The sequence below is a fragment of the Polyergus mexicanus genome, unplaced genomic scaffold (genome assembly GCF_030449975.1).
Source record: "Polyergus mexicanus isolate NDT 795.1 unplaced genomic scaffold, iyPolMexi1.0 SCAF_9, whole genome shotgun sequence".
Lineage (NCBI taxonomy): Eukaryota > Metazoa > Arthropoda > Insecta > Hymenoptera > Formicidae > Polyergus > Polyergus mexicanus.
In genome coordinates this window covers 449,507-521,595 of record NW_027223329.1, presented here as the reverse complement: position 1 = coordinate 521,595, position 72,089 = coordinate 449,507, and the positions used below count along the sequence as shown (strand labels likewise).

The window sequence follows — 72,089 nt, the reverse complement described above, 5'->3', positions numbered from 1 at the left end:
ACACGAAGATTACCCCCCTAGTAGAGAAAGTTGCGTAAAACGAGCTTCGGTAATGGTCTACATCGTCGCTAAAGCTCGAGTACGCGAGGCGCTTTTGATGTGGTCGCCTCAATGGGACTCCAACACGTCGTTCGTAGCCCCCATGTAGCGTACGATGAGGGAAAGGGGTGGAAGGGGGAATGAGAGAGATGCGCGTCCTATACGACGGCGAGAGAGGAGCTTACCCCGTCCGAGTACTTTGATGTTATCCGGAAGGGTTTGTTAGGACGAGGCCACTCGTTTGATGTTACTAACCATATTTGCCATGAGATTGAGCACGCGAGGTGAGAAGAACGCGCGACGTTACCGTTCTCTCACTCTCTCGTAACATCTTAAGATTTTCTCCGCGCGTCAGGCGAATGGCGAGAAAGAGAGAGAGAGAGAGAGAGAGAAGTAGAAATTGCGTGGTGTGTAAACGTAACGCTTGCAACCGGAATTATTCGCCGGATAATGGCGGTAACCGTAAAAGAGACCGCACCAATTTTCCAGCCTAATGGCAATATTATACGATCGAAAACGTAAATAGAAAATATAGGGAATACACACGGTGTAAGAATTTTCACATTTTTATACAGATTATCATTGTGAGTATTAAAGAAACACGCAAATTAATGAATGAAATTGTTTATATTCCTTATCATTAATAATTAAAAATATACAATATCTTAAATATGATTTCTCGCAAACGTTTTTCTATCGCCATTTGATAAAACTTTTGACGTAACAATCGGACACAGTTTCAAAATATATATACGGTACATCAATACATATCTATAAATATTCATTAAAGATCTGTTAATTATAAATACGTATATAATTATAATTATTAATTTAATATAATTATTATAATTAATTATAAATTAATCCTAAATATCTGCAGTAATGAAATATATCCACTATTGGGTGAAGTTAATCAAGATTAATATTAATGAAAGTAGAGTTGCAATTGTAGCGTGCGTGTGTATTTCTTGAATTAAATTTTCTCTAATAAATTTTAAATTTTAAAAAATTTCTTTTCACACAGTGATTATTTTAAAGTTTAAATATTGAAAATACAATACAAAGAAAGATTTATGCATGTACCCCATACAACCGCCGACGATGAATGCTACGTACGAATAATAGGCGAAAGAATAAATCGCGGAAAAATAAATCGCGTGAAATGTACAAACGAAAGGTATGTAGTTGCATTTTTGATATTTTCATTGTCGCGACATTCGCGCGGGATGACGTAATTATAGAACGGAATACATAGTAAGGTATCCTCGTTTTATTCTCACGCGTTCTCTCCCTCTCTTTTCTCTCTCTCTCTCTCTCTCTTCACTTGAACGGGGTAAATTTTTGCGATAAAAGCGTGGAAAATACCGGAATCGGACTGCCGAGATGTCGAAGTAGCTTCTGTCGCGTGCGCACACGCGCCAGATGGTACAATCATAGGGAGAAGGAATGGTAATCGTAGAATGAATTTAAAAAGTACTTGCGGGAAAACGAGCGCGCGCATGGTTCAGAGAGTCCCAAAATTTTATTCAAATATCTATGTCAGCATATAATTTATCTCCCTCCGGCGTCATATACTCCCTCGCCGCGATTTTTCCACCCTGCCCTGACCTTTTCATCCGCGGACCCGAGCACGCACGTCAAATATTTTTCTTTTACATAATCGTGTCATCTTGTGTTTTTTTTTTTTCTTTCCCTTAATTTCTCGCGTATATACGAATAATTTTCTTAATACGGTTTAATTCAAACTAAAATAATGTTTGTTAGTAAAATTGATTTAATTAATTTAACGTCTTTAGAAAATATTATTATCAATTTAAGCAAATAGATATTGTAAGCAAATATCTCGTATGTAAATCTACACACGCAATGCTAGTTTTCGTATCACATTTGCGTACGAAGAAGTTATTTGATATTTTTGTAAATCATTTATAGACAATGAACAAATTCAAGATAATGCAATAATTATATTAAATTATATTCAAAACAAATCATAACACACATAAATGCTAACGACGTACGATTTTCAAACAATATGCTACTGAAAACTATTTAAACAGACCTTAATGGATAATCGGCGTGATACTACATTGTTCTCGAACACCGGAGAGAGAGATACAGTCATCAATAGCAGAATGCGGTTGCATTCGCTGCGTGCACGAGAAGGGCGCGAAGACGGCCTATGTGAATGAGGAGTGGAAATATCGGAGAAAAATATACGGGACGGAAATAAGGGAGAACGCGGAACGGAAAGAATAAGAACGTTGCGCAGCACGCATCCGTCGCGTGTAACTGGTTCTGGATTATTAACCATTGCGCGTGAGATAGAAGGGACGTACGTATATAATAAAAAGCCATAAAGCATGGCGGTGACATCGGCAGGGGGGAACAAAGCGGAAGCCAACCTGTCGAGAACGGGGGGTCCCGTAAACGCGCACAATGGGTCATAATCGCGACCCGTCAGATTTTCACCCCCGTCAGCAAAACGGGCATGGTGGTACAGGTATAATAATCCGAATCGGTTGGTTAACATCCTCCTCCTTCATCTCCTTTTACCTCTTCCTCCCCCGGGGATCGTACGCCGGTCGGTTAAGTGGCCACAGATGGTTAAACGTTACATTCGATACATCGCCGCGTTTACAGGCCGAATGATTCACGCTTTCGAAGGATAGGCGAACTTAATTAGGCGGAACCAGTTACGCACGGTGCCGTTGGGACTGACACGTGACCACCGTGACAGTTCGCGTCCGTTATGTGTGCGACGATTAAAACGTAAGCCGATTATTCGTCCCTGGTTCTTTTTCCGAGAAAGATACTCGTACACATTAGAGATGTCTAAAGCTAAACAATAAAAATGACACGTAATGGATATAATCAATTATAAAGTAATTTTAAAAAATATGTTGTTAATATACATAAAAATAATAATCTTAGATGATGAAGATAATTTAAAAATATGTCGCTAACATAAAAATAATAATTTCAAACTGAAACAATATAATATTTATTTGAAATGTCAACTATATAACTCTCTCTTGAAATAAAATAAAAATATTATTATATGAATAAATAAAGCTATATCTAAACACAATTTTCACATAAAGACTAGTTTTTCTGCATAAGAGAAAATTGTCATGCAATTTTCTCGTAAAAGCACTCTTGATATTTTCCACAATAGCGCACTCAATTTTATCCATTTTCATCGTCAACAATTTCTCTATTATAGTTATCAGCACTTTTGAGATTTCAGATTTCGCATTGTTGCTAGATTTTAAAAAATATCTAGCATCTTTAAATGATCTTACGCATAAAATTGATATCGATCGAATAATATTCTTCTTGTCACACATTTTACATCATTAGCGTGTCTTGGTTTATTACATGTTCCATTTTAATTATAATTCTCTTAAAATCCGTATTATAAAACAGCTTTTATTTCGTTTTTGGGTGAGTCAAACTAATGTATATCTTTCGTGTTTATATATAATTACACGTACGTAAATTATTTTATGACGTCTGAGCAAATGAGTATCGATCAATTAAAGCACTGGCTAATGTTTGAATATTTAAATCGTAATCGCTCGCATACTGCGGCAAGGTCCATTTCTCGTAATGTGGAATTAATAACGAGAAATACACGCGCGCATTATATCGCGATTCGATGATAAACCATTAATTCGATCGCAGAGTAGACTTGAACGTGAATAATAAATGCGAATAACAAATCCGCTTATTACGTATAATATGTTTACATTATGTTAATATATTATTATATAATTATATTTATCTATCGATTCAAGCTTTTTGATAAATCCAATTTTTTTTTTCGAGAATTCTTCTCGCGTTTTTTCGCGGAAAGTACATTCGCATGAAAAATACATTCAAATGTATATGTGCGTGCAAGAAATACTTTGAATAGATTTACAACACAGTGAACTTAATTATATGATATCAATTTGGCAAGTCAAAAACTTTGTCGCGCGCGCATTCAAAAATAAAAGCGATTTAATATTGGCAACCATTATCATAATCATAAAGATGCACAATCTTTGGATGCGTAATCTTTTATTTCTACTTATCTACGTTATGCGTTTTCTCATATTCCGTTATTTTTCTTTGACTCTATTGTTATCGTTACTGTCCCCTCTTGGTACACTTTAACTCGCACAATTGATACGGTGATCTCGTTTTCACCGCGTTTATATCCGATTGTACAGTTCTTTTGCCGATATTATGTGTATCTCGGAATAAAATTGAATATATCCCGTAATGTGTAAACCTGACAACTCCCTTTTAAAAAGTATTATCGGAATGAGAGAACAGATTATTAAAATATTATTTTTATCTTATAATGTACAACATGGTAGAAACATGGCCGATTTAATTATCTGAAAAAATATTCATCAATGTGCAATCTCGATATTTCCTTGATAATTAACACATTAAGAGAAGAAGATGTCAACAGTTTTCGATTTATAAATGATTAAGAATTTAAGAGTAATTTAAATTTTAATCTTTAGACGTACATAAATAATCAAACTTACTCGGGTAAATTCGAATAAACTTCGAGTAAACAGAATCTTAATTCGAGAGACCAGAATATTTAAATATTGCAGATATCAATATACGCTAAAAGTTGTTTTCATTGAAATTATTAAAGCTAGCAAAATGATCGAAAACTCGCGGTGAGTCATTTTCCAGAAATTAACATTCAATTGTCGACTCTTCAACTCTCATCCTGTGCGTTTCTCCCATTTTTGCGGGCCTCGCTCGGAAGCTGTCTCGTTAATAATTCAGAAACCCATTAAAGCAACGTCAAATATATGTGTGGGACATAATTCCTGCAAATGTACGAAACGAAAGGGACATTTCGTTCCCCAACGTTTTTCCGTGCGTACGCTTAATTAGTCTTCATTAACCACCTTTTTCGTTGAGAAGCGTAATAAATTCGCTGCTACTCTAACGAATTATCATGATATGTATGTTCGTGTATTCGTGAATGTGTTTTTTATCTATCCACACGATTTTACGAATTATTATTAGAATCGAGAAATATTGACGAGAACGATAGAGGAAGAAAGACAGAAGAAAAGAGAGGAGAGGAAAGAGAGAAAGAGCATTTAATTGCGCTCCCGTAACGAATTATGCCACGAATATTACTGGGAAATCATTCTCACTACTGATTTCATTTCGCGAGTCCACGAATCCGCCCGTATTTACTCTAGTCGCTGAGTAAATCTAGTCAGGTCATAATATTATGCCAAGTGCAGCGCCCTTAGCCGAGCATAAGCATAATACCATAAATCCTTTGTTAACAGCCCGCCGTGATGTGGATTGCGCGCAACCTCAAGCGTTGTATGAGCATCCGCGATATCAAACGCAAACTAACTAATGAATACCGTCCGCTAATAGCGCAATGAGCTTGTACACCGTATCGTTACGTCATGTGCGCGCCATTACATATGAGTGATGGTTGCGAAATCGGCGTTTGTCGTATCAATATTTTTGACACCGTCGTATGAAAAAGTTTTGTACCCCGATTTTAAATACGCGCTGACTATACGCTGACACGCGTGACGATTCTCTGACATATCTCTCCCGTATATATATATTTTATCATATATTACCGCGATATCGGATGACCGAAACGAATAAATCAGAAAGACAGTCGTGTGTCCCGTTAACGCAAAGGAGGATGCATCCCTCGTTCAACTTTGGCTAACTTTCATCGATACCCCTACAAGTGCCCTTCCCTATTCTAGTGTCACTGATTCGCATCGCTAAACTACGGTGATTCGCTACGCACATGTGTCCAAATCTAATGGCCGTTCTACCGTGAAAGCTACTTAATATCGTGATCGATATAGTCTCCTAATCCGTTAAAAGCAATGCATCATGGTGCAGGTTTAATGCGTACAAAAATTAATGGTGCAAAAATACATCGAGTCGATCAGATTGAGAAATCTACAACTGCGCTTATCTGCATCAACGATTCTGTATAAAATAAGGATATTTTTATTTTATCATGATATCGCGTATTGTTTAAGTTATAAATAATTTATGGAAATTCTATTGATATTAACATCACAATTAAAAAATGCAAAAAGTAATATAAAACTGTATAAATTAAATGTACAAAAAATTTACAAAAAATAATTAGATTAATTTTAAAGAATAATTTTTTTCCATATTCTATTACATATTCCATATTCTTGTTTCAGACTTCGTAGATTTAATAAATAAGTAATTTAATGAAAATATTACATGTCGGTAAGATTTACCATTTTACTTTTTTTTTTTTTAATTACGCTCAATTTCTTTTTCTACTCTTCTTCCATTTTTTTCTATCTTTTTTTTTTTTTTTTTTTGCTTTTGTTTAACACGTGTATTAAATACAAAAATACATACAAAATTTTTGCATTATAAATTATTGCTACAAGAGAATATAACTTATCAAAAGTTCAAATTGTTTAATCCGATTACTTGACATCAATATACATCTAATAAAAAGTGTACGATGCACGATAGAATATACTTACTTTGAAGTAAGCAGCGTAAAAATAATTCATTCCCGCGGGTCGTCTTTGCTAAAATTACCGCGCTAACCAAAGTGTAAAAGTTTAAGATGTCGCACGAAGCTAATAAAAGTTTTATGCTATACATTATTATTATAGAATATAAGAGAGATAACCGATGATTGTTGAAAGAAAATTGATTATTTTGTGTACATTGTTATATGATTGAATTATTATATTAATGCAATAGCCAAAATCTTTATGATATCGAAACATTATGATTTTTACAATGCTAACATTTATCCGTTAAAATGTATTAGCTTAAATCATATTAAATATTCAATATTCAATATGTCTGATTAATTTTCACTTAGAAAAATTCTTTTTTACCGAACGATCGTAAAATTCGTAGATTAATTGTGATGTGACGCGAATATGGGATTTATCGTATAATAAAGCAATTTGACACCGAAGAAAAAGATAATATTCCTCGACGTTTCATATCACTCTCTATCAATATTTCCAATAAATTATATCATTAAAATCTGTCATATTTCTATAACGTGAAACATTTTTCTAGAATTTATTACAATAATTCGAAGCCTTAAATATATCTTTTATTTATGTTTCCTCTCTTTTCGTAATAATTTTAATTTGTGCTCTTTCGTTTGTGTAACGTTTCCCCGAGTCACTCAGCCGGGGAGATGTGGAAATTTAGAAACAGCGTCCCATATCGGCGAAATCAGAAGAGCTTTCGCGTTCGTTAACAATGGATGACGGATTTCCGTGTGAGCGAAAAGAAGGAAATATATTCGCGCGGTTCAACGATCGCGCCCCTTTAAAGGTGCCGCGGAAAATGCATCATCCACGCGTGGCGTGCACCGGCATCCGGCGAGCCGGAAACATTTTTCAGACGCGCATTCCATAGGCACCGTTATCACATTGTGTCCGCCTATCCGTCGCGTATACACGACGAATGAGACACCGGCTGCCGCGACCGCGTGCACTTTAATCAATTCCCCGCATGCAACGACGACATATTCACGAACTTAAATCTCGCCGCGCGAACAAAAAATCATTTCGCTCACGCGCGGAGTCTCGATATCTGGGACGATATTTTCCGACCGTTCATCGTAAAAATGCGACATGGTTTTTATCGCGACGAAACGCGCCGTCACCTCAGATATTTCAGTCCTAACCAGATTAATTGAATTTATTGCACGTTGGTATCATTAGCGAGTCGAACAGGCATATTCATCCGCGATTCATTTAACTCGTGACATTTTCGCGCGAGATATCGAATTCTTGGCGCCATGTATGAACCTGATGTAAGTTTCACGAACAAGATATCTATTACAGAAGTACTATATATGAAATGATTAAGCTATTTAAGCTTGGTTTAAAATATCGCGTCGATATGTGAATGTAGAAGTCTACATAAATTCTCTTTTTCTCTTTACATTATCCTCCTTTCCTCTTTCGATTCTTTTAAGTTCAGTTTGAAGAATTCGATAAAGCGCTAAAATTAATTTACACTTTATAAAAATTTATAATGTTTCTCTTGTGGCTTATATAATTTTTACAATTAATAATAATTTATCAATTATACGCAGCTTTAAATTGATATTAATCATTTGTAAACATTCTTGTAAGATTTATGATAAGAATTTAATAATTTTCAAGCGGAGATCGATACAATTTCAAGTAACATTGACACTTACACAATTAGTTGGCTCGAAAATTGTAACCAGGTCTCTGCTCGACTCGCCACCGTTAAAGGCGGTTCGAGATCCGCGTTTCTTGCGCGGAGATTTATTACGCCAACTGTGCGACGATAAATGCAGCAAATAGTCGAAGAAAGTCGGTTAAGATGCCAAAATATTATTCCGCTATATCTCCGGCACTGGTTCTCTCTCGTGGTTTACGATGTTTGAGTGGGTTCGCTTATCTAAAGTCCGCGAACACACCAGACTACAGCGAGGCGGCGTTTGACGGCGCGCACTGTAACGGTGTGTTTTTACTCCTCGCGTTTGTTTTTATAATCGTGTTCGTAATGTAAACTTTTATATCCAGACCGCGTGTAAACCTTGTTTCATGAGCGTAATGCAGAAGATTTTCGCTTCATTTTTCTTAATCGATCAGCCCGCTTCATTGTAACGCGCTAAATCACTTTTCCACCATATAACTGATGATGAAATATCGTGACGGAGAATTACGCATTTCGGTTGAATACCGAAATACTCCGGTAATCTCATCTCAGATCCTTACAAAACTATAAGATTAATTGTAACGTTTGACACATTGAAGAATTGCGTGAGTCGGACATTGAAGCGTCAGCTCTGAGCACGCAAAAGGAGCTATCCATCAAGCGAGCGTAGTCCAACTTTGACGGCGCCAGAATTAAGACGGCGATCCTTAGATAAGCTTTAGAAATGTCGACTAATTCAACCTTTGCTAAGTTCCTCGCCGTATCTTATTCGTGCCCTTCCATAAATAAAACCGTCAATCAGCACCATCTATTTATATTGAATCCTCAAATTTATTTATAACAGCTTCTCGCAATTATTCGCGCTTGTGATAAAGTTTGATCGCAGTTTATCGACTTTAATTTTGAGGTCAATCGAATTAGAGTTTCTTGGATCATGATATCATGACAACATCGTCGTAGCGTTCTACTTTCTCTTTTATGTAACACCTGAAGATTAAAAGCAATACACGCGAGCTAATTTCGTACGGGAATTGAGAATTTGAAGTATTCTCTCCTTTTCTCTTTATATCTCTCTTAACGGGGATTTTCATAGCGCGCACACGTAAGACCAGTGGACGAGTTAAAGTACAAGATCAAAGCGAGCCTTGTGCCCAGCTCTCTCTCTCTCTCTCTTCGTGATCGCGTTGCCGGAAACACGGTGGACGTAACCGAGGCGACGGACAGTTTCAGGCATCGCGCGCGAAGGTTAATCAATTCTAGTCGCGACGCTGTTTCCGCAGACTTAATTCGTGCCCCGGATGCCTATCCCCCCCCCCCTCTCTCTCTCTTTCTCTCTCCTCAGACTGACTTTGCCATTATTATCCGGCATACGGGAGGGTAGACGCGCGCGTACCACAGGGGAGTCTGGCGCCGCGAGGAATCTTCCAAGGATGAGACACGGTAGCCTCCGTCTCCTTTCTCCTTCCCCTGCCGTCGTCTCTATACCGCGGACCTCGCGTCTCTTCCACCCTTCCGCTTCCATGGCCTTCACGTTGTGGCAACTTTGTTCTCCCGAGAAATTCCCCGAAGCGCTATCTACATATTTGATGTCGCCTCGTCCACTCCGCTAATGCTTCTCGTTAGAAACTTACCGCTTACCTGCGTCCCGCGCTGCTCATTCTCCCTCCCACCCTTCCAACTATTCTCTCTTCCAACCGCCCTTATATCTTACTCCCCCGCGTCATCTGACGGCTCCTTTGCAGTTTCTCTCGCAACGTGACTGCGCAACCACGGACCACGTACGCAGAAACGGGACAACTGTCGAAATATCGCGACATCGAGATTGTTAGTTACGATACAGACGATGAGAATATCGCGGGGAAAAAGCATCGCTTATGAAAGAGCATAAATATATAGATCTTCATTTTTAGAAAATCGCTTTTTCCGTAATATATGATTTCGTTGATGAGTAATCGTATTTCTGTCGTTTAGCAACGCGATGTGATAAGATAAAATAGATTAAACGCGTTACTATACTTTATAGAAGAAAAAGAAATTCTTTACAAAAGACTAAAATATTATCTCACGTTAAATCGAAGAATCGATCTTTTATTATGATTTGATATAATTTTTCTATTTATACGATAGGTATCGATTTTATTTTTAAATTTGTCTATGTTTTGAGAAATGTCGAAATGACTTTTTCCACATTTTACGAAAAACAATCCGATAATGCCCATTAGTCTTTGACATTTCTCAATCGTATTACGTTACGTCGTGTTATGAAATCCAACTCTCGCGTCATTATCGAGCTTGCTAATTGGCCGCATTCGTTAACCGAGGAGGCAAATAAACGCGAAGAATGGAGAAAGAGGTATGGATATTTCTGTTTTAGCTGCAAAATGGCTCCTCTTCGTCAGTTAACCTAACCTAACAGACTTTACCGATACGTTCCGACACCCTTTACAATCAGTCTCGAACCACGCATTGCATTATGCGGTATTACTAACTGGGGAATGGTCTAATTCAAACTTCCTATAGCGGCGGAATGGTAGAATTAGTTAATATGTAAAGCAGCCGCGTGCAGAGAGAGAGAGAGAGAGAGAGAGAGGGGAATCACATAAATCCCAGCAATTCTCTGTCGTTTCGAGATCCACGCGCGTTTACATCTTATATACTTCGAACTTTCTCGAGATCTCCCACCGCGCATTCTGATATATATAAATATACTTCCGTGACAAAAGTTAGGAAACGGAGATCGCACGTTAATCCTTTTGCACGTTCTCGTCTTCATTACGATGAACATCTTCTTTTTTCTATGCGATCGTCCGGATGCAAAAAATTTCCCCTTGACTCAAATTTGATAAAAATTCTCGCGTCTAGTTAAATAATATAACATTTTGTGAGGCTTTTTAAATGAATTAATAAATAGAAAAATATCAATGATCTTTATACAATACATTGCAATGGGCTGTTTTTGATAATTGATGCTTTTTCATCAGTTTATTCTAAACATTTTATTATAGATTACAAATATATTGTATACAGGGAGATGGGGATTCACAAATATTTTATTTAATAACTAAACATTATAAACGCAAAGAGATCAAATAACTTAATATATGAGAAACAATAAATTGATAAATATTTCTGCATGTAGAAAGAAAGATTTTAAAAACTGTATATAAAAAATTTAAATGATATTCTATTATAAGTGATAATTCAGAATTTAAAAAGTTTTAAGCACATTAATAAAATATCTTTAATTCTCCGTAATATTTTAATCTAGACCTTTTTTTTACACAAATGCCATTAAATATATTGTTTAAGATTGTCTCTTATAATAAGTACAAAAATCAATTGATATTTCCTGGAAATTTCCTGGAAAATGTGTCGCGCGAAGACGTACTTTTGACATCCCGCTGAAATCAGTCGATGGATGAAAGTAGGCCACGCACACGCACACAACGCGCAGATCGAAATTAGCGCAAATTCGCACAAGCGAACGTGAAAAGTACTCGTCGGGGGGGGATTGATGGATGTAGGGGATGACGTTCCGCTGGCTGGCTGGTACCGCGTGCTGAATCAAACTAAGCGTAACACGTTGGGGCGAGCACGAAGGGGGCGAAGTGTAACGAGAGTAAAGACACGGGATGGCAGAGGGGACGGGTGAGGTGAAAGGGGCGAAAAGGGATAGAATGGCGGATAGCGGAATAGTGGCAGGGCGGATGGTTAGGAATCGGTGAAGTATGGGAGCCAGAAAAGGGATGCTCCTCTCGGCAGCTTCTCCCGTAAGACGGGGCGATGCCCGGGGGAGGAGAGGGATGGAAAGGGATCGCTCAAGGAAGGAAGAGAGAGAGAGAGAGAGAGAGAGAGAGAGAGAGAGAGAGAGAGAGCAAAAGACGGGAGAAACGTCGTAGCCGAATCGTCGTGGTGCGGGCGACGAAGAACTTTGGTGTACCTTCAGCACGTCGTCGGTTTCTCCCTGCCGAATGGAGCGTCGGTCTCGCGAACCCCGAGCGAACGAAACCCGACACGTCAGCCGCGCCTCCACTTAACGAAATGGAATTTGTCAACGCTCTTCTAGCCGTCAAATAAAATTCAAATAAGACGAGGGTCAGCTGGACCGGTTTTACTCTTACCCGATCAATTTAAGCCAACTCGCGTTTCAAGTTTGCAAAGAGAGAAAGAGAGCGATATAGTTCTCTCATATAATCGATTAAATTAATTGTTGATTTTAAACATGTGATAAAGCATATTTAAAACTATTGCATAATATTCGTCGATTTGGATATATTTTCCGCCAACTTTCACGATCTTATAAATACATGTTGATTATGATGATAAGCCGTCTAGCGTAAAATCTTTCTTCCTCGTAGGGTAATTACTTTGGGCCTCATCCTCTCTTTCTCTCTCTCTCTCTCTCTCTCTTTCTCCTTTCATTGTTATTGGACGGCTCCTAGCGAGAAGAGCAGTAATTTTAATTAGCGGGTAGACGTCTTTACATCTCGAAGCAGGCGAGCAGACTATTAATTTCCCTCTTGTCTCCTCTATGCTGTTTAACCTTGGTTGCTCAACAAACAACTGACGTTTTCTTACCGATTTCCACATCGTTTTATTCTTCCGCATCCAACTTACCAGGGTCCTTCGATGACCCTTGAATAAAAATGATCGTTTGATTATAAATCAGATGCGCTTGTATAGATGTCAGAATTGAAACAACATCAATTTATTCGCAGAGTAGTTTACTCGCAAAACAATCAATCGTAAGTAAAATGCAAATGGTATTATTATTATGGCTGTTATTATTAAAATGCAAATAATATTAGTTGTGCAAAAGATCATAAAAAAGGGAGGCATTAATAAATAATATAGTATAATTATTGTTCTCGATTTAAATTAAAAAAAAAAAGAAATTTTTCTTTATTTTCGAATTTTTTACATAATTATGTCGAGAAAATTGCATTGCTTTATTGTATCTCGCTTGAAAAGCTTTATTCTTAAACGAAAGAGGAACGAGAGATTGACCCGAGTGCGTTTACGTTTAATATTCGGCGATTTTGTCCACTTTAGAGAAAATTTCATCCCTCCTTACGGGCAAGATTAAAAAGGAGATAAAAGGAACTATGGGCGGGGCTCTTTATATCGTAAAAAATTTCATGCTGTTACGTACCGTACCGTACCGTAATCATTAAGTTAAATATTCTCGGCATATTGTTAATAAAGGAACCAATATGGCCGGCGAGATTCATTAAAAATCCATCGGAAGGAATTAAGGAACTTGGCCGTAGGGGGTGTGACGGCGCGAGTAATATTTCTCAAGACGGTTTCACGTTCTTTGTCCTGTCTTTGTGGCTTTGGAGCATTATCCGTGGAGATGATACCAGATCCGCTAATATTCCGGTACAATCGTCCTGCGCGCGAGCAGTAAACGGATCTCCTTTTTGCGAGGCCAAAAGAAAAAATTCGGCAGACGGGCACTTTGAGCAAGTTTATTTTCTTAATGCCACCAGGACGTCAGTCTTGCGGCACGCGAGAGTCACGAATCCATATTCGGAGTATTCATTAGAGCGATTCGCATTGTCGGATACCAATTTATTTCTATACGACGACCCTCTTCTCCATGAGTGTCGCTTTCAAGATCTAAAAATAAAGTACGCGTCTTTGAAAATTCTCAAGCGCGGCGTGCGCATGCAATGATTATTTTCATAAATAATTTTTTATCATTTCCCCTAATTGTAAGTTCTTTATTTCTACTATAATAGAAGTCATAAAAAAAAGGTAGAGAATGCATACTTAAAATCAATAATGTACAGAATAGCAAAGATTCATAGCAATTGAGGTCCTTTTTTCATAGTATTTCATCGTGATATCAAGTTAAAATCCCGTAAAATAATGAATGTTAAATTACGAAAAACGAATCCTTATTGAAGAGATTGAAATAACATTGGCTAACGATCTTCCGCGTAATCGCTGCTGGAAATGAAGTGCTCGAAAAGAAATAAGGCGAAAGAAATGAAGTAAGAAATGAGAGAGAGAAGAAAGTGACAAGAGAGAAAGCACGACCATATACAGTGTCTTTAAGGATGTTTTGTACCTATTTTTGAAATATTAGGAATTTAAATTGTACAGAATGTTCTTACATATGTTCAAAAACTTATAAAAAAATCCTGAGTCGATTTACCGAAGCGATCAAAAGTTATGACGATTTTAATTACGATTTGCAGCTATTTAACCCGTGATCCTATGGAAAACGTGTGACCACGTCGATTCAAATGGCCAAAACAAATGGAAATAATATTCAGAATTTGTTTAAAATTTACAGAAGTGTAGTTTATATATAGAGGAAATATTTGATTAAATAATATTTAACAAGTCCTGATTGGTTAAGAAGATATTAAATATAATCCGATGAAATTGGTCATGTCATCCGATATGACGCGAAATTCACTGTGAAAATAGTTGAATTTGAGATATCGTCACTGCTAAAAGTTAATCATTTTGATTCACAAAATTTGGAAATTCTCAGTAATAAGGCGACAAAAATTCAAAAATACATGTCTACACTGTAGCTATTAGGTGTACAACTTTGCTTCCGCCGTTTTTTTTTCCGAAATTCGAGGCTTTATTGTAAAAAACTGGTTATACATTTATGATTCAAAGATTCAATGATCGTTCCAATTCTTTTTGACTTTGATTCGAGTCTTCAATAAGTAATGCTTCCAATTCTGCATCTTCGAAAACCTTCTCTCTTCCATCGCTATGCCGGTCTTCGACGTGAAAATCACCGTTCTTGAAGCGTTGAAACCACTCACGACACGTTCTTTCACTAATAGCGGCTTCACCATAAGTATTTGAGAGCATTCGACGAGCCTCAGCCGCAGATTTCTTCATATTGAAGCAGAAAATTAAAACCTCCCGCAAATGACGAGAATTTGGCTCGTAAACTGACATTTTCAATCGAGAATAACTTTATGACGCGGACACAAATCGACTAATGTTTCTATGGGGTTATGTTGACAGATGCCCAGGTTTATCGCACGACGTCTATGATCTATTTATTTCGACCACTACTTACCGCTAAAGCCATCTATAGGAAAACGGCGGAAGCAAAGTTGTACACCTAATATATAATTAAATTGTAATATTCCACGCAATTTTTCATACTTAAACTATACATAAGAAGTGGACATATTCATCAATATCGAATTTTAGCTAATTTTTGCTACGATTGTATCTGCAATACATCCTCAAGTACAATACGCTTGTTTATTCCACGCGCTCTTATGGAACGATGCATATAAAGCAAGCAGGGAAATTATGTTAATTCGATCAAGACTGTTTAATCTTTCGGATCATTATTCTTTGGATTGTATGGAACAATATGTGGCGGGTGCACTTAAAATACAAATTATTAAAAATAATAATAATTATTTCAATTGATTACTTGAAATCTGTGGCATAGAAATATATATTTGGAATATTTATTTTCGAATCGCATAAAATTAATATTATATTTCGAAGGATTTTAATTAACAGATAAATGGGTTGACATGGTTTTACATCAATCATTTTGTATGATTTAATAGGAAAAGCATAGTACTTATATACGTAAATATTTTTGTACTTTCTACTTCAAATACTATTCTGTTGGTCTCTAGAATTCGGATTTCAAATTATTCCGCTCATTGTCATGACCTTTGTTAATTCGAGGCTTAACGCTAACGTAGATCCCAGACGCATACGGCCGCATATATCGATAATAGAGACAAATAGAAGCAGCTTAGGCCGTTAACCTCCTCATTTGCAGCGCTTTGATGTAACCCTACTTTCCAGCCATGCAGCGACAGCAACAGCCGACGGTTATTCCCCCTCGGCGTCGGCTCATCATCTCCCAACGATCCAATCGATTTCGAAACACCCCTTCATTTGATGCTAACTAATGTCCCCCTCTTCCCCCTTCCGGCCACGCTGCTCCGCAACGCGATACAAAACGGATCCGACGATAACCGGATTGGTTTGCATAAATAATTGCGTACATATTATCAAGGACACGGGGGTAAAACGCATGCTAATCAGTATGCGTGAGGTATAAACGCACGTAATGTATATACGCGACCCGATAATCGTATGACGGCTTGTATATAAAATTGTTTTCAGGACATGTGTGGCATTATTAAAATTTCCGCAAATTTTTATCGTGACAAATATTTGTGGTTTTGCGGCATTTCTTTGCACCCATCAAGCTTTGATATATTTTTAAATGGAAACATTCCGCATAATGTATACGGATATTTTAACATCTCGAAAATAATTTTAATTATCTCTTTTTTTTTTTTTAATTCGGAATTGATTTTTTTTTTTAGATATAAATAGTTTTTGGATTATAAGCGATTAAAAATGGCAAACTTTTCATGAACTTCACCTTGAAAATATAATTAAATAACAAATGTCTATATATTGCTCATTTAAATTTATATATACAGGGTGGGGCATTTATTATATTGAGACATCTAAATATCTAAAATATAAAGCAAGATAGAAAGAAATGTTTCAGACAAAAATTGTTCGGTTCTAAGAGGGTCATAGGATGGTGCCATTAGTTTGATCTTGGGTGGAGGCGCTTCGGAGATTTCAATGTCAATCTTGTTTTTTTAAATGGAAATACCCCAATTTTTTTTACATAAATCGATTCCTTGCAATATTCTGCACAAAAAGTTATAGGGGTATAATGGCCAAAAGTTTAATATTTTATACTTTATTTTATTATTTTACTTCGACATAATTTTACGTAAACTATGAAATATCTCATGAAATTATTTATTTTGCAATAATGTTACCTTAATATTTTAAGCTCAAAAAATGCGAGACATCGATTGGTGTAAAGAAAATAAAACAAGATTGACATTGAAATCTTCGAAGCGTCTCCATCCAAGATCAAACTTAATGGCATCATCTTATGACCCCCTTAGAACCGAACAATTTTTGTCTAAAACATTTCTTTCTATCTTGCTTTATTTTTTAGATGTTTCAATATAAATGCCCCATCCTGTATATATTGTATATCATTTTATATATTATCTAAAAATTTTAATTTGAAATATTATATTATATTTTTTGAAGAAACTTGTAAAATTAATCGCTTGTCTCGAAAAATTTTCTCGTGTAAGACAGAGTCAATTGCAAACTAAAATTAAAATCTAGATTTTTAAGATAATCTATACTATTGTATATGTACGAGTATTTTAGCTGGAAAGATCGATTTAACAAGAGATTTGATAGATGCAGCTGTTAAACAGATGTTTAAAAATTTCGATATCCTTATTATCTCCCGCACATCATTTCAATATATTTATACGAGATAAAAAATTAGCGTAGGTTCAGCATAAGACAATCGCAGCCCCGTAGCAATTAACATTAACGTAGAAAAATAACCGCTTAAAAAATACCTAGCGGAGCAAAGTAACGCGAGTGCTCGTGAGTGGCAGTGCCATTAATTCACCGCTTTTGGAAGGCACTCTCTATGAGCTACAAGCATAATGTGAGTAAATAGACGATTATCCAAATTTGCAATTCTACATTTATCTAGCGCATCCTTGAATTCGTCAAAGGGGGAAAGGATAAGTCTCACAAAGGTAACAACATCTTGCTAGTAATATCGTTGGATTTTCTTCGTAAGCTTTGTTCCACTCATTACTGCGTACTCATTATTAGAAGCAATTTTTCGCGTTGCGAAAAGAAAAGGATTAATTACACATTGAAGAGACTGTAACAATTCCGCGCTGAGGGGGAAAAAAATATGGCTGGAAAAAGAGAGAGGGTTCCATTTATATTGCTGGAGCAACTACCGGCCGAACGCGTGGACGAGACAACGATACTGACAATGCGAACTCGAGCACGACGAACGGCCCGGAATTGCGGAATTGCGGAACGGGCGCGCGACGATTCATTTTAACGATCGTTAACACGAGGAATGGAGAACGCGATGTTACACTTGGCGATCGTTAAAACTTAACGAAATCTCGTCGTTCCCCTTCCGCGTGCGCGCGCGAAGGGGAAGGGGGCAGTATGTTACATGGCGGGTGAGTTTCCCCGCATTTATACGCCTCCGGATCGACACGAGGGAGAGTCGCGACGGTAATTGCGTTCTCACTTAACGCAACTGCCGCGCAGCTGGACGAGAGAATCGAAAAGCCCTTCTTCTCCCTCCTGTTTTCCAATTTTCGCACGAGCTATATAACGGCTAGCGAGCTTGACTAGCCACGTCAATCATGGAAAGGTTGCGGGGAAGTCCCGAAATTATCGACGCGCCCCCATGAATGCGTTTCGCATTCATATGAAAATTCTAGTGTTGCGATTCGAGTATCCGGGGGCAATTTCAATAATTTTAACTGACGCGTGGATGCTTTTCGGAAAGGCACTTCTGAATTAAATACAGTAGAAAAATCGTTGCGGTAAATGGGCTTCCGCGTCATCGAGAAATTCAACGAGCATATTAAATAAATTTATTTTATACAAGTATACAATATTATTTTATTAACTTTTTATTGTTATTATATAATTAAATAAATAATTTATATATATATATATATATATATATATATATATATATATATAAAGATTTATTTATAATATTCGAAAAAATAGAGTTTCTCTCTTTCAACATTCTTGATGCTCAACATCTTTGATGCTTTGATGAGTTATTAAACGAAATTAAATTGACTTGTTAGTTTACACAGATTTAATAAGAATTTTGATAATGCTGTTTTTGATAAACTTGATAGAAACTTTAAACTTAAGTCAAACATTTGCTTGCGGTAAGCTACAATATATTATCATAATTAAATTCAAGTTGACCGAAATTTGGGAAAGACACACCTCAAGGTACACAATTTAAATTTCATCTAACTTTAGTCATAAAATTATTTCTATAACTACGTCAATTATTCCTATGTCGAAAGTTCATGTTTTCTATCGTTTTCCAATTTTGTCGCTTTCTCGGAGTTTACAAAGTCTTTCATTATTTTAAGCGTGATATTCATGATTCAAAAGCCAAAGGTTTCACCAATAAAATTTTGAATGTCCGTCCATTATCTTTTCATTTTAAAAGATAGTTGAAGACAATCATTAAATTACGTTTTAAAGTTATTCGAATAGTGCCGAGTTTTGCGACCTGTAACGTAAATTTGACGAAGTGCATCTGCACGTGCGAAACGTATAATTTTTGTAATTTCGATGCAATACGTATGTGACATTCGCATGACAAGCTACGACGCGAAAATCGCAACGGAATAAAAGTTTAGAGTTGGAGTCCCTGAAATTTGTGAAAGAGACGAATCTACCCTGATGCCAAAAAGAGTCATAGCAGAAATACCTGAAAAATCTGATGCAAAATTTGCTCGCTAGAAATTGACAGAATATTACATATCCGGAAAGCGAACGAATCGATATCTATTGTCGAGGAAATTAACGCACGCTCGTTGTATTATGCAGTAACGATAGTAACAATCACGGCCGGGCAGTCTACAATAGGCTCCCCCGGTGGCCCTTATAAATTAGTTCACGTAAAGTACTGTGCATAATTAAGCGACGCGCATAAATGACTAACGCGTTGCGATTGGCAAATTAGACGCATATAACAAAGTCATGCATGCATCATTACAAAATTCGCATCTTGATAATGTGCGATTGAATTTAATTAAACTTCACTCTTCGAATGTACGCAATTTTCAAGCTGAAACGTTATTCTGTTTTATGAAAAATTACGTTTCATGAGAAATTATGTATATTTTGCACATTTAAGTTAGTTATTAATTTTTATTTTTCCACAGGTCTTATCATATATTTTTACTCGTGTTGTACTAAGAATTAAATGAATTGAAAAATTGAAAAATTCTAGCAAGCTCGTAAATTAACTTTTACGCTGATAATTTACTTTTCTTGTACATTCTCTTGTGTCCCCCAGGGAGGTGCTCCCCACAGTTTGGGGGCCAATGACCTAAACCAGAGGCGGATCTAGGGTCAATCAGGGTAATTGTGACTGGAGGGTAAAAGTGTCACAAGAATATTTTCCAATATGACAGGACTAATAATAGCTATCAAATCATTAAAAACGGTAACTTATTTATTAAATACATGGAATTGTGTTAAATTATAATAATAATAATCAATCAATCAATGTGTAGTAGCGTCGCGACTATATAAAAAGCCCCTGAATTAATTCTTGAATTTGAAAAAAAAGACCTTTTTTATAAAAGCTTAAATTTAGCAAGAAAAGAAATAATTTTTTTCGAAAATTACATATAATTAATCTATTAAATATTTTCTCTCTCTCTCTCTCTCTTTGCTTATTATTGTATGCATCAAATTGTATACAATATTTGATGCATACAAAAACAATTTCTTAAAATATTAATTATGTTAAACACTACTATAATTATATATATATATAAATTATACTAATTTAATTAATATATAAAATATAATTAATATAATAATACAACGTTTATGATTATTTGAATATAAGATGACTACGCAACATTATTTACGTAATACGATTTAATAATAAGATTGTAGCGTAAACCTGTCACATATTAAAAAGTTAGACGGTAATGATCTACCCTTGGCACTAGAAGCCAAGGGTAGATCGTTTCCGTCTAACGAGCAGAGTCAGAATGAGTAGGCGAAAAGAGTAGGTATTCCCCCTCTCAAAATATGAAATGCAAGGGCGGGAATCCACGGTGAAGGAACAAAATTTTTTTTTACCGCCTCGGGCGTTTCGACGACAAAATTAATAAAAGCCGAGCAAAGCGTAAGGTATATAAAGCGCAATGTTAAGACTACCATTTAATTATCCCTAAACGGGCGGGTACACACGTCAGTGTCCACAAGCAAGAGAGACAGAGCTCGCATAGTAAAAACCCTCTACGCACTGCATATTTACGCTCTATTCGCAGAGGGTGAGAGAGGGAAAAGAGAGATAGAGAAAGAGAGAGAAGAGTCCTACAGAGGTTTGTGCGATGCGCGCCGCATCGACGGAGATTCATTCCAATTGAAGGTCCGTTACCGAGAGCGAGATGATATACAGAAACCCGCGATAAATCCCATAATCCACCGTGTCGCGTTACGAATACGAATCTCTCACAGCGGCGCGCCACGAGAGAGCGAGAAAGCGGGACGAGCGCGCCGGGCGTGACGTAACATCGGGGCGGAGAAAGATTGCATTTTTTTTTATTAGGTAGAGGGTTACGAGAGAAGGTTTGAGAAACTGGTAGAGAGAAAGAGAGAAAGAGACACCGTGTCTCCATCTTTCTCACGCAACGTAACGCGGACAAATTACACATCCCGCGAACTTCCCGAGAGCGCGTATATACGTGTTAGTGTGCTTATAAAAGTATATATGTGCGCAAACACATACTCGAGCCGTTTTCCTTTCCCCGTACAAGGGAAGAGGAGAGGAAGAAAAGGGGGCGTGGGGGAAGGGGGGGGGGGGAAGGTCGGATCTTTGCCGCCACGTGTAATACACTCTTATGTCGCGCGTGCGAGGGGAACGCGACCCCTATCCCGCTCCACGTAAGGGATGAGGGAGAGGAGGAAGCTCGTCGTTCCATCCCGCCGGACGATTCTGCCGATTTGATGCGCCTCTACCTTGAAAATCGTCGAATCGCTCCTTCGAAACCAGCGGGATATTCTCTCTCCCACCCACCCCCTTCCCCTCCCTCCTTCTCGACCCGTACGATTGACGGTTTCCTCGCGAGGATTCCTTTTCGCGGTTAGGTTTAGGGTTTTTTGCAAAACCCGGCGCGGCAAGGAATTCACGACTGATTCAAGATTCAAGGGAGCTTTATCCCCTGTGACCCTCGACATACGATTCGACCAGGCGAATAAATCGCCGAAGCTCTTTTAAATACAAATCGATCAATCTTTTTTTAAATCGTTTTTTTTTTTTTTTCCCCAGTCTTTATGCAACCTTCGGCGAAATATAATCTCGTTGTAGCAATGCAAAACGTTTGAAAGTAGACAGATTCTGAAGAGATTTCTCGTTGAAAGATTGGAGGAAATAAATTTTCTCTATCAAAATTTCACTTAACATTATTTTCACGGATCCTTTTCCCAAAACTTTTACGCATAAAATTTAGTGATTAATTATTAAATAAATTATAACAAAATCTACTGTATAGAAAAAGTGATATTTAATCAGCTAATCTGCTTTGTACGCATTTCATTGCGATCTATTGTCTTTCGTTTAACGTTATCGTAAAAGAAAATTTTTTTTTAATCCTTTAAATCGATGGTATTAGGTGTACAACTTTGCTTCCGCCGTTTTTTTTTCCGAAATTCGAGGCTTTATTGTAAAAAACTGGTTATACATTTATGATTCAAAGTATTGTCCATCGCTGGCCACTACTTTCTTCCTCTTTTCGACTTTGACTCGAGTCTTCATTAAGTAATGCCTCCAATTCTGCATCTTCGAAAACCTTCTGTCTTCCACCGCTATGCCGGTCTTCGACGTGAAAATCACCGTTCTTGAAGCGTTGAAAACACTCACGACACGTTCTTTCACTAATAGCGGCTTCGCCATAAGTATTCGAGAGCATTAGATGAGCCCCAGCCGCAGATTTCTTCATATTGAAGCAGAAAATTAAAACCTCCCGCAAATGACGAGAATTTGGCTCGTAAACTGACATTTTCAATCGAGAATAACTTTATGACGCGGACACAAATCGACTAATGTTTCTATGGGGTTATGTTGACAGATGCCCAAGTTTATCGCACGACGTCTATGATCTATTTATTTCGACCGCTACTTACCGCTAAAGCCTATCTATAGGAAAACGGCGGAAGCAAAGTTGTACACCTAATACAATAATCAAGGGCAAATCTTCTCGGGGAATTATATGTGTAACTTTTAAATGTAAACGAGATCATATGTATCAATGTTTTCAATTTACAGCTCTTTACGCGAAATACGTTTCTCTCTTACGATGAATATCGCATACGCAAATTTGTATTTGTATCGGATCTCGCACGATGAAATGAACTCCGCCGTGCAGATTATTTGATAGTAGAAAATCAGAGATACCGCTGTTCATTTATGCAAACTGCTTATTACTCGATTACTGAAATTATCATAACCGATGCGACAGATAATGATACAATGGGGAAAAACGCAATAACATATACAGACGACAATTTAACATTTATTTAAATATACCAAAGCATTAATTTAATATATTAAATATGTATGTTTATATATGAGAAAATTTGCCCATCCCCTTTCGCTTCTTCCCGTCTCTCTTTCTCTTCATAAATTTATGTCTCGCTAACATAAGTTATTTAGCTATAATTTTGTTTTGTACGCTCACGTTAGAAAAATCGTAAATATATCAAATCGTTTATGTTAATATGAGATGTCAGATAAAAACAATTCAAATATATTTCCATGTTATAATTCGCACTCTCAGAATTCTGATACGATTACGGACCAATCGGAATCACATTCGAACTATATCGAAACACATCGGTTCGTGACGGAAATCCGGGTCGATGTCTATACTTAACGCGGGACTTGGGATTTTAACGTAAAATGCAAGGATGATCCGACGATACCGTCCTGTCGTCGATGACCCAATTATCGTACTCGTAAAGTGTAACGGCGGAGGACGTGAACCACATGAAAGCTTCGAACGGAAACTCGGAAACTTTGTTCCCATCGTCTTTCAACGCGTTAAGGAAGACACGCGCGATAGAAAGAGATAGAGCGCCGATCTCTCCACTTCGGTACAGGATAATTACTTGAGCTCTTCTAATGCTTTGATACCTGAAATAACTATTAACGAAATAATCGAATTAAAACAGGTACACATACGTGTGTGTCATCGTTGTATGTCGAGGAGGACGTAATGAGATCGCTCGACTTCCGGCAGTGCATACTCAGGGAAGCGACGTGTTCTTCGATAATTATTAGTCACGCCGTCGATGACACAATTTCTGTCGTTATCAAAGTACCAAAGTACCGTGATACCACGGTAAATGCATCTATTACGTCAGGATCGCCAGAAAAGCAATTTCAGGACACTTTGACATGCGGGAGATTTCGATGTTTTTAGAATTTGACAGTATCGTGATATCTGGAATCTCAAAAATACTTATATATCGTTTGTAAAGTTTTTATTACGACGATGCGAATCGAAAAAAATTGCATGCAATTTTACGGAGGATACTTAAAATGGTTGTGAGAATTTTCATGCATACAGAACGCGTCTTTAAGTGTCTTTAAATAGATTCATTTTTTTTATTGTATATTTGTATTTTTTTTTTTTATTAAAATTGAAAAATTGTTTTAAAAAAAAAATCAATATTTCTCAGCATTGCATAAAATATATTAGAAATTTACTGCATAAGTATTCATATGTTTCTTAATTTAAATGGAGAAAGGAGCACTTTTTTTACTTTCATGAATATTAAGCAAATTTATTTTTATGGGTTTATGTTCTCTTTATTCACAAAATAAAGATTAAAGTTATTTTCTTCAGGTTATATTAAAATATTAAAATATAACCAGAGTTAATATGTAATTATTATTTTTATGTTCGAGCATGAAATGTTTTTTTAGAGCATGTTCCGAATTATTATTATCTTATTTTCATATAATACGACGATAATAGGAAATTCTTTCTCACCTGACAAGTCTACAATATAACATTTCATCTGCATTATTAAATCCATACATTTTTGTATCGTATATAATTAATATAAAAAAAAAAAATTAAAATTTTCTAAATTATACAATAACGAGATATCGAGCGACAGTTAACAAATAATTTAGATAATTCTTGTTAGGGCGCGCGTTTTACGAATGACGATATTTTGACAGTTCGCATCTGCGATATACTATTCGGGTGTTTCAGCCGAGATAATTTTCAACGTCGCCATATTAATTAGGCAGCAAGTATCGCCGGGAATTCCGCGCGTCTGCGAAGGTGGAATTGCAATTGAATTAGTAATATCGATATCACGTTGAATAATGCATGGGGCGATGTTCCCCCGCTGCAACGGCGACGCATTCGCTATATCGCTATACATATACAACTTTCGTAGAGTTACCGACCCCGATGTGTTGGTTTTAAATAAAACACATCCCTCTTTACGTGTACGTGTGCGTATCCCCGGTCCAGCGTATCCGACCGATCTCATTGCGCGTGCACCCTTTCCGGCCCTCTCCAGCTCCCTCTTTGTGGCTTCTATAATCAAATTCGAGTCGACGTATCGCCCCGCGAATACGAGAGCGAATGCGCGAGCCTCCACGCATCGGCCTGGATTACTTTCGGCAGAATTTATGTTCTACGTCTAATGTGGGCGGTCGGTGGTGACGATAAATGTTCTCCGGTACGTCCAAACGCACCAACTGCACCACCGCAACCGGACTTTGTAAACAGGCTTACGCACCCGAGCTTTTTTTATCGCGTTCGTTCGAACGCCCCTTGAACAGCTCAGCTAACCGCTAAGCTTGATAAACGACACCCCGAGACTACCCGCGTTATTAGGTTTCGTGCACCGCCGTCTCGGGTAGTTTTCTTAATATTAACATAGTTTCGGCGAGACTATACTGCGCAAACTATCAGCATCGTACTGTGTTATCGTAACGCAATTAAAACAAATTACTGCGGTGAAAAAATATAATCTCGCATTATGCGATAAGCTACGTAGAGTGCTATGCTATCTCAGCGTTTGTTATTTCTTGATTTTTAAATATTATAATTTTTTTCATATTTGAGGTAGCTTTTCCCTTATAATGATTTCGTCATTTAAAACACATTACGTCAGAGAAGAGAACGTACCTCTCTCATGTTACAATAGCAAATATTGTTTTTCTATCGTATTTAATAAAATTAATAGCGTATCCGTATAAAAAAAAAAAAAAAAAAAAAAATCTCCATTGAAACCATACGTTTTGGCAGAATAAATAGTTGCGAGAAAAATATAGCCGAACAATTTTTTTTTTTACTAATGTGTGCACGTATCTTTGTATATAAATATTTTTTCTTTTAAAAAAATTTTATTATCAACCGTCCAGATTGTGAAATGTGTCATACATCTTGTTAACTAGATTATCATGTTGCGAATCTGCTTTGTTTGCCCATGAATACATAATACGACGTAATATTACGTGCGAGAATCTCACGGAAAAGTGGAAGAGAGGAAAAATGAAGCGGCGGCTGAATTAGACGACCTTAGGCATGATTCTAAAATACGGAACAAGTAAATGAACACTTATTATATCATAACTCACGGATAATCATGTTATTTAACGGAATCGTCCAATTTTGCTGTCGCACTGTATATCTTTTGCATAATTATGGAGATTCGGTTACATCATAGATGTGTAACTGTTCTAATCTAAGGAAGATCTAAAACTCTCATGTATTTACTCCTTTAGATCCATTTCTCAAATATTTTCCATCTATCTCTCGCATATTTATTACCTTTATATTCGAAAGAAAAATTGGGATTTTTTTTAACTTTTATATATATTGTATGTATACATATAATTTCGCACACGATTTCACCTCACGATTTTACTTTACGTAGAATGTAACAAATTTCTATATAGCTTTAGTTATATTTTAACGAAGATTAAACCTTTAAACCAGATGTGATACATATCCATAAATAATGAAAAATATTATTGACATTGAAATTTTTGATAAGAGAACAAAACTTTACTTTCGATCTTAAGATCTCTTGATTAATTTTTCAATCGTGATTGCCGTAAAATTTTCATCGCAGCGCAAATTTAATAATCGTTCATTGAATCAAGACGGATTTGAAAGCACGTCAAAGCGCATATGAAAATCCCCAAATTTATTTTCACAATTGCAATATTTTATCTTATTACAAACGCAATAAAGTATGATAAGCTGCTGGAAGCAACGCGTATCGTGTAATGAAAAATTACAACGTGTTTTTTTTTCTTTTTTTTTTTTTCCCATCGCCGCGATAGCGGAAGTTACGTAATTAAGCGTCGCCGCGCCGCCGTCGCCTTATCCAATTTATCGATCCGTTGAGATGCGGTACAGCCCGTGCCAATGTCTACGCTAATTGCAACAGAACAGGCCACTAAATTATTTAGCTCGCACGTGCTGCAACGGAGAGAGCACCAGAGTGTGTGCGCGCGCGCGCGCGCGCGTGCGTCTAATAGCGTCCGAGGAGAGAATGCATGAAGAAGAAATAGATACTGATTGCACGCGAAAAGTCCAATGTAATTGCGCGATCTTGTGTTGGCCACTAGAAATAATACTAATATTAGCATAAATTATTCACAGATCAAACGTGAAAAAATAATCTATTGAAAAATAGTAGAAGACACACTCGCTTATATAATACGCCGGAGTCTTTTCCTGATATTTTTACTATTGCTATTTGTAAGTCAATTCTAGAAAATTGATGCAATTTTCATGCTTCTTATCGAGATAATATCTGTTACGCACGTAGCACATGATTCATTGCATCGCTGACAGTTCTGTTTATATTTTTTGCGCATATTTTTTACGAAACATGGATTATTGAATGTTAAAATTAATAATATATATTATAGTATATTTGATATATTTTCTGTCAACCAAGAAAATTAAAAAATAGAACCATAATACGACATCAATGATAAATGTATTAATATAAGAAGGTATATATGTACATATATGTGTAGTGTATTAAATAGAACAATCGTTATTTTATACAGATACATAATAGATTTTATTTTTTTTTCTTTTCTTTCCAAAGAGGATAACAGTGTACTTTTATACGCGATAAATAAAAAGATTCATTTGTGTAAATGAATTATTAACACGTTTGGAATATTTCCGCCTATGACTAAAAAAAAAAAATCATTTACGCGCGCACGACAACGATGGATATCTGACAAGACAAGCAATGCGGAAAAGTTCGTGTTCTTCGCGAAACTCACAAAGTTCAGCATTAGCTTCTTTCGGCCGGCTTCCCTCCCAGACAAATGGCGGCATCGCAGAAGTCGGACAGGCGTCCTAATACGGGCTCTCCGTCCATGGGGGAAGCGACACAACGGGGCGAGGCTCGTCTAACGGAAACCGAGGATACCTTAAATCCCAGCTCCGACTAATTTATTTGTTGGCCCGTTCGTTGATTCGCGTTCTCTCTTTCAAGACGCCGCCGTTCTCGCTCTCGCTCGGAGATCCGTAATTTCAGACACGGTTCGCATCAGCCAGCGGCGAGCCACCCCCGTCGAGACCGTTTACCCCGGAGGTCACGGAAAAATCGATGATCCATTACCGCGGTTACGATTGGTCCCCCGCGGCCCGGTACGCCAATCATTTCGCTCTGTGTGCCCGGCGCCGTCATATCCATCCACATCCCGTTCTGACAGTACCTGATTTACTCTGGGCATACCCCAGAGAGTAACGTCGAGAGCGCCGTCCCTTATCGCATGCGCTCCAACGAAATTCTTCCTCTCTATACGCGCGAATCGTGTGAGATATACATAATATCGCGAGGGGATCGCCGAGATATCCATCGCGAAGATCATATCCGGGCAACGTGATCGGCCGTCGCGATGCGATAAAGCACCGTTGCTGAATAATTATCGCCGGATACGTGCTAGAGAAGTTCCCTTGTCACGTGCGCTACGTTATTTGACGTTATGTTACATTGACGAATCGTCTAAAGAGCAACGCGATGTCGACGCGCACTTTTTACAGTAACGCTCGACTTCGTTGAAATCTCTAGTCTGAAAAAGCATTCGAAATTGATTTTCTTTTCGGCACGTGCAAGACTCCTATATCGAGCTTGCATCTTTGCCCGGAAAACCGATTAACCTTTCCACCTCGTCACGCGTGTACGTCCATTTTCATTTGAAAATATTTACTCACGGCTTTCAGCTGTATTGGAGCTTCAGCCGAGCGTGTTAACGCTGTTAACGCGACAGCAAATGCGAGATTATTGATGTATTAGCCTTTTTTTTTCCTATATTATACGGTTGCGTGATAGGAAAAGAGATTCGATCGTCCCGCTTGCGTCATTTTATTCGAAGAACGGTAATCAATATGCATACAGTAATAGGATACAGGATTACGGTCGATTTTAAATAAAAATGCATCGATACCTGTACAGTGACAGCTTCGATTTCGACCCGACAGTTCTAATTCACTCCCGTGATTCGATCGATACGATAGATACAATTATATAGATAGATGCATTCGCTCAATCGGAATTCTTTTACGGCCCAGTTTGCATTTCACGATTTATTCTAAGTGAGGAATCGGCTACGAAGGCATTTTTAAAGCAACGCGGTGTTCTTCGTACACGGTTCTGACAATCTTAATCGCGCATCGTTAATCAAGGGGAAAAGACAAATTGCAGCATTGTTTATACACAGCACTTCTTTTTTTAATACGCGGATATCGCTCATAATTATATATTTTTTTCTATTATTTTTATTTATAGCCGATTTCTCTGAACTTTTTTAAGTATTCTTTCTTAACATATCCCGCAAATGTGTCTTAAAATATGATCGAGCATTATAATTTTGCCTTAATCGTATATTGCCAAAAATTGATACTCTTTTGATTAGATTTAAACTAATAAATTGAATATCAATTTAATTATACAAGCATATTGAAAGAAATAGCAAATTAATTATCTCGGGCATTCTAATCTCAAAGTCAAATTTAGAAAGTATAGATGAAATGAGTAAAATTTTTAACGCATTCATGTGCCTCGTATAATAGCCGAAACTTCAATGTGACGCGATTGCGATAATTTCTTTTCGTTAATACCGTCATATTACCGTCTCTTACGTAATATCGGTTCAATCGTTCGCACTCGCAGTGCGTGGCGTGTGTTTGACAGGTGACGGTGCAATTGTTTGTCGTTAAAGGTTCGGCGGAAAAAAATTCGGTGCCGTTTTCATTAAACGGCGGCTACCCGCCGAACAAAAATTGCGCTTTTCCGCCAGCTGGTCGCCTGATATTAACAACGTAACAATGCGCGCTCGTGAGACCCCCTTTCCCTCTTCGCCCTTCATTCGTTTTGCGAAAAAAAAAAAAAAAAAAGTGGACCGCAACGTGAAGCGACGCGAGCTGCAAAATTGTTTTCATTTCGTGTCGCGCGTGTTAACGCGCTCGCTTACGCTTCGCTCTTTACAAGTTACGCGTGAATTATCCTCCGTAATCTAACCGAGCGAGAGAGAACCACGTGATAACAACGAGAAGCCAATTTACCGCGGCGATGTCGCAAAATCATCTCGTATGATCTCGAGGATGCTAAATTCTCCTTTTGCCGCCTCCCAAACAAAGGCATCGATTACACTTACACGCGTTTCATTCATAAATTAAGGGCGGCGTGATATTATCTCGGTCGCAAATGCAAATGCTAACGATGAAAATGCATGAAGATGCAAAGTGACGGAGTTCGCTAATAACGTCATCAACCGACGGGAACTTGCCGTGTTTAAACGTGAAATATAATCACCGTGACCGCGATTTAAAGCTTTCAATTATATCAACATCTTTTTCTCAAGAACGGCACCAACGTCGGTTTTACTACTTATTGTTAGATCGTGACGACGGTGTACGACAAGCCTCTCTTTTACGGATAGGGAACACTCTGGCCTCGACAAGGTACACGTCGGATCGTGATCAAGCAGTGCAACGGTGTAGTTAATCCGGGATAAAACTTGTACATATAAGGGCACATAGGTGATACGCGGCTAAAGATCCCTCCGATACATAGACGCGTATCCTCGAATTTATAGAGCGCCGGTTGAATCGAGAAACCGTGCTACGGATCGTAGATCGAACGATCGATTTCTCAAGCCGAACTGATTGGATCTCGGCATAAGTGCGACAGCAAGCAAATATCCCCTTGCTTGGATAGATCAAATCAATCCCGCGCGAAAAATCATCTCTTAATTATACGTCGATACTTGACGGGAAGAATGCGAACGCTAACTTCGTACGTACGATTTGGTTCGCGATTCTCGTTGATATGATAAAAAAAAAAACTATCGTGTAACGGGAACTCCAGGCGGACTAGAAGGCGAGACAGGAGCGTATCCCTCTCAAGATTTGTGGCTCTCAGGACGAAATTTATTACGGCGCGCGCGGATGTTATCCGTATACATAAAATAACAGCGCGTACATCGCGTGCGATGGCCCTGTTGCATCGCAAGCTTCAATTTCAGTCGGTCCGACTGTGCGCGACGAAAATTTCTTCTGTCGAAATATTCCCACCCGTTCGTATTCCGTTTCGTTAAAAATTGAAGAGAAAAGTACAGTACACACGCTCTTCGCGCAGCGATAATATCTCTCTCAGAAGAAAGTTATACACTTCGTGCGTGGGAGGGGGGGGCGGGGGGAGGGGGGGGGCTGCACCGTGTTTTAGAAAGGTCTCCATTTTACAGGCAACACGTATATATATATGAAAAACATGCAAATTGTATTTTCATTTACTTGCTTCTGCACAACAGGGAGACTTGTCTGAGCGCGATAATCTGAAACTGCATATTCCTTTAGAGTGAAACAGTGAAGATGCACTCCAACATGCATCTTTATTTGACAATTAAAGTGTGAAAATAAAATAAAAAAATAAAAAAAATATATATTTCCGTGTAAAAAGAATAATTTATTTTTGTATCTTTATACGTGGTACTTTAATACGTAATTCGTCTGAATAATTCGTTTGATTAAATTTATTTTTCTTTTCAACACTATTTAATCCTGTACAATGACGATACATTATTTCACACACACACATACAAGCTCGTATTATACAATATTATACAATACTCTAACAAGTCCTGCTTTTAAAAATCTATAATACTTATTGATATTTAATACTTTACTATACAACGATATAATGTCGAATGTCTCGAGAAAAAGTATTATCAATTTGTTTTCTTAATAAAAAAAAAAAAAAAAAAATAAGCTCTATCGCGTTGAAGAAGCTCCAACCGCTAGATTATCTTTAATTAGTAGTACTTGAAATACTTTATATCTCTTGAGTATATATTGTATATATTGCAATGTACAATATATATATATATATTCAATACAATTATTCTGAAAAAAACTTTTATATATATAAAAAAGTTTTTTTCAGAATAATTAAAAATAAGTTATAATAAATGAATGAATTATTTCATGCTATTGAATTACAAGATAAACGATGAGAATTGAAGTCAATTAATAAACGTTCGTGTCATACTGAACAGAATCGCGTGAAAATATTATATTACATAAATACACAGCGGAACACAACGCAAAACTTTTTTTTTTTTTTTCACGTTGACAGGTGCACGTTCGAACAAATTATCGCTGAGTAGACGAATTTGACGAGGAAAAATGAATAAGTTTGCAACATCTCTCTCTCTCTCTCTCTCTCTCTCTCTCTTTCTATTTCTCTTTCTCTCCTTCCTCATTCTTATAGCGTTTATCTTACGTACCGCGTCTCCACAAGATAATAGAATGAAGTGAAATGCAACACGTATTTACTTTTAAGAATGACGTATTAACACGGAACAGAAATGTACAAATGTTTCAAGAATATGCGCAACGAAAAGGAGCGAGAATGTGATATACGAATATTGTAGAAACAGGATCGGCGCGATCTATTTCCATTTGCACGCCTTGTGAATGCCGGCGAGATCGCTGAGAGATTTTACTTCGCAAGATATTATAATCCTTCCTCCGTATGCAGGGTTGAACGCGGGGAGTAAGATGAATGACGGGACGGCGGGGTAGTTTTACGGAAGGTGAACAGTGGCCGAAAATATGTCGCGCTTATTCAAATCGCCGACAGATAAAATCTGCAGCGTGGCGAGCTTTCGCATACGGCCAAATCTCAGTATCTGTAATTAATTATATCTTTAACATATTTTTCTATTTCGACATTATAGCCTTGTAAAGATCATCATCCTTATCGCTATCTGGCACGTCTGAAAGAAACGCGCTGTCGATAAAAGTTGTCGCCATTCCCCTTTCTCTCGGTAGACTTAACGCGTCTTCGTGTCGTTCTTAAGATCGGGAATTTCGTGGTTTCCGTTTGACTTGACTCTACCGATGTTTTCCGCCTCCCGTACGGTGTCCGGAAGTTTCGTTCCCAAAGTTTCCGGAAAGATCAGAGACATAATGCCCGCGATTATGCCCATGAATCCGAATAGGATGAGCGGCAGCGAAGGCATTATTTGCGCCTAAATGCAAACAAGACGCGATGTAATCGGAAAGGATTTTCGATCTTCTCATAGAATATTTAAACAAAACATTTCAGATAATATTAAAAAGTATCCTGTTTTTTTATTAGCTAGACTCTTATAATTCTTTAAAAATATAAGTGCTCATTGAATCCATCATTTATAGCCACACGTATTTTTCTCGTTCAATCTAATCGATATAAAGTAAAGATGCTCAAGGATGTGTCTCTCCTTCTCTCACACGTATCGGAAAAGTACAATACATTTGACGCGCGTCTGTTGACTCACCAGTAGAGGCGTCTGCGGTGATAAGATTGAGCCGATGCGACCGGTCATGCTGCAAAACCCGAGCAGGGAATGCCTGAGCGTCGTCGGGAACAACTCCGCCGTATAGACGTAGATGGTGGAGAACGCAATGGTGATGCACAATTTTCCGGCCATGTACAAAAGTAAAGGCCCGTAACTCCAGGCATCTGAAACGCGACGCGGCGATAAATCATAGGGGGATCGAGAACCCTCTTCTCCCCCCATATAGCTTACCGGGACATAATTACAAGCGCGCGTATACGCGCGGTTGCGAACGCTAATCCGTACGAGATGCTGGCACGTTATTTCAACACGTTCTTTACATTAGGACTCGGATTATGCGGTAATATATTGTACAATATTACGCGGCGGCGTTATACAATACATGTTACAGCTTATCATACCTCCGCGCGATTATAGCTCGTTTACTCCCACACTCGATTAAATTTCGCGATTCTAACAAAAGTACGTATGGAATATGCAGATTGTAACGAGGGAAAAAAATCGATTTTCGCATTTCCAGGCACCATGAGCTTCTCAATAACTTAATAGCTATCTCAATAGCTTATTGTACATTAATACTTAGATTCTTATAGAAATAAGTAGAGATACTCTCAATAAAAGGCAACAATTTCCAAAAATCTGATTAGCACACAGAGAAAAAGGTTTCTCTAAATTTAATGTGTCTATTTGTTTGACTTATATTTGTTTCATTAAAAAAAAAAAAAAAAAAAAAAAAAAAAAAAAAAAAAAAAACATACGAAACATTATTTTGTTGAATAAAAAATTTAATGATTTCGTTGCATTAAATCATGTTGTTTGACGGAAAAATAACTATTATTTGGAGTAATTTATTCGCTTGTCGCTATGCGGTACGCGTATTCAAGTTTCTGTCATAAGAGTATATGAATAAAACCTGCAAAATACAGTTAATAACATTTAACAACTATTTCTATCAGTTTCATTTTTGATACGATCTCTATAGAAGAGAATCGAATGAAACTGATTTTTGGAAAATCGTACAGATAAATGCTCGATATTCATTTATTTGGATAGAAATTCCGAATAAGCAAAATATTAAGTTTTTCCGTATGCTATATGGTCTTAAGATGCTTCAAAGATATGATTAGAAGAAAGATTAGAAAGATGCAAAAAGATGAATCTTTTTTTAAATAAAAGAAAAATATTGTTTCAAAGACTAATATAATTGTTAAAATTGAAGAAAGAAATGAAATTCATTCAAAAAATATTTTATTTAAGATAAATAAATATATTATTTGAAAATCGAATAATCATATTTGTTACTTCAGACAGAATTAGTATGGTTGGATCGTTTCAAGCATTTTATATTTCTTTGGTTACAACCAAATTTATTAAATCCGAAGAAAAATTTTTCTCTCTGTGTATAGAAAAAAAAAAAAAAAAATAATAATAGGAAAAGAATAATGATTCAAAAATTTCTTTGCAAGACATCTCCGAGATAAATTCCTTAATCGCAAATTCAGCTACTCTTCATAAGGGACTCGCGATGATACGGACAGAGGGAGATCTATCTCCGACTGTGAGAAACGGTTTTTTTTTTTTTTTTTTTTTTTTACCTGCCGATACGAACTGGATCACGAGGCAGAACAATCCGCTTAGGAGGAACGCGCCGGAGAGCGTTGGTTTACGGCCGATGCGATCGTTCAGTAGCCAGGTAAAACAGTACGCCGGTATCTCGACGACGATGACGAGTATAAAATTGATGTACTTATCCCCGGCGAATGCCACGGAATTCAACGACAATCCGTAAAAAACGAAGGCATTCGTGACCCAGCAGAACGAGCAAGCCAACAAACGAATGAGTATCACTGAGCTATGTAAAACCTGCACGATCGGCCTCCTTTCATCCAACTCAATCGCTAACTCCTTTTTCTGAAAGATTATATCATCGATTTCGCATTTGTCGCGGAACGAAAATTATTATCTTACGTCAGCGTTTATAAACTACAAAAGACGAAAATTGCCGAGTGTAATTTATATATTATTTAGTGTTTTATTTTAATATTGTTAGAGAGATAATAGTAAAAGTAAAAATTTGCATTTTCGAGATAATATATTGTAACCGAATATGTTTGCGGGAGAAAATAAGAAATAAACATACTGTTTTGTTTTCAGCAACATTTAATTCCTTGAATATATTAATAGCCTCATTCGTTACTTGAAGATTGTTCATCCGCGCCATTTTGCAATATATTCTTTCCACTTCGTCGTCTTTACCTTTTGACAATAGCCACCTTGAACATAGCTTGAATATAGCGTCGCGCGCGTAAAAATGGTTCACAAAATTTTACTTTATTAAAAAAGTATAAAAAATGTTATAAAAACAATTCTCGCGTGTTCGTTAATATTAAGAGATAATTACCTGATCGATTCTGGAATAACCAGAGGCAAGAGAATGGCCAACAGTCCCGGCGCGTACACCACCCTAAGAAGCATCCGCCAGGATCTAAGCCAGCTGGCGATCAATCCCAACAGGATCTCGCCTATGGTAAACATGCAACACATGATGGCGCTTCCGAAAACTCTGTTTTTTACTCCTATCGTCTCTACTCCTGCGAACGAAATTACGCGTGTAAATTATTGTCGCGTGTAAACGTGCGAAACGTGTAACTATTGTATAATATATATATATATATTTTATAATTTTGCTCGATCTTGCATAAGTTGATGATCACTGATAAAAGAACAAACGTGAAAAGATACACGTGCATTCATGCGATCGATACAAAGTGCATTCGTGTTTTCGAAGATTTTCTGCGATAAGATTGTTTTATCTTACGAAATGCGCCGAATCTCTTGATATTATTTACAATCAATAAATATATATCAATGTTTGATAAAAAAGACGCATGACAATGATAAATATTAGTCACATATAAACTACAATCAATCAAAAAAGACATGTTTCGCCAAATTTTTGAATTATTCCATATTATACATTTCCGATATCGCGCAATTCATTCTTCATTCTTTTCATGTTCCGCAAAAGTATTATAATCTCAAAATTTTGAAAAAAATCATTATTCTCACACAATTCGTCAATTTTACATTTTCCCCAAGAGAACTTTTATATTTTTACGGAAAGAGTTCGTGTGTTGTATATCTTAATGCGTATCGTATAAAACTACAATTTGAATAAATAATTAAATAAGCCGGCGATAGAAGAATCGTCAAGAGAGATAACTCGAAAATATCCGTATACACGTGTGCTGTCGCGTATTGACGCGTATTTGTTTTTTAAAGACTTCGTAAAGAGCATCGCGTTGCATTTAGAATTTACTCCGTCGTGCACACGTAAACGGGGCATGATTGGGCAAACATAACGCTTCACAGGTGTCGCATATTTTTTTTTTTTTTTTTCCCCCTCGAGCTATTGTCCCCGAGTTGTTAGCGTACCTAGAATAAATCCTGCGCTGTAAATTCCGGCCGCCATAGTGGCGTCGAGGAACTCGAATGCGAGAAACATCCAATAATTCACGGAGAAGGAATGTATCAAGCCGCTGACTCCGGCCAGAGACGTTGCCAGCGTCAAAAAGGTTCGCCTCCCGTACCTGGAAATAGACGGGAGAGCGTATAAATGCGCGAGGAGATGCGTTCCTTTTACGTTGTCGTGTGTCTTCTCCGGTATAAAGCGCATTTTTATACCATCCCATGACACGACATTTCACGCGACGCTATGCCTTCTTATCGAGAATGCGTGACATCAACGAGCTACAGAAACTTTGTTCCATATCACGTGTATTCTCGTATTGCGCGTTACGTAAGAAGAAAAAAAAAAAAAAAAAAATTGATGATTTATCGCCGACTTGATAAAAAACGCGTAATAAGAGGAGTGTTCCGCGATACAGCTGACTATCCATCCGAGCATATCGAACGACTCAAGGATAAAGACGTAAAAAAACGATAATGAATTTTCAGACCTACGAATAGAGATGTTATCATTCGTAAGAATCAATTGAATTTGAATTTATCACAAATGCAATACTTGTTCTCACATCAATTTATATAGGAAAAACATGCAATGATGTGTAAAAGAGAACTGAATTAATAAATTCAAAATTATTCAATCGTTAGACGTTATACTGATATTTAGAATTACATTTTCTCTTTTCATACGACGATAGAAATATGTGAAATTAAAACGCGATGACGTCGCGTGCCGAATGTTGGGAAAGATACTTTTATTCGGAGTTAATTAATTAACGTCGCATACGGGAGAAATATTGCACTAATCTGCATCTCACCTGTCAGATATATATCCAGCGAACATCAAACCGATGAATTGCCCGATACTTTGCATCGTGCCCACTAGCGTGAGTTTCCATCGATTAGCATCGCAGGTAAAATTCCACTATATAAAAATAAAAGAAAAAATGAATTCACCGTTAATATCGTAAAAAAAAATCCGCGTTGTTTCAACGAGTCAATCTTACCTCGTCGAGTATCGTATTCTCGTATGGATTGTAAACCCAAGAATCGCATTCACGAGTCACGTTGGTGAACGATGTCTTCGAACATGTGTCCGAATGATTATCCCGCAACGTATAACGTGTACAACCAGTGATCTTTCCGTTGACTTTAGGAGCGGAAACGTCGATCCACGGCGAATCGAACGTCGCGTTTTCCGAATCCTCACATTCCGGCACCAAACATCTGTATATTTTTGTGAATGATTTTATTACCCTCTAATCTTTGAAGATTTAAACTTTCTCATATTACACAAATATAATACATTTAAATTAAACGCCGCATCCGAAACAAAATCTAAATAATTGACAAAAATACACGCCCACCTGTATTTAACTTCGCCTGCGGTAAATATGTAAGAAAGCGTAAACATTGCCGTTAAAATTAATGGTGCGCTTATAAATGCGAACATCACCATCTGATAAGATCCAAATTTTTCTATACCGCTCCAAATTTCTACAAGAGAAAATTAATAAAATAATACACAAGTAAAAAAGATTAGAAGAATCACTCTAATAAAAAACTATTGAATACATATTAAATTATTCGATTTATATTAAAAAGTGAAAATTTGTCAAATATGTATAAATAAGTTTTCATTAATTACGATGCATATTATTTGAATGGATTTTATTTGAAGAGAAAAGGTACTATATGCCAATTCAAATATTGTATAATTTTGCATCTTTTAGTTAAAGAAATTATAATATGGTAAAAAGAAAAGAGAAATATATATCACGATATATTAAATTATTATTTTAAAAATTAAATCGCGGATAAAATAAAAATTTCTCTTTAATATATATAATTCACATTAAATTCATAATGAAAAGATAATTTTATTACGGCCAATTTATATTGCCTCTCATTACATATATGTAATAGAAAGGATAATTATACGACACGCATACTCAAGTTTTGAAATAGCGAGTTATGTATGTAATATTGAATAATCAAGTATATAGAGTTCACGTGCAATTGCATGGTACGATCTCCAGGATCTACTTAACAAGCTCGTGTTCATCGTACATGCATACTTAGTGATTTAATACCACGTTAAGCAGTGATACTTAAACAACGCTCTCTAACTGGAAGAATAATCCGGCTGCAAGTATAAGCCCACCTTGATCCTCCCTCTTCAAACGGCTGACTATGCACGTAAGACTTTGTACAATTTGCCTCTGTTATGCAACGTAGAACGTAGGCAACATTTATCACAAGTTTGTGCAAACATTCTTCCGAATGTGAATAATAGGAGTTAAGATTTTTTTTTTTTTTTTTTTTTTCATATTGAGATGATTCGAGACGAAATATACGGAAAGAGGCAACTTTAAAATCCTGCTTCACAAATACAGGGCAAACTTGGAAAAATGTTAGAAATAAGGTCATATGTTACACGCACAGCGTATATAGCAAAAATCTTTAAGATGGGCATAACATAGACTCATTTCCATTTCATTTTAATGTTTTCCCGACAATTAATATTGTATATAAATTGCAAAACATAGATATTTTTAATGCTCTTTATACTTTCCTACTATTACTTTTTAATGCGCGCAAATATTAAAATTTATTACAATTTCATACATATTTCTTCAATGTATTTTCCTATTATAAAGCTAATTCTCTCAGCTTATCCAAAATTATATTCTTTTGGCAGAAGAGTTATTTTTCATGCATTTCGAGTTTACAATTTACATCAATTCGAATATCATCCGTACCATTTTCGTGTGCCGGTTGCAACGAGCGCGCCTCGTTTCTCTTCGGATAGCACAGCCTCATGCTCTGTCGTCCTTTATATCCCGTAAACTGCAATCATATACGAAGTTTATAGCGCTCGTCGTGAATCGCCGCCGCGCCGGCCGATCGAAAGTTCAACCTGGCGCTTTATGTTTCAAGTTTCTTAAGGAACATCGCGAATGAAAAATGACGCCAGTCGCGCGTCGGACTTGGGCGCGGGCGTTACATAAAGAAACGGGATCAGTTCCCTGCGAAGGCGGCTACAGAAAGCTTTTTCCCATAAAAAGTCCCGCAGAGGAGAGAGGAACTATCCCTCGGAAACGGCTTCACCGAGAGCAGCCGGCTATCCCGGCGGTGCATAAACAACGTATGCATATAACGACGATGCAGATGCCGGGCGTGTCGGTATGGCGAATAATAGGTAAAAAGGTATAGTGCGCTTTAGAGAAATATATAAAACGATCAGAGCGTAAATAATTATTCCTAGATCCGGGGGAAAAAAAAAACAAATGCAATATAAGATTGCGCGCGAGATTTCAAAAGCGAGTTAAGATATTGATTTAAAAAGCATTTAACGCGCTTTACACGCGCGATTAAACGAGATATGAATTAAACGATCGATTTGCAAAGAATTTGACAGTTTATATCTCGGCTAAAAATTATTGTTATGGATTCGCACGCGATAGCATTAAATACATATTTTAATGAGAGAATGTGAGAATTTTTTTGTAAAGCGGCTCTCTCGCTTCTTCTTAGTTTTTTTTTTTTTTTTTTTTTTTTCCCCACAAAATCGCACTTTTCCACGAGAGACGCGATCTCTCTATTGTTAAAATAAATAAACGGACAAGATGTTTGTAAAATATATTGTATATGCCGAGTGAAAAATTCCGTATCTCACAATGGCTGCGTGCTGACCTCTCGCAAGCACACGGTTAACTTCTACGTGGTTATTGATTTCCCAACGGAATGCGGGAAAAAGCTCTACGTCTCTACGAAAGAGAGATCGGAAAGAAACTCGGAACGCTGAACTAAATAAAGTAATCTTGCAATTGTGCAGCCGCTGCAAATCTCTGCTCAATTGCGCAATTTATCGTATCGCGTCACGAGATATATAATTTTAGTCATGTCGAATGGTAAAATATATCGCGTAAAGAGTAACTTTTGTGTATCCATATTCAATTTACGATACCATTCCGATATCATATTAATGCACTTTGCGAAATTCGTTTCGCAAAGTCGTTAAGTTTATTCGTTTTCGGCGATTTATCGGCGATCAGGAGGCATTTTATTCGCGAAATCGAGATTCGGGAAAAACTATAGAAAATGTTAATAATATAATCGAGCATACCTTGATACATTTCAACTATCTTGATTTAAGATAAGATGATTGGAGAAAGTTTTCGCACGAACCACAATGGTCGACAATCTCGCGAGGATATTGAAAGTTCACGAGGGTCTTTTTTAACGAACAATATTTCATCAGGCATAATTCATCGGCAAGAGAAACATAAATCTGTCAATGTGTTAGATTTTTATTTTTTAACAACGACATTTTCATTTTTTTAATTTAATACTTTTACGGATTAAAATTACTTTATCCCCATTATTACTTGCTTATCACGATCATCGATAAGTATTACGTATATAATGCCGAAGAGCCGTCAAAAGAGATAAATTTATTTACATTTCACGCTGCATTCTATCAATTTTCTATTTATATACAAATTCTGAAATACTCATGCATTTATCGTAACGGCATTTCAATATCTCCGACATGTTTACATGTGAGAAATACAGTACGTACTCTGATATCTTGCGGCAGATATGATGATTGCAGCGTAAATGTCGTACGCTTTTCCCAAGTATCGGGTGCACTCGCGTTTCGAAAAATACAGCGCGCTTATAGAGACGACATTTACGATGCCTCACTTTTGTCGCATCTGAAGGAAAACGTTTTCCGCGTGGGCACGTATCTCGTTGTCGCGCGCGATAACTGAAATCTACATATTCTATTACCTTAACCTGTCTATCGGACGAGTATATACGGACGTTCTTTTAAACGGATGATCGCGTTGATAAGCGAATTAATAAATCGTCCCCGACATCGGATATCACACACACCTGCTTCCTTCTGTCTTGGAAAGACAGTAAGTACTGTCTTTAAGAGTAAATGCAATCCACAGTGGTGACCACTATAGTATTTGAATGAGTGGAGGGAGGCAAAACAGTCGAAAGAGAGAAGAAGGGAGAATAATGATTCATCATTTTTTCAGTTCCGAAAAAACGAACATTGAAATTCACCTTCGTCGATGATATTCTTGTGATCGAAGCTGAAAAATATCTTTGAAATATGCAGTGATTATATAGTAGTCTAGCAACAAATGAAAAGCCGCACGATCGCATCGTGCATCGATTAGATATCGAAGATATTCATTCGAGAAATATGAAGAAATTTTTCAAATAGCAAATTTTTATAACATACCATCCACATATCGGAACGTGTCTAATCGTTCATTTTTAAGCTGAAAAATGATCTATATATTCGATCGCCGGCGGATATGCATAATAATAAAAGTTATCTTCTATGCTCCAATTTGATTCGCAATAATCTTTCTCTCTCGTCGAGAGTATAATATATGATCATTCATAAGTACGATGTAAATTAATAATTCATTATCAAGATGCATAAATATTGAAATCGGTTATTACGATTATAATTTTATCGCTAGTTTAATCGATAATTTATTTCCTCGATATATCAACGATATATAACAAACAATCCAATATACATATGTAATATTACATGAAACACGAGTGTTCGTATGTAAAAGTGAACCGTGTGTTCTCGTATTTGATACATAATTTGTGCCACGGTCAATTTGAATAGAAAAGCTTTGACACACGCTCTTTGATTTCATAATCATGTCTAACTCCCGCATGTAATTTGATATTAGCTTAGAGAGAGAGAGAGAGAGTAGAAATATGCATCGATATTAAAATCTAGCGTTCGGTATATCGAAAAATCTAAAGAAATATCGTAACATGTAATTGGTTTCAACTAATCAGTTCCGACTCGCGTCGTTTTCCTCGTATATATAAACCGCACGAGCATTGTCGTTATTATACAAACATATCGCATAACAACACATTAAAAAAAAAAAAAGTCTGTGGCCAATTTACACGAGCTTGTCGCAATTAATTCCTGGATGCCTGCCTTCATATTCTTCAGCGACGTTATTTTAACGATCGCATGATATATGCTGTACACGTATAATTAATGTAAATTTCCACGTTCGATGTTGAATCAAAGTGAATTAATTTATATAAAACAAGAAAAGTATATTGAAACTAAAATGAACAGTACATTTATATATTATCCTATTTAGATAATGTTATTTTATCATTATGTACACTCGATAATCGCGCGCTTTCCGTAATCTGTTCATATCCAGATGTGAATTCAATATGTCAGACAAGCTTTGTATAGTATTGATTTTGTAAAAATGATAAAAGAGATATCGAGAAATTTTAATACGATATTAATTGATCGCAAACGTAACATCGAAAAGAGAAAGTGATCTTTTCAAATCAATTATCTTTATGACGATATCATGAGTACAAAATATCAGTAACGAATAAAAATAGAGGATATCTGTCGAATTTGTGGAAATTGAGAGAAAGCGGATAAAAGAGGAATTCAAAGACCGCCAAGCATAAAAATAATTTTGCTTAAAATATTTCAAACTATTTCTTATTTATTTAGATACGAGAAGAAAAATCTGGCAGATTTTTTGCGTGATTCCATTTATGTTATTTTTGACATATTTCTTTCCATACAAAAACTTCTTAAATAACCGAAATTTGCATACGACCACGAATTAGTCACTTATACATGTGAAACGCTATCTATGACACGAAATGTTTGTGAGCTTATCGAGCGATTGCATAGTATATACATATACGCTATATATATTTCCTAGTATTTTTGAATTTCTGTTTGCATAACAGTGCTATTGACGGTAACGCGCATCTGATATTGATGATAAAGCAATCGATTATTCGAAAACTATACGCCGATTATCTGATGATAAAAAATAAGATTCTTTTGCTGAGGAACTCATCTCGTATTACACCGCGTTATTTGCGAAAGTGTCATCATAGTTGCGAAAATATTGCGACAGACGTTTATAGACGCGCTTAAAAGAGATAAAATTAAGAAAGGCTTTGTCGTACGAGAGAAATATGAGTGCGTAATGATGATTCACGAACATTAAACATTAAAAAGACATTTTTTTACGCTATATATTTTCATAATTAACCCTGTATTATTCTGCCCTTTTTTTTTAATATAATAAAGTTAAATTTTTATCGAAGATGTATTAGAAGTTTTGCTAGCTAATTTAATTTTTAGTTAATATTTTATCGATTAATTACTCGGTTATACTGTGATTACATGATATAAAATAATGGATATATAAAAATATTGTTTATTGTGACAAAATTACAACAAAGTAGAATTAACAACAATTGAGCAAAACAAATATCGATTTTTGATAATTTCCTAATCACGAGTTCATCATTACTTATTCGCCAATCATTTTGTGAGCCGATCGTCCTGAAAATTTTCCGTTTTTCGTTTTCATTGATGATGATGATGATGATGACTAATTTTTTGGCGACTGATAAGCTGCAAATTTATTAATAAACTGCTAACCTGCTAGCGTGTCATTATCCTTGTTATCGAATGTTACATGTTGTATTTATACCGAGTTTATATGAATATATTGATAATTAATTAAAATAAAAACTCTAAAATAATTTTAAGTAAAAGTTTTCTCCATTTCCGTTGCATGTGTGATTTAAATTATGTTTTTGCATATTCCACCTCGTGTCACGAAGGAACAATAGAATTCATGTGCAATCATAATTATTATTCGGCTTATTGTTAGTCGTGGAAAACTGATTATAACACGTGCAATGGCAATAGAAATATGACGAATAAAACGAAATTTCAAGGTAATAACCTTATATGCCAGAATCAAAATGCTTTCTTTACGAGACCTGATAGTTAGTAAACCTTGATCGCCATTAGCGTACCGTGGCAATGAACTGCGAGAAAAAATATACGTGATGAGTTTAATGAAAAGGCGAAACACAGTGCGAATACTAAATTTATGAGAAAACACCAGACATACAAGATCGTGCTGAAAGCCGTGTGCTAAATAATCGATTTAAATAATTAAATTAAATTTTATGACAAATTTTTCGACTCTTTTCTTTTTCGGTAGAATTTTTTGAGGCAAGAGTCGTCATTCATTACATTTAAAATTTTCAACGTTACATATTTTTATAATTAATTCTCAAATATGTTGCAAATTTAGTAAATGTTTTCACTTAAAAAATAAAATTTTTTTTATCCGCTTAATTTATTTTTGTATGCTTAATTCGAGAAAAGCCATAATTATTTGTTTGTAATACAAGAAATATTGACATCTCGATATTGTTAAGAAAAACTTCGTTTCTAATTTGGTCAAGAACTTTTGTCAGGTAAAGTTTCGTATAGCAATGTCAGATGTGCGCAATATACTGTATAGCAATTTGCATACACGTGTAAGTACTGACCTAGACATTATCTTAACGATACACGACTTGGGTTTCGAGCGTATTTGCTGTTTCGCATTTGAATATTTAATTTACATTTCATTGATACACTTAACGTTGATATTTACATATATATATTGATTTTATATGAGTATATATATTAATAATTAAATATATGACGTCGCCATATAATTGTGATTTTTGTCAGCAATTAAATTTGTTTACTAATTATAGGAAGTTATTTTATTATTAGATCAAATTGTGAAGCATAAAAATATTAATGCTAACATATGTTTGTTATATTTTCGTAAAAAGCTGACATTCTTTGATTACAATAATAAAATAATAGATATGCCGAAAAGTTATTTAACTTATCGTCAACCAGGAGTTGCACTACTTTATTATTAATATATATTAAATAAACGAATACACACACACATATATATATAAGATATATATAAATAAAGCGAAATTATAACAATATCTATAATAAAATGTGTTAGAATATTAGTTGAATACCTAGATCGATACAAGTATCACAAAATCTTTATTCTAATTAAATGCATCTTTTAAAAATAATCTCTTTCTTTTCTTTCTTCGTTGATAAATCCAAAATCCAATGTGCAACACTTTATAATGTATAAAGCAGGAATATATATATATATATACATAAGAATCAAGCAGTCTCGTAAAAGGCATCTTCCATAAGGGCATTTTACATGATTGCGATCGTCACGCGCGATAATTGGAAAAATGAGGAGAAAAAAATCACGCGCTTTGTTCTATATTTGGGCATAGTTTAGAGAATTTCGTAAATTTTTCCCGACTATGCTGAATCATACAATGTAAACAGAAAAGTCCTGCAGATGTTAGCTGAAGCAAGGTATGACGTCTCATGACGAGAACGAAAGTTGAAAGAAGTCGTCAGATGCGGAACGATGGTTTTTCCCACGATGTCTCTGATTTGACTCACATTGTGAAAGTTGAATTAACAAACCTTGTACACGAGATACAATCATATTGTCGTTGCATCGGACTGATTAATCGGACATGCTGTTCTCGCTCGTTCAAGACACGCGAGTATCTTTCTTGCATCGCTCGTATCTAATCAGATAATAGAGAATGTATTTACGTCCACTGAAAGCGGTTGCCCACTTTTGCATCATTCATTCGCCGCGCACGTGACAGATGAATTATCAAAAAAATAACTTAAACTTTCAATGATCGGGTTGACAAAAATTTGAATCACGTATGACATTCGTGCTGCTTTCATTAATTTAAAATTTAGTGTCCTGCTCTAGGCAAGTCGAATAAGATGCTAGAATAGTATATAACTTACACACATAGAGAAACGATTATATATATATATATATTTGTCTAATTCGATTAATCCTTAAATATGTCATCAAAAAACTGTACGTTAATTGAAAAGATATGATTTAAAAAATTTAAAAATTTTAGATTTTATGTTTCTGAGAAACAGAATAATTGTCATAGAGAATACATTATTATCTACAATTTAATAATTTTTTCTCCCTATGATTGATTTTGTTGAAAAGCCAATTTCGAGAGACAATCATAGATGCATAAAAATAATAATATTTGAACATTTAAAAATGGAAGGTATTCTTTTATTTTTCATTTAAATTTGTATCCGTCATCCGTATTCTTATATCTCACTTTCAATTTTAACGTGACAGCGATTTCCACAATTTATTTTCATTAATAATAAGATATAAATAGTATATATTTTATATATTGTATTATATAATTGTTAATCAATTCTTGAAAGAAATCTTTTAGAAAAATGTAAATGTTTTCTTGCTGTTTTTTTTTTTTATCAATATAAGTAACAGAGAAAGATAATATTGTCGATAATGTTAATATGTACATTTTTACACATTTTTGTCTTGAGTATTGCAACTTATCTGCGTTCAAATAGTTTAACCTCAATTTACTCAGCCAATTAAGTTAATGTACACATTGTAGAATTACTATGTACTATAAGTATAAGTACAATTAGATAGATCAGTAAGCTTAACAAAGACGTGAAACGAAGGCATAAATATTCTTGAAGAACGGCGTTGCTTGATTATGTCAAAGTGATATATATGTCAAGTGATTTAACTCGCATGTCTGTACTATAAATTATGGTGCGACACTGCTCGAGTTCTTTTTTTGCGCTTCTTTTTCTACAATTCATTATCAAAATGCTGTTTATAAACGTATTTATCATTATCAAATTAAGACCAAAATAAATTATGCTTCTCTTCATCATAAATCAATACACGCGTTCTAATAAATTTCAGCGAAATAAAATTTTATAAAATTCAGATAACTTAAATAATTATAAGTACGTACGTAATTTTTATAACAGTTACAACTTGTATGGAAAAAAAAAAAAACTAAAAGATAAGATGTACAAAAAAAAAGGAATAAAAACAGAGATTATTTATTATTATCATAAAAGAATAATTTATTTTATATATATATATATATATATAAATAACTCGATGTATATGTAACAAAAAATACACACATTTTTTTCTTTATAAAATAATATATATTTTCGTTGTATCTTTTTCCGCGCGTAACGTTAATATAAAAATATCAGATATTTGAATGCATTCTTACGAATATACTGTGTATGATCAATATATAGTCTTTTTTATACTCACCGTAAATAAAAAATTCTTCTTTTTCCCCCGAAAAACGAAGTATATATATTCCACCATATCGCGCTTCTTGTTCCTCGTCATTGCTTCAACCTTTCGCATGCAAAAAAAACAGCGAAATAATAAATAACATTCCTGCCTCTGTATACTCTCTTTTCCGTGACGTCACCCCCCCCCCCAAAAAAAAAAAAAAAAAAGGACTGAGAAGTCTCCTTGTACTATTCTAGAAGCGAAAATATAGACGAAGGCGGTCGTCAGTCGTCGTCGAGACAGCGTTGGCGTTTGTAACCGCAAATTTTGTAACTATTCGTGAATGATATGTAACTCGTAAATTCAATCTGATATCTTACACCGAGATAGACAAGATCATGCACAAGTCCACCGATCGCGAAATGTTGAAAGGAAAACGATGCAGAAAGGACCTTGACAGAATACACTCGAAGATCTTAAAAGCCAAGAAGAAATTGGTATGTTTTTCGCATCCTCGTGATCTCCTTTCGATCCCGCTCTAAAAGAGGATACGATTCACGAAACCGACTTTATATTCGGCCGATCTATCGGCCTCGATAATTGATAAATGCTTTAAGAGGGAAAAACGCACAGATATATCTGGATCACGTCGTTCGCGAATCCAGCATGTATTTCGATATAGACTTGCAATACTGAAAGTTATTCGTTATACGTATACGTTCATTCATATCGAACGTGGCGCTAGTTTCAAGTTACAACTCCCCTCGCGTAGTAGTAATACGTAGTAAATAGACCCGTGAAACGCGCTAGCACGTGCTTGCGCGTATGCGACACGTGAGATGTAGTACGTATAATTATTACAACTCTTTATAAATCATACATTTGTAAAGATGTGTGTAATCAGCAATAATTAATCTATAAGAAGCATCGGATCAATATCATGGTATAAATATGCATTTACATTCCTCACAACAGTGTTAGGTTAGTGTCGACATAAAGATTGTATTTTGCTTCAACTGATAGCCAGTACTAAAAATCTGTCAGAACGCGAAATATCAGAAGTATTAGAAAGCGTAATATTTATTATTTACTAATTTTTATAAATTATGATCCTTTATGTATAATTATATTTGATCAAAAATTAATTATACATATGTTGTGTATTAGTACACATATTATTATTGGAGAAGTTTAGCCGCGTGAAAAACTATATCTACACAAAAATCTAATAACTATAATTTTATTACAAATCTGCAGAATTTTGCGAGAGAAAGAGAAAGAGGATAAGATTTATATATAAAAATCACCAAAGCTTTTATATAAATTTTTTAAATATATCATTGTACAAGAGGGCATCGAAATATAATTTACATGTATAAAATACTTTTAACGATGATATCTTTGTGTATAATTGAAATATACATATATAGGAATTTCTTACAGGATAATATGGGAAAAAATGGCGATAAGGGTAGACAAAGAAGACAAGGCCAAGCAAAAATTTGTACCAGGCTTCTGCCGAGAGCTGTATGTAACTTTAATAATTCTGATATTAACTATATTCCCTAAAATCCATTGCATCTATAGATAAATATTTTATATAATTTTTTCAGACAATTGGCATATATAGAAATGGCGCAAAGAGCAGAAACATCCAAAAAGGTATTTATATCGAAATTTATATGTTGCAATAACAAAATATTAAAAATATAAGGTTTTAATAATTGTAATATTCTATAATAGAAACATCGGCAAGTACGTTTGATAGAGCTCGGCTAAAAGCAGATGCTTTAAAGCTTTTTAATGGCGACACTCCAGAATTCAAGTAAATGCATTATCAATTGAAGTCTAAAAGAATGTTTTGTAAATATAAATTTGAACACATCTTGTTTTACAGATATAAAGAAGAGCTTTCAACCCATAATGAAACTACTAAACAATCACCAGAAAAGAACTTTGTAAAAAATAGTTTAAAGTTTTGGACACCAGGCAGTATCCTGGAGCAAAGTCCCAATTTGGGAAAGAAACAAAGGTATATTTGTTCATTCAGATAATATTTATTAATGTTATAACAATATATATATATATATATATATATATATATCACTTTTCTAAATACAGATGTAAGAAAGATTATATATATTAATATTGCAGTAAAAATCAAAAGCTGTATCTTGTGAAAAAGAAAAGTGAGGAAAATTTTTTCAAAAACTTTGATTCTGATAAAATTGCAAAACAAAATGTTAATAATGAATCAAAATATGTTGCTCAAAAAGAAAGCATATGTAAGCAAAAACTGTTTCAAAATAAAGAGCAACCAAAAGCTACTCAGACACAGTAAGTAAAGCTATAAATTATCTTATCACTCATTTGATTAGGAGATTCAATAAAGGAAGAGAACAGATTGTATATTATAAAATAAAATATTTATTTCACAGAATATTTGAAAATGACGATTTTATAGAAGAAAATAGAGAAAATGAAAACAGAACACAGACAGATGAGGATAGTAAAAGTATATATAGGGTTATGAATCAGTACAAAGAACTCTGCAAAGCAGACTTTGCCATAAGTTTTGGAGATTTTCTACAGAATCAACCAGGTATGTTATATATATAGAATAATTATTGTAACCTGATTATACATCATTAAAATTTTCATCATTAATTATTATTTGTAATGATTTTAGATCCTTTTACAACAATAATTAAAAAATTGAAGCATATTTATTCTAATTCTTTACATGAACAATATTTGCGTGGAAAGAATGGATTAAAAACTATGAAATCATCTGAATTGTCTGTAGAAAATCAAGCTTGTGCATATTCAGATGACTCGCAAATATCACCAAAATCGACCTCGACTATCGAATATGAAATTCCTAAACATAGTGAAAATCGCACAATCTCGCCTTTTTTAAAAAAGATATCTAACGAAGATGATAAAATCCATTTTATGCCAAGTGATAATATAGAGCCTTATGGTTCTATATCTTATTCATCGCAGAATATTTTGGAAGCATGTGATGCAAATGACTGTATAGTAAATCGCAAGAATAACGATAATCAATATTCAAAACAATCAGCAGATATTTATCAATCTAAGAGAGCAGTAAGTTTTAATTCTGTGAATGAAAAAGATTCTGTCCGAAATCATTCTAATTATATTAATCATCCTTGGAAAAATAAACGACATAACAAAGATAATATTTATGTCGATTTTCCTGATCATGAAAATTCACAATACATTGATAACACGAAACACGCAAAAATCGCGACTTTTTCAAGCGATTCCATGTTACTTGCCAAGAAATATTCATCGAAAAATAATGCTGGCAAAGAATCGCCGATTAATATTTTCAACAGAACAAATGAATGTAATGCAAAGAACTTTAAACGACCTGTTATTCTTCATCGACATAATAATGTCACTGCTATTAAGGATAATCATTCTGTACAGGAAAATGATGCAGACTTATTCTATAAGAAGAATTATATAGAAAAATTATATGAGCAGTTTGGTATCAATATAAATAATAAAAGTCTAGATAACGATAGACATGCTTATGTTGATTCTTCTCATCAACAACTTTTACATGAAAGAAATAAACAAAAATTGGAAATTGTGAAGTCACCTGATCTGTCTGAGGAATATCAAGCTTGTACATATTCAGATGTTTCGCTAATATCACCGAATTCGATTTCAGTCTTTGAAATCGATTGTGAAACTCCTAAATATAGAAAAAATCACACAATCGAATTTCCTTTCATAGAAAATACATCTCAGCAAGAAAACAAATTCCATTTGATGCAAAATAATACAGATCTTTATAGCGATATTACAAAAGAATCTTATGAAATGCAATTCCCAAATGCATCTGAAAATTTTCCTACGCCTAGCGTAATAAACACACAATTTGTGAATTTTCATGATCAAACTAAAACGTTTAAGCCTCAGAATGGATCAATGGAAATAAAAGATTCACAAGAGTCACTTGTCGAAAAGTTTGACATAAACATACATCCTAACAAATTAGATGGAAGAAACAAATCATGTCGATTCGATGACTCTTTACAAACTTTTGAAGTTTCGTGTAATACGAATGCACATATCGAACGATTAACTCGGAGACAAGAACAAGTTTTACCGAAAGTAAAAAAACATCTCTTCCATTCACATAATTATAATGCAATTAACTATTTACGAGACCCAAGTCTTTGTAATTTCAATGTAAAATCATCGAAAACGTTATCTCAACAAACCAAATTACATATATCTGAAAGAAATGATGCCAAACAAGAACTTTTACAGAAAAATCCACACAATCAGAATCAAAATGTTCTTTTAAACAGTGTTAACGCAAGAGCGATACCGTCAACATTAAACTTCCCCTGTAAGAATATTCAAACCGACAAAAGATTTAGAGAATCTATATGTAAAGAAATATTTAGTAAAGCAGACATAGAACGCGCTAGGAATCGAGCTAATTTAAGTCGTTGTGATGCACAATATTTGGATTCTACCGGATGTCAACATAATGTTTCACAAGCGCATCATTTTTATAAAAAAGCTGTGCAAACGACAGTGCAACCCAGAATCTTACACAATGATCATAATAGCAGCATGGATAATTGTATTAATTCATCGAGTGATGTACCATTATTGTTACTGCAAAAGCATAATGCATATACGTACCCGAAAGTGATCGACGATCAGCATTGCTCTGTGATGCTACAAAATATTACTCAACCTATAAAATATTTAGCTCTAAACAACAATTCGGATATCCAACGAATTCCTGTGTATATAAATGACAAAGATGTTATAGAAAGTGTCCCACTAAAAGTAATAACTTTAGTAAATCCAAATGCTCAAACGGAAGAACTGTATTTCCACAAGAAATATAATTTACGACGCGAATAATACCATTGAAAACGAATGATCTGTTGTGTGATAATCTTGCAACATTTAAGACTAGCCATCAGTCTTTTGTAAAGCGTTTAGATTCTATCATAGTGTTTAGTCGAATATTTGATTCGTAATCTAATACATGCTCTTCGAAATTATAATAAGAATAGATGTGCAATTGTAGGTTCATCATGTGATTAACAAAGCATATCGATTATGTTTCTTGCAGAAAATGATTACAAAACATAAATATTTGTTATTAAGATAAAAGTTATATTTAAAAAGGCAAAAAAAAAAATACGTTTATATAAGCCTATTATAGTTACTCTCTATAATCTATTTTGTGAAAACGTAGGAAAAGCCTGAAAAGTAATATATTTTTGGAAATGGCTTGTAGATGGGAAAGGAGGCGTGTTTGATAAAACTTGATATATATAAAAATTCTTCCTTATTTATCTTTCTATATATACGAGCTATGTAATTCTAACACCAAATATTTTCTTAATCAATAATTAATATTTGATTTGGTATGGAAAATGAAAATACAAAACTACCTGTAATAGTTGGAACATATATGTATTATTATGTTACCGTTAAGTCATAATTCTTGGACATCAAATATTTAACATAGGAGAAATCCATTTTCGTCAATTTCACAGCAATATCGATACATATATTTGTGAATTTCTGAGAATACGTGTGATAATAGCTGTTTGTAAATAAATATCGCAGAACGCAAAGTGTATACACGGCAGCAAATGGCTTTCTAATAAATTTCTAAATATTTTCTAACTCGATATTCTCTTCGGAGCTGGTTTGGTGAAGCGCAATTAGCAATTAATCATCATAGGGTATCTTTTTTTTCTTTTTTTTCTTTTTTTTTCTTTTTTTCTTCTTTTTTTCTTCTTTCCTTCTTCTTCTTCTTTTTTATTTTTTTAATGATGAAAGCATTTACTTTGTCTTTATTCGCGAACATGTTTCCATAAATTTGAAATAAATTAATTATTTAAAGTTATATCAATGACGAAAAAACATGGAGCGTGCACACAAGGCGAAGGAGATGTCTCTTCGTGTCGGTACCAGAAGACCGGATCGACATTGAGTTTTAATTATTATGTTTATTTCATATACGCATTAACGTCATTTGCGGAGTGATTTGATTAAAAACATGAGTACATTTCTGTTACAATCTTAGGAAGTACTCTAGGAGGAAATCTCTAGGTACACGTGCCCGTTCCTTGCCAAACGGTACGATATCGTTCGTTCCTATCGGTTTGGCGCGAAGCCGCGTGTTTACTCTGGGAATGAAGTAAATAGTTCTCAGTCTTCAAAATTACTTTATTGTATACCAAAATAAAGTCGTTAAAGAGTTAGTACGATCTCGCGGAAATCGCTCAATATGAAATCGTAATACATCATCTGTGTGGTATATATTAGCTGGTATAGATATGCTTAGAAACTGAAATTATTCAAGTCGGGTACTCTGGTGCGCCATACACAGCGGCGTTAAAATGCCATAACTCTCTTACGAACTTTATTTATAACATCCTAAAAGTTCGGACACCTTATAATTTGTACTTTATGTGAGGATATCTTGGTTACGAGATAGACCTTGCTAACCGATTTTTAGCGTAGTTAGAACCATGCCGTGCCATCTCCTCTCGGAGATTAATTCGAGCGGCCGTATTCATTTCTGGGAAAGAAAGAGGAAAGGGCAGAAAGAGGCTCAGAGCAAGAGATAGAGATAGAGATAGAAATAGAGAGAGAGAGAGAGAGAGAGAGAAGTACAGAGTGAGGTATAGAGATAGAGATAGAAAGAGAGAGAGAGAGAGAGACGGTTCATCTTAACGTTCCCCTGAGTTTGATTTCAATATGAACATCTCTATGCGCCCAACATAGAGAAAAAACAGTTTCCGGAAAATAGATTAATGTAGGAGAAAAAGATATGGATGAATATATATAAAGAAGTTAGACTTGTGATTTTATGTACAGATTGGAGGTTCATCGTCAACAAAGAAGGAATTAGCGTCCCCTCGCCCATCGTAGTATGGCGTCCGCTAATACGTCCAGATGCGCCTTCGTCTGAAACATATCGGAATGCGATAATATCGTTTACTAGCGTACCGTTCATTAGTAGAAAAAAAAAAAAAAAAAAAACCCAAAGGCTATGGATTATCCATAACAGAGTTCACTCTTCTTCCTACACGTTGTTTGTATCTCACATTCAACTGTAATTAATTTATAATTAATAATTGAGATATTTTTTTCATATGATATAGCTCCACCATTTATCTTCACGTAACTCAAATTCTACCATGAAAGTTCAATGTTTAATATCAATGTATAGTGTATCATAATACTTGATCAATACTTTATCATTTAGCCATTTAATCTTACAATTTATTCATAAAGTGAGTACAATTTATTCTTAAAGTCTTAATTAAACTCAAACATTATCATTAAAAATTTATAAATATTTATATTATTATTTTTAAAGGTTAATAAAGTATCAAGTAATCAAGTATTTTTTTATCGTACATATTTAATTTCTATATTTAAAAACTAGGATCTCCATCCCTGTTCCTATCATTGACTGACATTTCGTCGGCTTGACGTGGGCTTGTAAAAGTGAATCTGAAATTATCGATATTCGCGCTATTTTCCAAATACAAATATGTAAAGAGACAATGTACAAATTATTAAAAAGTTTGTATTTTGTCTCGTTTTCAATGCTTCGGAAAATGCTACTAGCGAGTTATATAGAAAAAATGTGTGGCTCTTGATATTACACCCACGATTAGCGCAAATACACGTCCCCATTTTCGTTTGAACTTTATAAGGTAAGTCACACTACAAAAGTTCAGCAAAGATTTACATAGAATCCAGAATACATATAGTTACGTATTTTATCAATCGATGCGTATGCAAATTAAAATGGCATTTTCGAACGTACAAAAATTCTTTCTCTAGATTTATTCGGATATTATTGGTAAAACAACACAGAGTTGCTTAAAGTATATATATTATCTACTTAAATATACTTTGCCATTTTTTTTTTTTTTTTTTTTTTTTTATTACTTTGTTACTTTATTAACTTGACTTATTTAATGGGAAAAAGAGAAAGTTTCTTTAATATAATTCTTTTAACATATATTCCTTTTTAGTATCTACTCTATTACTGTTCTTTTAACAGAACTCTAGATTATTTGCATTTATTTTTCCTCTTTCTTAAGATCTGAATATATTTATTTCATATTTTTTAAACGACAGAATATAAGAGAGTAACTAAAATAAAAATCATGTTTGAAAAGATATACTCTCTTCATTGACAATCGAGTTTTATTTTACAAATGTGAAATACAAAATCGATGGTTGATTGTGTAACGATGCACCCCCCATCGTTACCCGGCACGTAGCCAGCCGGAAGTCTGCCGCCCGGCGAACACCAGCCGGGCAGTGGCAGAGGCGCCTAGCGCCCTTTTTTTTAATCTCTCAAAACCGCGGTTGTGATAAACAACCATACGGCCGTTATACGGCCGCCGTTACGCCGAAGACCGAGCATAGCCGAGCGCTACCGGAAGATCCCGAGCGTCACCCGCCGAATTGCCGCGTCGTTTCGCCCAGGGGAAGCGACGCGTTTACCGTAATTTACCCGCCGAAAAACAACGCGTCGTTATCCCCACCCGGGGGCGAACGACGCAATTACCGATAGACGCTCGGGTATAAGAAGACAGCGTTTCGGCATCTCGGGACCAGAACGATTCCTGAATCCGCTCGAGCTGTACGCTCCGAGATACCAGAAACCGATCCTGAACAGTCGTAGCAACGACGGAACGTGGGGTTGACGAGTTCGCAGCCTCCGCCGAGCATTCTCGGCTTCCGTGCAGTCTCCGAACTCCTGACACAGATCCGACCGACTCGACGAGAGCGGAGTGTTCGCCGCTCTCCGAGACTACGGTCTATCATTCAACCGCTCCAGCTAGCCGGATCGTGGGTTTGCGAGTTCGCTGCCCCGTCGAGTTTTCTCGACTCCGACACGCTCTCCTCCACTCCGCGAACGGAAGCAGGGACGGAGAGTTCTCCGCCCGGTCGAGGGTACTCGATCTCCGTTCGAATTCCCCGACCACTGGGAACACGCGATTAATCCCGCGACCACACTAATCCTAATATTATAATACTATAATTATAATTATCGCGCCGAAATATCTACCGCCTAATAGTTCATTCTATTCCGCGCGCCGTCAAAATAAACACGGCCTTGCCGTATACGCGCCGACCGACCGCGCCCAATTTCTTGCGCGTCTCGCGCGCCGTCAAAATAAACACGGCCTTGCCGTACACGCGCCGACCGACCGCGCCCGATTTCTTGCGCGTCTAGCGTGCCGTCAAAATAAACACGGTTACGAATATTATAAGCGGTTCGATATATATCGAACATCACGCACCGAATAACGAACGCCCGTTGCATCTAGCGCGCTGCATCATCCGCCGCGCGCTCACTATTGTAAATCGACCATTGCCGAAAGAGGCAAATAAAGACAATATCTAACTCTTTCGTGTGTCTCACCTTTTCACGAGCCCTGATCCCGACCGAGTTTATCCACGCACTCGCGAAAAGTGACCCCGTTACAATTGTATTATTTACAAAATGATAAATATAATTACACAAAATTTTATATTGAAAAATAAATATCGGAAAAAAGATATTCAACGTGCAATCCAATAATACATATTAACTTTTTTACAGATTTGCTTGCGTAATTTTTAGAAATTTATGTTATTTGACAATTTATATGCGTTTTCAAAATATATTTTAAACATAATCACGAGAGAGTTTATAGGCAATAAAATACATCGTGAACGATATATTATCAAGTTTTCAGGAAAAGTAGTATCGTTGCGTATTATCACAATCAATTCTTTTTTATAAAAAAAATTAAAAATAAATAATTAGAATTCTCTCTTTTATATCTAGAAGGAATGTAAAGAAAATAAAAATTATCATAATTGTACTCACGGTTTTGTAAAACATGCAATCACGTCTGTCTTCATCCTCACCGTTGGGACAGTCTACAAAGCCATCGCACAGGACGTGATCGTCGATGCAATGATATCTACCCATTCTATCCGCACTCGGACAAGCGAATCTTTCCATTCCGTCTTCGGAGACTGGACATTCTATAAATAAAAATCGCAATAATTCTCCTCGAATCTGTTTCTAGAATTATATTGAATATAAAATATAATAAAATTATTATGTAGATAAATGTTACTCGATATTCTCCCCTCTCTTCTCTTGATCGAATTGAAATAATTGCGCAGAAAGAATCAGAAAATTGAAAGATGTAGGAAAATAAGTCATTTTTACGCGATATAGAATTTTTTACATATTGTGACGATTAAATCAATGTAAATTTGATTGGCTATTAATTATGGCATATTAGTGTGCGCAATATTCTGTAATCTAATATCCCATTAATATCTAAGCATATATACATTTTAATCTAAACATATATATTACAAGCTCGTATCTTCACAGTGTGTTTAGTATAAATCGAATTGACAAATACTCTATGTTATTTATCCGACGATAGTGCATCTCAAAAGCCTGTATGCTCAATACATTCGGAGCTAAATTGCAAAATGTAGTTCCCCGATTCTCTCTGTGCTGCTTGCTTAATAAGAAAATTCTATTCAAAGCGTAGGATGAGCAATATTAAGCAGTAAGTATAATGCAAATGCATGTATGCGGAGGAGAATATGTGGATCTAAATGTCGATGTAATTTTCAACACAAATCGTAAGTTGATCGCGATTAGTTTAGAAAAAAAATGGATGCTTAACATTTAGTACATCATGACCTCTATCTTTACCGCTTTGTATATCGTGACCCAATAGATCGGTACAGGATAAAACAACGCTCCATACTTTTATTTTATATTTTTATAACAGTCTCCTTTTTTTTTTTTTAACGAGTATGTGTATGGTTATTCTAAAGAAGTTTCTCAACGAAAAAAAAAAAAAAAAATATTTCTCTGCATTCTGCACACTTCTCACGTTTTTCTCAACAACGTCTAGACTCTACCGAAGAATGTTCATTGTATAGAAAAGGATATATCCTGTTCTCCTTGTCGCAGGATTCGCCGTCAGCTTTCCCTTGGATCAATAAATTTGGGAAGGACACGGCGGACGCGCCGTGTCGTGCGTTTCGTCACTTTTTCTTTATTTGCAGAAGCGCTTTGTCTATATTTTTGCACGCGGACACGCTTCTCATTTGGATCTATAAATCTTTTTGGCCATATAACTCAGGTGGTATGTATTCATTACACACCATACACTCTCGTTCAGTTCACATTTCATTGGAAATTAAAGTATCTTTTCCACGAGCGCAGATTTACAGGGACTTTATGAGATTTATTTGAAATGCACATAGAAAATTTCAATAATGGCCTTTCGACACTTTATAAATATCAAGATTATATTTAATTTTGGAAATATAAATAATATATATTTTCTAAATCACTTGAGAATTCTTTATCTAAATTATTTAAAAATGGATGAACTGAAGAGAAAACTAATAGAAATTTATTTTATAATCTACCTAAAAAAGTTACTCTGTGAAATCGTGAATATTTCTTGTCTAGCTTCACCCATCCGTTTTAATTCTCATATGTGACAAGCAATTAAAAATCAAGGAAAGAAGCTTTTTTATTCAGAATTAAGATGCGTTAAAGTCAATTTCTTCCTATTTTCGATGCTTTATTTAACTATCTATTCAGCGCTTAATTAAATCGGTAAACTATTGCGATGTTGAAAATTGAGAAAGAAACGGAAGAAAAATAATTGTAAATCCGTTTTTTTCAGTAATCCTTCCATTTGAAAAATTATTGCATTATCTAATCTTACATAAATCAAACTTTTTCAACTCCTTTTAATCTAATCATTTTTTTTACGCGTGAAAAATGAGACTGATAGTTATTTTTTGACCAAATGTGTTGAAATGTGCTCGTGCGTGAAAAAAGAAAAAAGTCTGCATATCATTATCAGAGACAGAATTGGGCATTTAAAAATATCACAGCTTCTAAACGGAATTTAGTAAACAGCCTATATAAATTATGTCTGATCTTTCGCAGACGGTACAGTCAATCTTTCATTTATGTAATTGCTCACGAAATTGCACAATGAAATGTTTTAAAAATTCTATAAAATTTTTTAAGTATATTTTCTGTATAGCAATAACAGTTTTTCTGATCTATTCGCGATATATATAAATGATAAATGAGACGATATCACTTACCGACTTGCGGCACGTCGTACTGTATGCTTCCCCGGATGGACCTCAGCATGAGGTGCGAAGCGATACTCGCGCCGGCCGAGGACACCGAGGACGCTTGAGCCTGGTGTCCCGGGGACTCTCGTTGCGCGTCGATCGAACGCCGTCCGACCGTGATCTGATTCCGCTTGCTACCGGGTAATTTGCCAGTCTCGTAGACAAAGGCCTTCGGGACGAAGCCGCCGTTCGTGGGTAAATTAAGGGTGGTGCCGGCCTCGGCGCCCGCGGGATCAGTCTTCGTACTCGTCGCAGTGTTAAATCTCTGCTCCGCGTAGAGATCGTCGTAATTGGATTGTCTGGATTCCTGATGGACGTTGGCGGCGGCGGCGGCGGCGGCGGCGGTGGTCTTTCTACCGGCCTCGTGGCACACCAGTATCGGTGGCAGGACGCTGAGCGGATCTCGCGGATGCCGACAGCCTATACGCCGTTTCTTCACTCGCTGACGGCCGTCGTCGATCAGCTGATTGTTACCCTCGTCGTGAGGAACGTAAGGCTCGCTCGCGGCGATCGCATGGGATTGCGACGACGTCACGTATTCGGAATAGAGGACGTTGAGCATGGCGGGCGACAGGGCGAAGAACACGTTCTGGAGCTCGCGCGGCTCCTTCACCATGTCGTCGATCAGCATGCCGGCGGGCGACCACGATGTTATCCGCGGCTCGTCGTTGAATACCAGCCAATTGGATAGATCGTCTCGCATGTGGGGACTGCCGTCGGTAGGGTATATTCTAAGGTGCAACAGGTTGCTTCCTACCGGGCTCAGCTCGCTCTTCTTTCTAACGCTGCTACCGCTTCCGTGATGATAGTCGAGCCCCTGTGTGCCTTGCACTTGTATGATGACGGGTCGATTGCCCACCGCCAGATCTAGTCCCTGTCCCACATAGGTGAGAAGCCAGAACATGCAAACCGCCATTTTACAAATCATCAACGTTTTCAAGCAGCGTTCCGTTATTTCTCTCTCTCTCTCTCTCTCTCTCTCTCTCTTCTTCCCTCTTTCCTTTTTCTCTAGCTTTCTCTTTCTCTATCTCTCTATATATGTATCTACGTATATATATATATATCTCCCTCTTTCTTCCTTCTCTCTTTCGTCCACCACTTTTGTCGCACCCGATTATACGGTTGAACGTGGTGTTATAATTGACCTACATGAACAGCAATGATATGCTTTGTTTATATATATATTTTTTTTATTTTCTTGTGTTTTTTTTTATTCTCTTTAGCTGTTTACTACTCACTGCCAGTCTAAAGGCACGTCTGTAGCGATTCTGAGTTAGGCCGACTTTTCGTTTGAACTCGCGATACACTGGGAAGCTGAGGATGGAACGTGTAGGTGTATATATGTATACGAGCGTGTCTGTATATGCGCGTTTAAGTGTACGGTGTAGTAAGGTGGGTGGGAGATTCGGGGCGGTCGATTGATATCGAGGGGGCGAAGAATAGGAGATCGAGGATAAACTTGATAAAAAATCACGAACGGCGATATACTTTGACACAGCGACGGCTATTGCATAGAAAACGTAACGACGCTACGCGTGCTGTATCGAGAGGGTGATCTCTCTCTCTCTCTCTCTCTGTCTCTTCCTCTTTCTAGCATGTCCCAGATTGGGACCCACGATTCTGTCAGGCCCCGGAAAAATAACAGACCTCTCTCTCTCTCTCTCTCTTTTTGTCTCTCTATCGGAAATAAATTGCCGATTCGATCGCACGGTGTATCACGTTTGACATTCAATTGCGTTACGCTCGCTCCTCTAATCGATACGCTTCACTTTCGGTAGTCCATGATAGTAGCCGCGACCTCGGCTTTCCCTTCGTGATAAAGCGCACACCTGTCCTGTACCGACCGTCCTGAAATCAGGTCGTTAATAGAGAATAACGTGCGATATTCTACGACCGTAGGTGCCAGGAACACAAAAAGATTTGTGGTGGTTTTTTTTGTTTTTTTTTTTTGTTTTTGTTTTCTCAGGATATAATTCAACAGAGAGTGCTGCGACGTGTGGAGGTGGTATCGGAGGTGCTCATCGTGCGTGCTCATAGATGCGTATATAAGGTGCTTGAGAGTGTTAAAGAACATTTAGACCAAACGTCGACGTGCCACCCAACGCTCGCGTTTGCCGATAAAGCTACACCGTCTCTCCGGAAAAGAGAGAGAACCCTCTTCTCGAGAGCGCGTTGTCTCCTTATCCGCTTACCTTGCCGCTCTCTTTGCCTCTCTCTCTTACTGCATCTGCTCTCTCTCTCTCTCTCTCGCACGGCCCAACCCCCTTTTCCCATTCGTCATATCTCTCTCTTTCTGTCTTACGTACCTATCTCCCATTCTCCTCATGTACATCGAACATACTCGAGCGTATGTTTCTTCGCGCAACACGAAGAACCGAGCTATGTCGCCAGGGAGGCGATCGCAATTACGATAATACATGATCATCGCGTTGACTTGTAAATAATCGCGCCTAATCGTCCAAGTTCCACCTTGCGATCGTAATAAAAAACATAATTTTTCAATAATTTTATAAAAATTTTCGCGATATAATGAAATACTAGTCAAACGCAATTGTCATTGTCGTGAAATTTCGAAAAACTTCCATTAGGCGATCGCGTAACGACCGATAAGGCGTTCAGGGATGAAACGAGGAAGCGAAATAATTTTCTCTCTCGGTACGATTCAGGTCGCGTGAAAATTTGCGATTCGGATCAGATCTGAAAACGACTACGACGTAGTCGCGTATGACATAAAATTTGCATCTCGTGCGTCCGCGACGATACTCGCGCGAGTCGACGCGAGAAGACCAACGCCGGACCAATCTGGGAGATACCCGTACACTCGATGACCGACCGACCGACCGATCGGTCGTACGATAACGACGGGGGTGACAGAGCATAAATGTGGACAGCAGACTAGTGTGGTATGTAGGTCGGTCGTATCAACAGGTGCCCCGAAAAACGTTCAAAAAGCAAAGGCTTGCCGTGGCAGAGAGCGGATGCGCGTTTGTTGTCGGTGCGAGACGCGGGAGCGGGTGTTTTACGCAACAGAGGTGTTTAGAAGAGAGGCACGGAAGAAAAAGAGGTACACCGAGATATACGCATGTGTATGTAGTAGTGAGAGTAGAGATATGTCAGGGGCGCGGAGACAGCCCCCCCGGTCAACAGTACAGATAGAGATTTTACGCGCGCGCGGGAGGTTCATCGAGATATATAGGAGGTGCAGTGTTTTATTAATGCGCGGGGCATTTTACTGTGATAATACTTGCTTCTTGATCTCTGTCTCTCTGTCTCTCTCTCTGTCTCTTTGAGTCGCCGCCGCGTGTCTCGTCTGCCGTGTGCCTGCCGTGTGCGATTTTTCTTCCTTCCGCGTGACAGCTTTCCCACCGATCTCGACCTTTCCTCCCTCCGCGTCGCGCCGTCCCGTGATGTTCTCCGACCCTATCACCCTCCTCTCTTTCGCCCTCTGTGCGTGTGCGTATGCGTCTGTCTCCGCTCTTATCCTCTTCTTTCTTCTCCTCGTCTCTTCGCCTTATCGTGCGATTTCACCTTCGGCGCAACCACTGTTCGCGGCGCCTTCTACGCCGCCAAGGAATGAAGGAAGGAAGAATGTGTTCTCCGAAATGTCCTTCACCCTTCGCTCTTTTTCCCTTTTACCGCTCCGCCCTTCTTTTAGCGGACACCCGAGTTTCCGGTTGACGTTTCTGGGCGACGTATGTCGTGCATCACGCTCGGTCCTTCTCTCCCTCGTCGATCAGACGTGCGTTACGAAAAAGGCTATGTCTGTCCCGACGACGTAGCGACACCCCGTGCAATCATACCACGTACGACGTCGTCCGCTCACACACGGGACGCGATTCATTCCCTGACATTTTCGTCCTTCTCTCTCGCACGCTCCGCTTCCGTATGGTCGTTCGTATGGGCGTGTAATACCATGCGCGCGCCCGCGCCCGCGAGAGCGTTGGATGCGTGCTGTATTTCTTTCTCTCTCTCTCTATCCTATCTCTGTGTATGAGATCGTCGCGGCGATGATCGGAGAGATACCACCCAGGGAAGGATACTTCTTCCAGATTGTCGATTCCGTTCCCCGATACCAAGGGGATGTTGGACTCCCTCCGCTCCTACTCTACTCTACTGTCCGTCTCTCTTTTTCTCCTCCCTCTTCTTGCCTCTAACTTCAGTCTCTCACGATACGAAGTTTGAGATGTGCGATTCTCCGACTATAATCGCGCGCACGGCGATATTTCAAAGGTTAAAGGCTATTTGCCGCGGTTGCCCGACTTGCCGTGCTGACGTCGCCGATCTCGACCGGCCGCGCCGGTGTTCCATTGAGCGACGAGAAATGTTCCCTCCCTCTCTTTCTCTTTCTCACTCCATCTCCCACGATGCGTACTCTCACCCGACCTAGGTTCGTCGCGCGACGGCACCGCTTTTCGCTACTGCACCCTCGCTGCAAACGTCGTCGTCGTCGTCGTCGTCGTCGTCGTCGTCGTCGTGGTCGATGTCGACGCGGACACGATACTCGCGAACCGTTGCCTTCTCTCGCGCGGGAGGGACTTTTTCGGACTGACGGGATGCGACGACGGACACGAATGACGATGAGAAGAGGTTCGCGGCCGTGGATGTGGTTGCTTTTGTTGGTCTGAAGGTCGAGGGATGTGGAGGATCGAAGGGTTGGAACGGTGGGTTAGCTTCGGTGAGTGAGAGCTGCCTGGCGCCCTCACCAGAACTAACTCCCACGCTGCGCGGCGAGAGCCGGCGCTTTTAATACAACGCGCATTCTCTCCCCGGTGTTACCCCTCTTTCACAGCCTCGGTAGCGATGGGGTAGTTCTCTCTCTCTCTCTCTCTCTCTTACTCCCTTTCGCTCTCCGCGTCTAGCCTCGCCACCACCCCAGCCAACGCGCCCATAGACGGATTAAAGCTGCTGCGGAACCCTATGCAATCCCGGACATCGTATACGCTTCGCGACGTTATATGACGTTTCGCGACGATACGGCGAAAGGTGATGTGGCAATGATTGTCGATGAGTGCCTGTTATTATCCTGTCGTTATCCGACGATTCGCATACGACACATCGCGGATACACGTAACATTATTGTACGTGACTTTTACGTTCGAGACTACCCCTGTAGCTCGACCCCACGTAAAGCGTAGAAGGAAGAAATCTGTTTCAACGACGGAAATACGCATTTCGGCGGTACCGCTCGGTTTCGTCCGAGAGCCACTCTCTGTCCGATTTCTCTGTCCCTTCCGTTAAACGCGGAGATCGTGAAATTAGGATCTAGAATCCCGGTGCGACCTTCGTATTATTAACCTGGTAAAATTCATCCCTACCCATTTTAACCCGCCGCGACGGCTGCCGTGCGCACACCTCTAATACCGCGTATCCGCCCTGTTTCTATCTCTTCCTTTTACGTAGCCATCATCTGACGCACGTTCTTTCGATCACTATTCGGCCACGCGTGTCGTAGGGTCCCCGATGCGGCTGCGGCACTTCGTGGGAGTATTTGCGGATGACGTTAGTCGACCTCAACATTCCCCGAAAAGTACATGTGTAATTGGCCATGCGTTGAAATTGTTTCGGCTCTACTGCTGTTTCGACGCTTCGGCGTTTTCATTAATTAGTTGTCAGTTTTACTCACAAGTTAATGTCCCTCTCGCTTTGTTAGCTAATGGATTCTCCGACACACTAGGTGTTCGCTATTGTAAATCAACGTTCGTGACACAAAGTTACGCGATGATACGTTCGTTAAATTCGTGGAATTCTCGCAAAATCATACATTTGCGTAACGATCATTTTTATTTCATTATTAAACACCATACACGCTTTCATTAAATGTAATATAGTTTAAAATGGCAAGATTTTTAATTAACATTTAAGATATTAAGATAAATTAAATTTAAATTGCCTAATAAGATTTTATTATGTTTCTAGTGATTTGAGAAGCTGAAAAAAAGCGAAGAAAGTATATTTCAATCTTCAATTAGTATGTCAAAAATTATCAATAATTATAAATAACTACCGCTCTTCTTTCTCTCTTAGCGTGTACTCTTAGCAAGAGATATTTATAATTTAAAGTGAGTAGCGGGGTAGTTGTCTCTCCCTCGGACTCTGCGTATGAAAAATGCAAAAACGAAATTTTTACCACCTACCGGACAACGTCGACATGTTATTTACATGTCTCTCTTTATTTCCGTCGTATCGATTCAAAGTTCATTTATTTATAACCGATTTCGCATGTTAACCAATGGTTCGTCGTACGTTCAAATAAGTAATTATAGCGATTTACGTTCGTCGATCAGAAATAGATTATCCAACGTAACTGAAAATGTAATAATTCTTTCTCAGATTGTACCGAATTAATCACCCTATAACGTGCAATTGTGTGTGTGTGTGTGTTGCCTTTCTAAAAAAAGAATATATGTGTGAAAAAAGAATATACTGATTATTTCGAATACATACAGACTAAAATGTATTAAAGCTAGAGAAGTAGAGATAAAAAAAAATGATTATTATTTACACACACGCAAATAATGAGTTTCTATATAAATTGTGCACCACTAATGATATAAACCTTACACTTATAATTCTTCACGACACAATCTTTTAATTGCATTAGACAAGTTTGTATATATTTTCGATAACTTTTAATGAGGTACAGTCGCCTATCGAATCTCTCCGGGGACTCAAATGCCGCAAATAATAATAAAGCTCGATGTGTTCTCTCGAACTCGTTAAGTCTAGAATGAAATTTAAGAGAGGAGAAGTTTAAGTAAAAATTACTTTCGGACGTACAATTATCGATGTACGACGAAAAATATGTTGTTTGTCGGACCATAAGTAAAAATAGTAGAATCAGTTGGAACAGTATAACAATCCGATATTTCTTTTTCTTTTTTTTTTTTTTTTCCCACGTATAAATACGAGCATGGAAATATCGAGATAGCAGAAAACACGGAATAGCAATTAACCACCTATCCTTTCGGATACATGTTTGCAATAAACAAATGCTGGCACATCATATTTTCGTTGCTATTCAATTTTTTTTTTTTTTTGCTTTTACCAATAATTAATATCAAACATATTTTTGCGGAAAAAGAAATATGAAATCTATTCGAATTAATTGAAAAGATTATTAACGAGGGCAGGGGTAAACACACAATCGCTGCAAATATCTTTTCGTAGCCCCCCTCGTGTAAAATATTGTAATTATTTAAAATAATAATGGCATATTTATGACATTTTTACTTATTATTTGCTTATAAATCAAAATCGTTATTCCGAAGATAATAATTATTAATATGTTGAAGAATATCGTGAAAATTCACGAGGGAAATATGTAGTTACTTTAACATTTTTCTTTCATTGCTATTAATACACACGTCTCATAAATCAATAGCAAAGAATGAATCCTTTATCGATTGATATTATTTAATGAATAAAATAACGGGAAAAAAATAATATATACACATTTTTGTTTAACAGAAAGAAAATTACGTTACTTGACGATATTTCTTCGAGTGATTATTCGAGCGAGTCTAAAACTTGGAAAAAAATTATGTGCTACGGAAGCAAGCTCGTTGAAAACCAACGATCAAACGTCGAACTTTTCTATCAAAGTTCTACGTCAACTATAAACTTTTCGTTGTTCCCGATCGCGTATTCGCGATGCATTCGAGCATACAGGTGCATACATGGATGCGTATCAATAGAGAGCATAAACTTTGATTGGGAACAATGATAGAAACGGTAGATTGCATCGTGCTCGTTGGCCCGATAGTTGCAGCATTGATACCTTAAAGTTCACATAATCAAAATGCCTGTATTCCATCAGTGAAATCTATGCTTTGCGTTTCATCTGTTATAAAATAAACAACGACGTATAAATAATTCAAAGCTCTCAGTTTCTGCAATTTTGGATATAAAACATAAATACGTAAATAATTTCTCATAATAACAAAGTTTGAATTGCATTTATTCTCTCTTTATATTGTATATATATATAGAGAGAGAGAGAGAAAAATATACGCTAAATATAATTAATTTACTTTGACCTAATTTAATCAACATTGTGTAAAACTATTACAGGATACAGGTGTGAGATTATTGATCGTAAGAATATGAAGACTGCTGTTTTCTCGATTTAGACTAAACATTAAAGATAAAAATGCATTTACGAAAATCATCATTCGTCAATAATTAGACAAATAATATCTCTTGTCGACATAAATAACATGTAATAATTTTAGCTCGTCACGCGTCGATTATAGAATCAACGTGGCAACGTGCGCGCCAAACATGTTATTCCGAGAAAATAAAACTTGTTCGGGATCGTTAAAGACAGAATTGCCGAGCCATACTTTCGATGTGTGGCGCGTTAAGGGAAGCGCTGTATAACTTATCCACGAGCATTTGGCGACCTCGCGGTGACTGTATCAACTCGTGATTGATATAATCCCGCAATGAATATCTAACATGCAGTTGTTGATTAATGCAAACCGACGACACGGATCCGCGAAAATACTGTTGTATTTATTACAATTTATGCGGGTCCTAACGCGGGCAGGTCACGAAGGGACACATTCGTGCCGTGAAATATGGAATCTTAAGATTAGAAAGAAAGGGCGGGATTAACGGGACGCGAGAAAAATTCGGCATTCTTCTGCGTCAGAAAATATTGTACAATATTTTTCTCCTCGTTTTCAATCAGATGCGCGTCGAGATGAATCTGAATGCGCGGACGAAAAATCCTTTAATCCTTTTTCGTAAAGTCAACACGAAGGCGCGAAATTCTCGCTTTTCGATTTCAATCGATTCTTTTCTACATCGCCCTCTTGATTATATCAGATTTTAATATATCCTCTATTACGCATTGATCTATCGAAGCGCAGCGACATGCCTTGCAAGTTGTCAGATATATTAAGCCTGATAACACACGGTGACCATCGAATCGTTGTTGAGAAAAAGAGAGAGACAAACTTTATTTAAGTTGACGGTGTCGATGTAGCATCCCGTGCAAATATCAGTGATATATATTCATGTATGCGCTGACGAACATCGCGACGATGCCTGTTTAGTCTCTATTGGCGCGAAGAGTCAACGCGGGTCGATAAAGATCGGCAGAGATCAACAGAGTTCACTGTCAGAGAGATAAAACTTTCCTTATCTACAGACTCGAGGGTCATTTTATACATGAAAAGACGCTTTATTAAAATATATATTTTGTTCTTAGCATTATATTTATATACATATATAGTTTTTTTTTTTTTGTATTTATCATTTTTGTTACATTATTACATTTTATATTATATTTTACACGTGGTTCTTTAAGTTACACATATTAAAAAATTATGATATAATATACGTGTTTTTTATTTACAAGTGAATGAAGATAATATAATCTAGATATTGTCTATAATATATTCGTATAAAATATATTATCATACAAATTATACATATAAATTATGAATTAATTACTTCGATTTGATGTCGCGTACATAAAGTATCAGAATTATCAAATATGGTATTTTAGCTATAAACTCAATATAATAAAATTAGTGTTGACATTTAACTAACAACAATTTCATCAAAAGCCTTTACATATTTGACGCAAAGTTTCCAGTTATCAAGAATAAATAGTTTGGCAATTAAATTTCCGTTTTAACGTAAAGTTATATCAAAATTTATTGAAAGACGAAGTTCCGTTGTATATCTCGAGGCGCTTAAAACGTCAAAACTTTTAGATAGCGTTAAACAGCCCTTAGTAACAGCGCTGATGCGTCATAGAAACAACATCCTGTTTAGTGTTCGTTGTCAAACTGTCTAAACTCTAGACACTTGCCATTTTATTCCGCATCTCTCTCTTGTTTTGGCTCTCTTTCTCTCTTCGTTTGATATTATGACATATCACATATTATACAACTTAGAAATATTCAGATAAAATTGAAATCTTGAATTAATATCTTGGATGATGCTTAAAGAGTCTATATTTTCAAGTCTATAAAGTATACATATTCTAATCATCGTGTCGTGCTTAAAATATTGCAAGCAACTTTTTAAATTTCAAATATTATATTCGACATTCGAAAGATAAGAAAAGAGCGCTTACGTGTAAGTGATTTGAATTGTCATCGCGTTCTTCATTATCATCGTATATAATTTCGTTTATTTTCTTCTCTAGCGTTATTCGCGATAACTTCAAAACTGTATGATATAATTCATTTCTACGAAATAGATATTTATTATCTTCTATTCTATGACAAATATCTACATAGAAAAGTATTAAAAAAAAGAGATGATAAAATGTCTTTGCGGTTATTAAGCGATAATCAATATTTATTATTTTTGGAATCGTTTCAAATACTAGAAAATATTTTTCGACCATAAAGATATTTAAAAAACACGTGCACGCGAATATAAGCATATATACTCTGTGCTAGACATTTTCATATCAAATGGTTTAATCAATATGAAAATATTTTGTATATGTGAAAAAAAAAACAAACAAGTGATTCATATAAATCTAGTGCTGTGGAAAAAACTAGAGATCATTCCGCTACTTCCGCTTCTCGATAAAGAGTCAAGTTAAACGACATCCAAGATAAATTGTTGAAAATTTCTCCGAAACTGTTTACGAGGTTTAAAATAAAAAATCCCACGCGCGATACTTAAATTTTTCCAAGTATCCGAAGAAAACATCAATTCGATGTTATTCAAGCTGTACATATAAAATTTTCCACATAAAGTTTTGTAAATTATTAGAGATACCGACAAAATTTTTGTTCGATATATATTTTAAGATTTACCAAAGTATTTCTTATACATAATATACATACGAAACACTAATATTGGGCTCCCTAAGAAAACTAAGAAAAATCTACATTTTTTTTTTTTTTTTTTTTTTTTTTTTAATGGAATAATACGATTTTTTGTATATCAATTAGCCTGTACGAGGTATTATATAACTTATTTTGATTCTAGATAAACTTATAACGCTTTATGTGAACTTTGTTTACTAAATGATAGTTTTAAAATGATGGGTGAGATCAAGCAATATAACTGTGACATTTTTATCATTTGGATCCCTGATTTTACATGCAAATATAATATAACCAAGCAGCGAACTGTATATTCTTAACGACATGATAAATACAGATTAAAACGGTTAAATAAAAAATTTGTAAATAAAAATTATTTGCTGGGTTACTCAGCGTTATTCAACCAGATTCTACTGAATTATAGGAATTGTTAGTAGCTATGTTAATGAATAGCAAGTGCTGATTTAGCATTTTCAATTACTAGCATATAGAAATATCTATTAAAATAGATAGAAACGGTATAGCAAAAAGTTGTTCTTTTAAATAAAATTTTAATAAATAAGTTGTCTATCTTAATTAATCTAACAAGATGGCAGTATGCAGGGTGATCCTTAATTCATGGTACAACCGGCAAAAAAGTGATTCATGAGAAAATAATTGAAAATTGCGGAATGAAATTTTTAAATTTCATTTCGTCTGCTTTATAATCTTCATATTATTTTAAATTTTATTTTTAAAATTAAAAAAATTTTTTTTTTTTAGGCAATTTTCAAGAGGAAATTTCGTGTCTTA

The 72,089-nt window shown here is 36.4% G+C and overlaps 3 protein-coding genes across 5 annotated transcripts; 1 reads left to right on the top strand and 2 right to left on the bottom strand.

The window, feature by feature from the left end:
- Positions 1-31,986: 31,986 nt before the first annotated feature.
- Positions 31,987-42,172, bottom strand: LOC138936645 (solute carrier family 22 member 4). 3 transcript variants are annotated; one of them, XM_070302219.1, is made up of 11 exons: positions 42,032-42,172; positions 39,997-40,084; positions 38,602-38,731; positions 38,242-38,461; positions 38,053-38,159; positions 37,205-37,359; positions 36,171-36,360; positions 35,910-36,042; positions 35,365-35,680; positions 33,749-33,933; positions 31,987-33,460 (listed from the first exon to the last, which is right to left on the bottom strand). In XM_070302219.1, the coding sequence occupies exons 2-11, from the start codon at positions 40,055-40,057 to the stop codon at positions 33,263-33,265; spliced, it is 1,695 nt and encodes a 564-aa protein (XP_070158320.1). In that variant the 5' UTR covers positions 40,058-40,084; positions 42,032-42,172; the 3' UTR covers positions 31,987-33,262. The 3 variants fall into 3 exon arrangements, with proteins under 3 accessions (XP_070158320.1, XP_070158319.1, XP_070158321.1); XM_070302218.1 differs by lacking the exon at positions 42,032-42,172 and adding an exon at positions 41,820-42,022; XM_070302220.1 differs by lacking the exons at positions 31,987-33,460; positions 42,032-42,172 and adding exons at positions 33,549-33,650; positions 41,820-42,022.
- A 6,387-nt stretch (positions 42,173-48,559) lies between these two features.
- LOC138936644 (uncharacterized) lies at positions 48,560-55,334 on the top strand. Its single transcript, XM_070302217.1, has 8 exons — positions 48,560-48,758; positions 49,705-49,788; positions 49,875-49,923; positions 50,005-50,086; positions 50,159-50,293; positions 50,416-50,598; positions 50,700-50,863; positions 50,951-55,334. The coding sequence occupies exons 1-8, from the start codon at positions 48,660-48,662 to the stop codon at positions 53,182-53,184; spliced, it is 3,030 nt and encodes a 1,009-aa protein (XP_070158318.1). The 5' UTR covers positions 48,560-48,659; the 3' UTR covers positions 53,185-55,334.
- On the bottom strand, positions 53,743-61,477 carry Jeb (jelly belly). The gene is made up of 3 exons (XM_070302222.1): positions 60,466-61,477; positions 58,187-58,347; positions 53,743-55,251 (listed from the first exon to the last, which is right to left on the bottom strand). Exons 1-3 carry the CDS (start codon positions 61,424-61,426, stop codon positions 55,192-55,194), a joined length of 1,182 nt encoding a protein of 393 aa, XP_070158323.1. The 5' UTR covers positions 61,427-61,477; the 3' UTR covers positions 53,743-55,191.
- Positions 61,478-72,089: the final 10,612 nt, after the last annotated feature.

Excerpts from the sequence above, each read along its gene's own strand:
- LOC138936645 (XM_070302219.1), bottom strand. The coding sequence starts at position 40,057 with ATGAGGCTGTGCTATCCGAAGAGAAACGAGGCGCGCTCGTTGCAACCG. Across the intron at positions 36,361-37,204 it reads CAGCGCAGGATTTATTCTAG|GAGTAGAGACGATAGGAGTA; the intron begins GTACGCTAACAA and ends TTTCGTTCGCAG. Across the intron at positions 33,461-33,748 it reads CACCGCAGACGCCTCTACTG|GCGCAAATAATGCCTTCGCT; the intron begins GTGAGTCAACAG and ends GTTTGCATTTAG.
- LOC138936644 (XM_070302217.1), top strand. The coding sequence starts at position 48,660 with ATGCACAAGTCCACCGATCGCGAAATGTTGAAAGGAAAACGATGCAGA. Across the intron at positions 49,789-49,874 it reads CCAGGCTTCTGCCGAGAGCT|ACAATTGGCATATATAGAAA; the intron begins GTATGTAACTTT and ends TAATTTTTTCAG. Across the intron at positions 50,864-50,950 it reads TTTTCTACAGAATCAACCAG|ATCCTTTTACAACAATAATT; the intron begins GTATGTTATATA and ends TAATGATTTTAG.
- Jeb (XM_070302222.1), bottom strand. The coding sequence starts at position 61,426 with ATGATTTGTAAAATGGCGGTTTGCATGTTCTGGCTTCTCACCTATGTG. Across the intron at positions 58,348-60,465 it reads GTACGACGTGCCGCAAGTCG|AATGTCCAGTCTCCGAAGAC; the intron begins GTAAGTGATATC and ends TTTTATTTATAG. Across the intron at positions 55,252-58,186 it reads ATTGCATGTTTTACAAAACC|ACGAAGGCGCATCTGGACGT; the intron begins GTGAGTACAATT and ends GATATGTTTCAG.